Source organism: Ammodytes marinus (assembly GCF_949987685.1).
Source record: "Ammodytes marinus genome assembly, chromosome: 9".
NCBI classification, from domain to species: Eukaryota; Metazoa; Chordata; class Actinopteri; order Uranoscopiformes; family Ammodytidae; genus Ammodytes; species Ammodytes marinus.
This window is the reverse complement of record NC_137213.1, coordinates 13960566-14031520: the sequence shown is the minus strand read 5'-3', so window position 1 is coordinate 14031520 and position 70955 is coordinate 13960566. Positions and strand designations below refer to the sequence as shown.

The 70955-nt window shown below is 40.6% G+C and overlaps 7 protein-coding genes across 9 annotated transcripts; 3 read left to right on the top strand and 4 right to left on the bottom strand.

The window, feature by feature from the left end:
• Positions 1–2036: 2036 nt before the first annotated feature.
• Positions 2037–8823, bottom strand: snap47 (synaptosome associated protein 47). Its single transcript, XM_080034618.1, has 5 exons — positions 8587–8823; positions 7757–8282; positions 7121–7623; positions 6674–6798; positions 2037–3778 (listed from the first exon to the last, which is right to left on the bottom strand). Exons 2-5 carry the CDS (start codon positions 8251–8253, stop codon positions 3632–3634), a joined length of 1272 nt encoding a protein of 423 aa, XP_079890744.1. The 5' UTR covers positions 8254–8282; positions 8587–8823; the 3' UTR covers positions 2037–3631.
• A 126-nt stretch (positions 8824–8949) lies between these two features.
• Positions 8950–11361, top strand: jmjd4 (jumonji domain containing 4). Its single transcript, XM_080034682.1, has 6 exons — positions 8950–9577; positions 9668–9833; positions 9939–10064; positions 10231–10498; positions 10594–10740; positions 10851–11361. Exons 1-6 carry the CDS (start codon positions 9325–9327, stop codon positions 11184–11186), a joined length of 1296 nt encoding a protein of 431 aa, XP_079890808.1. The 5' UTR covers positions 8950–9324; the 3' UTR covers positions 11187–11361.
• iba57 (iron-sulfur cluster assembly factor IBA57) lies at positions 11356–14307 on the bottom strand. Its single transcript, XM_080034683.1, has 3 exons — positions 13853–14307; positions 12224–12573; positions 11356–12087 (listed from the first exon to the last, which is right to left on the bottom strand). The coding sequence occupies exons 1-3, from the start codon at positions 14197–14199 to the stop codon at positions 11696–11698; spliced, it is 1089 nt and encodes a 362-aa protein (XP_079890809.1). The 5' UTR covers positions 14200–14307; the 3' UTR covers positions 11356–11695.
• A 1361-nt stretch (positions 14308–15668) lies between these two features.
• Positions 15669–26776, bottom strand: gjc2 (gap junction protein gamma 2). Of its 3 annotated transcripts, none has more exons than XM_080034734.1 (2): positions 26699–26776; positions 15669–17934 (listed from the first exon to the last, which is right to left on the bottom strand). In XM_080034734.1, the coding sequence occupies exon 2, from the start codon at positions 17903–17905 to the stop codon at positions 16652–16654; it is 1254 nt and encodes a 417-aa protein (XP_079890860.1). In that variant the 5' UTR covers positions 17906–17934; positions 26699–26776; the 3' UTR covers positions 15669–16651. The 3 variants fall into 3 exon arrangements, with proteins under 3 accessions (XP_079890860.1, XP_079890861.1, XP_079890862.1); XM_080034735.1 differs by having other exon boundaries at positions 26535–26699; XM_080034736.1 differs by lacking the exon at positions 26699–26776 and adding an exon at positions 20080–20167.
• Positions 26777–30738: 3962 nt separating this feature from the next.
• LOC307255207 (5-beta-cholestane-3-alpha,7-alpha-diol 12-alpha-hydroxylase-like) lies at positions 30739–33266 on the bottom strand (the record flags this gene model as incomplete). Its single annotated transcript, XM_080033851.1, has 1 exon — positions 30739–33266. One exon carries the CDS (start codon positions 33264–33266, stop codon positions 31731–31733), a length of 1536 nt encoding a protein of 511 aa, XP_079889977.1. The 3' UTR covers positions 30739–31730.
• Positions 33267–38253: 4987 nt separating this feature from the next.
• Positions 38254–44328, top strand: higd1a (HIG1 hypoxia inducible domain family, member 1A). The gene is made up of 4 exons (XM_080033768.1): positions 38254–38372; positions 38903–38977; positions 40768–40902; positions 43219–44328. Exons 2-4 carry the CDS (start codon positions 38908–38910, stop codon positions 43290–43292), a joined length of 279 nt encoding a protein of 92 aa, XP_079889894.1. The 5' UTR covers positions 38254–38372; positions 38903–38907; the 3' UTR covers positions 43293–44328.
• Positions 44329–58478: 14150 nt separating this feature from the next.
• Positions 58479–66740, top strand: ccdc13 (coiled-coil domain containing 13; the record flags this gene model as incomplete). The annotated part of the gene is made up of 14 exons (XM_080034036.1): positions 58479–58660; positions 58848–58996; positions 59091–59233; positions 59400–59480; positions 59577–59690; positions 59793–59897; positions 60061–60231; positions 60319–60495; positions 60809–61018; positions 61205–61305; positions 61591–61653; positions 61739–61870; positions 62749–62853; positions 66584–66740. 14 exons carry the CDS (start codon positions 58479–58481, stop codon positions 66738–66740), a joined length of 1890 nt encoding a protein of 629 aa, XP_079890162.1.
• Between the last annotated feature and the right edge of the window lie 4215 nt (positions 66741–70955).

Sequence of the window (70955 nt, the reverse complement as noted above, 5' to 3'; positions counted from 1 at the left end):
ATTAACCAACAGGCCTGATTTCCTGAAACCAGAAACTCCCTCAGCTAAAGGAAACCCAGCAACACCTGCACGAGTCCAAAATCAGGCCATTAGACTGAGACATAGTGTCATAGTGCATTGGAAGTGAAATGTCTCTAATATTTTTGTTAATATATTGCAGGTCCTGCTCAACATCAGCAGTCAAGGTATAAGTGGAGCTGATGGCAGACACTGTGCCTTGCTAAACTACATTGTCTAAATAAAAGCATGTGAATTGAAAAGAGAATTACTGCATTATTTGAACATGGCCAAATAAAACAAGAAGAGGAGTGTTTAAATTCTACAAATATGTTACAAATAGACATTGAAAAACATATTCCTGTGGACGCTGACTTCAGTCTATTTGTATTGCAGTCACATTGCTCAGTATTTTGGAGCCCACTGGAAACCACATGTGCCCTCAGAGCCCACAAACTCGGGCTGCTTTTTCCCAGCAAGAGTTGATTGATTGGCCATCGATGGAGACACGCTCCTCGACTGAGAGCGTACGCCGCAGAACTATCGGGTAAACAGACTTGGAAGTCAAGGCCAGCAAAATCCCTTGTGTCTCCATACCATCCGTTAGGAAGGCAAAGCCGGATCTCATGTATCTGTGGTCAGACAAGACCGCCACCACTTCCTCGTATTGCAAGGCTGCTTCGAAACCACGCCAGTGTGTGCTCTATTTCCCTAACCTTTTTTAAGGGCTGGAATTCACATAACCATGTGGTGTGCTTCTGGAGTTTGGGACTTCCAGAATCATACTGTTTATCACTCAAATCAACAAAAATAAACAGTCCACAGTGAAAACTATAGGCACCCCTTTAGTGTTATCGTGTGCTTTCAGTCTCACATCTTTCATGGTGGGCTTTGTTTAATAGAAGTGATAAGTTCATGCTAACTGGGACCAGACCGTTGACTGAGGCCGTCGGTCTTCTTTCAAACCCCTTTGTGTAAGGCGTCTTCCTGATTCATAATTGAGTGCTTGACCGCTTGCCAAATCAAATCTGGTCCACTGTTGACATGGAGTAGTCCCCCCTTTTGGTTAGAGCGCCCCAACAGAGCTGGTCAGCTGATGCCAACAATCTTGGTGCCAACAGGATGTTATAACAGCGGGGTGTATAAAGTGCGCCACATCCAGCATACAGCATGCGCAGCGGGTCAAACAGTAATTAACATCCGTTTCTAGTTTGCACATGTTTTGATATTCTCTGTTGCAATTTGTCACATGGGAGACGACTACAAGGGGCGTCGCCTGTTGACTTTTTGTTAAGGAATAAAGCCTGGTTCGAATTCAGAAGGCTTGTTTCACAGCCTCCGAGTCCTTCTAAACTAACTAAACCTAATTTGCTTTCCAGTTAATAAATGATGTTGTTCCTTTGGCTTTAATGGTAATTTTATGCCAGGACACTATACTCAGTCAGTTGGTTGTTCAAAACCTTCAACTTTCTTTTATAGATATTTCCGAAGCACTCGTCTTGAACTTTAATTACGAGGTGATAAAATCCCCCATCAAATTGCTTAATTGTGAGATCCTGAAGCTCCATGTATGATTAGCTGTTAATGCCTGATGACAGTCAGGTAACCTTCCAAACACATGTTAGCAACAGTTAAAAACTAATGGGGAAAACCAGCACATATTTTACAATGTCTTGTAGAACAAAAGATGTGGAGTATTGTTTCTTTTATTTCACAATTATGGAAACCCTGTTGGGCTGCTGTCAAAACTTTACCCAGACCTGTTAATGCTGTTAACTACTTTCACTTCAAATCATAAACTGGAGCAACAATTCAAACGGAGTTCAATGTTCACTCTCCTTTAAGCTTTGTTTTGTCACCGCGACTGACGCCATTACGTTCGTAATTTGAGCCATGGTTGTTAATATTACATTTTCTTTTTTAATTAAAGCAGATTTAAACCAACAACTGTACCAAACTTGTTGTTGTATTTCTGATAATTCGAGTTTTATTGCAAAGTATATGCTTTCAATGTTGATGACATCCTAGCTGACACACAATGGCAGTTGTGATCATTTATTCATTTGTTTGCTATCATGAAGATGCAAGTGCACTTTTCCCTTTTAATATTCAGAGCAAATCATTAAGTTGTGCCTAGTGTTGAGATACATTTTTGTGGTGTCATCGGCACAAATAAGCCTCTATACTGTACAGCTCTGAAGGCATTACCATCAAAACATGGTACACATATTTCAAGTTAAACTTACAGGTTGAGTGATAAGGGGACACAGTAAAAACACAGAAAAAACAATACATGTCAGTTATTTCAGATACTAGAGATGTAAACTAGTATCAATCTAGCAAGACAGATCATGTGGACCTTAACAAGGAGAACAAACGACACTATTGAAGAAACAAAGAAAGGGATTTTTTCTGTTCTGCCAGAACAAAGTTGGACATTTACAGTTGTCAGCCATACATTGATATTGATGGGAAAGTTTTTGCGTTCGAAAGCAGTTATACTGTGACAAGCAACATTTAGCCACAGGCAAAATGTGTCTGCAGAGGATAAGTGACACCTGGGACCTGTGAGAGACAAGTTGTCAGGACAGAGGTGGTTATAAAAAGGATGTATATCAACAGAAAGACAGACATTACTGTAATGACACTGGACATCATTATCCGTCAGTATATTAATTGCAAATTATTGCAACTTCAACAAGATCAAATCAGGGTTATCATCCTTCACTCCTACAAATTCTGTTATTTCACTACATCTGCCTTACAACTTACACAGGAAACAACATGCAGAGTGTGTTTAAAATTAGTTAATTAAATTAGCAATGATAGTAAGTAGACAAGTTATCTTTCAAATGTCAATTTCCTCTAATACACATGGAGTCAGCAGCTTATATATCACCTGCCAGTCTTCACTTGGAGGGCATAACGTGCAATGAGGATTCATGCTTTTTCCCAAAAACTCACTCAACGACAAGGATGTGATCCCTCACTGGCTTCCCACCACAAACAATAGCAAATGAGGTTACATAGGCCTCAGCCTATTAAGCCATGAGCCCCACTACCAGGCACTGAACCTAGTGCTGGGTGAGTGCTTACTCCTCAACGGCAATCAGGTGGCCAGTTTCGTCAGTCTTGAGAATGCACTATTCTTATCTTTCCTTTCCTGTTCCAGGAGGCACAGAGGGCAGAGCAGATTCTACCCTTTAAAAGATGGCTTATTTAACTTGGTCACTCAAGTTTAAATAGTTTCAAATAACAATTAAATTAAAAATAAGCTGTAACTTATGTTATGTGGAAAAGAAATTACAGAAACGTATGATCCCACGTTTAGAAATATTAGCTACAGTATGTTCTTATTGAAAGTCACCATCACTGATACCACAGGTTTATGGTTAAGCGATCATTGCTGCACTTCCCAGAAAACACAGACACTTGGAATCCATGTGACTATGTGATCATAGCATCAAATGCAAATAAAATCCTATGAACCGTTGGTTTATAGAGGACATGTCCCTACCGCTGTGTTCCGGTGTTCTCACACTGCACCAACCCCCGTGAGGACAATGAGGAAGCTGGTGCATTTCTCAGGGAGGGACACTGTCTGCAGCACGTGTCTTGCTGGACTGTCCGGGAGCTACAGCAGTCTCTTCATGCGGCAGGTGTGCTTGTCTATGTGCATGGTGGCTCGGTCCGTGGAGCTCGTCAGCACGTCCAGAACTTCATCTTGCCGTTCCAGCTCCGACTCTGCCTCCAGGGCCAGGTTCTTCAGCTGCATCAGCATCTACAGACACACACGCACCCACAAAATCCAGTATGTACACACCACTGGAGACGCACAACCTCATTTGTTTGATTAATTATCACACCAACTCAATGACAACTAAGGAGCAAGACACAAGTATAACAAGATTCGAATGTTTTGAAACATACAGAAAATTGGTGCAAGGTGGAGTATGTGGACCATATGTTGAAAAGGTGGAACGATAGAGGGTCAGGGAGTTAAGAGAGTGAGTCTGTTAGTGAAACAGAGGAATAAGAGTAGATGAGGTGGACATTTTCATTTATTTTGTTTTTTTTCTTCTGTCTTTGGATACATAGACAATAGCTTGCGGCTTAATGTCTAAAGATAAGAAAGAACATTTCAAACAGACGTGATGCAATAACTACTACTCAGTACATGAGTAGCTGTGATTATATAGCTGTGATTATATTTCTCATTATGCAGTATAGGAAACTTGAGAAGCTATTCCGAGAGAAGTCTTGGCATATCTCCTGGGATCCTTGATATCACCCATTACTGTTTGTTCTCTGCTCTCTTGAGTGTTAAGGAATACTGCGACTTCATCTCCAACGTCCAAAAACGGTGTATCTTATGGTTGATGAAACAACTTAAATATACAATGATGTGCCAAGCAAAACCTAATAAAAACCCCTCCGAACCCTACCACCATGGTTTATAAACTAATATTATGTTATGCTACACACACACACACACACACACACACACACACACACACACACACACACACACACACACACACACACACACACACACACACACACACACACACACACACACACACACACACACACACACACACACACACACACACACACACACACACACACACACACACACACACACACACACACTTTTCACTAGCTGGTCCACACGGACATTGCAACAGTTCCAGACAGCAGTTTGGAATAACAGATAGTATGTCAATAGATACCGTGGAACAACTGTATTCCCTCACTCGGGTCTGTGACTTTACAATTTCAACTGGTAAAACATGACTGCATCACACCTTGCAGTTAATATTCACAGACGTTTTGGTGTGTCATAGAGAAAACACAGAAAATGTATATTTTTAGCTGCTGCTTATACAATGGTTAAGGGACTTTAGTCATGTAGAAACCCCTGAAATTAAACATTTAGGCTAGAGCTAATACAGCTAAAATGCCTACTGCAGTTTCAGGACTGAGAATTAATAATAACAATACAGTACATTGAATCTAAAAGTGGTTTATTGTTCTTCTGAGAGCAAGTTTGTACAGTTAACAAGTATGATTTCCAATCTCAAACTATAATAATCGTATTAAAATGCTTGGACAAAGGGGAATATTTGCTAAAGCTCTTAGGGCAGGATATTAAACTGTCACCCTCTGTACAATTTGCCCCACTGTAGATTGTAATCTTGACATGAATTAAGTAAGAGTAGGGTGTGTACAGACGCGTAGCATTAAGTCCAAATTGGCTGCCTTTGAAGTCTGAACTATTATCAGCTGTAGACAATATGCCATTTATCAACACAATAGACAGGCCAAACTGTATGTCTGGCCCAATGCTTCTAATGCAACTACTGCTCTGATACATTTGTTTGAAAATTATTATATGGACAGAAACAACAGTGAAACACTGCACACTGTTATTATGCACCATACTTAACTAAATATTAGCTATAAAGCTTTTAACGATGCCTTTTTCGAGATATGATTCATCCAGCATGTAGACTAAATATATTGTGAAATACTACTTGTAAGTATCTAAACCACGATGGAACAATTCAACAAAAGAGGGTCATAAGAAGCTGCGAGAAAATGTGTGAACACAAGAAAAAGTATTTGTTAGCCCCTATGTACTTATGGATCATATTTTTTGGCTTCAATTTATGGCTGCTATCCCGTCTTTGTCATGGAATTTACAATTTACAACTGTTTTTGCAAATATAGTCTTTATTATTCTCGGTTGCTCTCCTCGACATAGTAAATACTTTACCTTACTTGCTGTAACGCCGGCACAAATGTCTCACGTTGCTTTCGTAACACTCACATCAAAGCTCTGATCGCTGAATAGCTTTCCCAGAGCCCGACTGATTAATTGGCCGGGCAAATCTATTGGCCAATTATTAGATTATATATGCATATTTGTCGGCCGATGAGCAATAAGAAATGGCGGTACAAGAACGCAGAAAGAGATAAGTTAGAACATGTTTAGAATATTGTAATACTTTGTCAACCAGCGAGCAGAGGCGAGTTTATTATCTAACAGTAAATTCTCTAAAATAAGGTATAGGTTTTGCTTATATTAGAAAAATATATAAAAAATAAAATAAAAAAAAGGAATTATCTGTATTGACCTAAGAAACCAAGTACCCGTTCATGTATTAGTATAAATAATGTATGTGGTGTGTATCTAAGCATGATTGCAAAAAAAAAATGCAGAAAAATAATTATGTGACAGCAAACTGGTTTTACATGAAACAGCTTATTCTTCACTACCTGGAATAGATTGTCACCAATTTTTTTATTCTGATTCATAGGTCTGTATGTGCGTCACTGTGTAGGTCTTGCCACCACAGACCATGTCTGTAACATTTCTGATGTTGGGACGATTGAATGGAAAGATGTTGTAAAGTCTGACCAAATGAACAGGTTCCCTTTCCCTCTCTTTAAACCAGGATTGGGTTTGTGGTCTCACTGAATAACATTTTAAACATACAGGATGAAAAATAAAAATAATTCTGGTGAAATGTGGCTTGGAATGGAACTATCAAACACATATTACTAAAAACATATTACATGTTATTTACTAGGATATTCAAAAATATATGTACAAATATGAGAAATCTTTACGCAACAACAGTGCATGTCATTTTACTTACAAAGGTCTCACCTTTTTAAGTTCCTGGGTCTCAGTCTGACTGACACACGGCCGGTGGACATTAACCTGCAACTGGGAGAGCTCTCCTGCTGGAACCTCTAGCGGGAGCTCTGTGTCTTGGCACCTCTGCAGCAAACCTGACTCCATTGGTAGAAATGGTGAAGAAGTGCAGGGTACATAATATGTTGTTTATCAGGAAACCAGACTGTAAACTAAAAGTACAGCAACTGAGGCAATCAGGGTGAAGTGACTCATCAAAACACATTTCTGTCACAGAGAAACACCTATTATTGTGCCTGAAAGTCATGTGGATGAAATGTTTTTAAATGTGGCTAAACACCTATAAATATACTCAAATGGAAAAACATAGACCTTTACTGCCACTTAGTGTTCAATTTTATACTACACACGGAAACACTGGAATAATGGAGCTTTTTTCTCATATCATCAATACCTTACCTTCGTTCCAGTTGGCCCCCTCTGTCTCACTTGGAGATGAAAGTGGAGTCGCCTTAAAAGCTGTGTATTCACTCGTGAAGTCCACCTTCTTTTTGTACTGCATCTCCAACACTGACATCGCCTCTGGCATCTTTGCAGACAGGAACGTGAAGCAAATATCTGGCTTTCCAATGAACCGCTGTCTAACAGTGATCTCGTAAGGGCTGTGCACCCTTATTTCGTCGATTTCGTTTCGTTCGAAGCGGTGAAGGAGTTGGCAGTTTGTGTCTCGCACCTCCAGTGCAGACACCAGCACTGACAAGCACCCGGGTTTTAGGTCCGAGTCCCTGCCTTTCGTAACTACAGCTGGGATGCTTGTGATCACCTTGTTTCTGCCGGTCCCTTTGCCGACTGCAGCAGCAGCCGCAGCTGTGGCAGCGTCCTCAGCCTTGGCTTCCTGCTGAGTCTTCCAGGGAACTTTACCAAAAGGCCACCAGGCGGGAGACTCCAGCTCTGACAAAAGTCTGCAAGTACAAAAGGAAAAGATGTAGGACTTGTTTCATTATATTAGGGCCTCTGTTTATGCAACTAGTTTGTTATAGAAATAAAGTATTAAAAAAGTACATGACGGTATCAGATAAATATTTAAATAATTACTTGTCAGCCACGCCTAGATCGGAGTCAATCTTCTCAAGCCCCTGCATCACATTGTCAAACTGCTCTCCTTGGTGGCTGAGGACTATGCCCGTGTCCTCCAGTCTTCTCTGGGCCCCCGCCACCAGGCCAATCAGCTCCCTGCCTTTGGTGGGTTGAGATCCGCTCCCCCGGGGCTCCGAGCTAGGTGACAGAAGGAGTTCCCTCCAGAAATGCTCCAACACGTTATAAACCACCACCCTGTTGGGCTTAAGGGAGCCAAACCAGTGTTTGACATTGCCCTCCTCGAGCACCGTGAGAGTGCTGAAGATGAAACTGGACGACTCCATCTTGATCTCCATGATCCTGGAGAGGCGGAAGCTGGCGAGGCTCTCCTTGCTCTGGTTGGAGACGAAGCGCACCACAGTCCTGGTGAGGGACAGGGTTCCGCTTTCCCAATGCTTATCACTGTTGACATAGTAAGAGCCGGGCCAGCTGTGAATGGGAACGTCCCGGCTCATTTTGGAAGATTGTAGATTCACAGATGTACCTTGAAGAAGGGAGAGCAAGCTTCAGAATGACATATTTAGCTTATACATGCGGTATGCAATGCACGTGCCATCTAGTTTAGTTTTTATTTCACACTGCAAACAATATAAAAACAAATAGCGATAACAAATATAAGTAGACTAGGCTACATGTGCGGATGGGCAGAAAGCTATAGGCTTGTTCCAAAGAAACATTTGAATAACAACACAATAAAACATGTTAAAACAAAAGTAGATCTGTTTAAATCAGCAATAACATCACAAGGGCATTGTACTACTGAGGGATCTCCCAGACAGTGAACATACTTTCTTCGGAGGGTTATGCATATGAGCTCAGTCGAGGCGTTCACATTGGCAGCTTCAGCTGTGGAGGGGCGACCTTTCTATCCAACTGACTGCATTGCCAGTGCGTCATTATAATGTCATAACTCCTCTGCGCGTGTATCACTTCCTCTTCTTCAAATTAAACCGGTCTCTCACCACCTTCACCGACAGCATTATCCCGTTGGGCTTAGCATTACGTTACTCCATACTCTTAGCTCCTCAGTGTCGCCCGTTGCTGTTTATTACGGAAGTGACATCACTTACTAGAACAGCTGTATTTACCGTCCGACTTGAAACTTCTGCTGTCAAAAAATATCCTTTTTTTTTTAGAAAAAAAAATGGTTAGCTAGGATGGTGGGTTCTAAATTAGCTAATATTGTATGCTGTATGAGCATTAGCTGTATTACAATTACATGTATTGGAACGCAATTATAGGCGGGTGACAGTAAATAAACAGCAACTGTATATCGTGCGTCGTACAGGAACAATAATCAGCAGCCTTCGACCTGTAGTCTAATTAGAATAACAAAAAAAAAAACGTTTTAGCATAATGTTGCTTATTCAGCCTTGACTAGCCTGCGTTTAACAGCAGATATGACGAGATGGTAAGCTATGTAATGTCAAATCAATCGGCCCGCTAGCCTTTTTCCTTACCGTCTTGCTGTTCAAACGGTGGAAGCTAAGCTCGCTACCGGGTTAGCCGAGCTGTTGTTTACCATAATGGACAGGGAGGCATACCGCAACTGCTGCAGCCTGGTCAAAATACCGAGACAGTCGTACGAGCAGTTTTGGTCTTCACATTTTGTAGATTACATCGACAAGGAGTTGAGTTATTCCAAATTTTTCAAGAAGTACTTGCTTCCCAATCACCCGTGCATGTTTTCGAAGAGGTTCACAGAGGACTGGACGTGTAGAAAGCAGTGGGTGTCTGAGGAGGGGAAGCCTAATTTCCAGAAACTGCTGCAAGAATTTGGTAAATAAGCCTATTACTAATGCGTAAACTAGCTAACATACTAACTGGTGTCATGTACTGTAAGATAATCTATTTTCTCTTTCATCACAGATGAGACACCTGTTCCTGTTGCAAACTGCAACGCAAAGGAGTACAATGCCAATCCTAAACAAGTTATGCCTTTCAAAGAATTTATACACTACTGGAAAGAATACATCCAGAATGGCCACTCATCACCTAAAGGGTGTCTCTATCTTAAAGACTGGCACATATCAAGGTATTGATTAATACTTAACTGAATTATGCTTTTTTTCTTCTTCATACAGCATGATGTAGAAAATATTTGCACACCAATGATCAGTTTTATATTGTTGTTCTACAGGGACTTTCCAGAACACAATGTTTACACCACACCAGTATTCTTTTCTTCTGACTGGCTTAATGAATACTGGGATACACTTGAAGTGGATGACTACCGGTTTGTCTACATGGGACCCAAAGGCTCATGGTGTGAAAATGTGACATTATGTTTGAGAAAAAATAAAACAGATCAAAGCTATATTTTTCTTTTAAGTCAGTTAGAAATATAAGCTAGCAAATATACAATCTAATGGTGGTACAAGGTCATTTGTTGATTTTTTTTCATACAATCAGATTCACTTTGTTGTCACCAGGACCCCATTCCACGCTGATGTGTTCCGCTCCTACAGCTGGTCTGCAAACATCTGTGGCAGGAAGAAATGGCTCCTGTATCCCCCAGGTCAGGAGGAGTTTTTACGGGACACTCACGGCAACCTCCCATACGATGTGACGTCGGCAGAACTACGAGATAGAGGCCTTTTTCCTCACGCCGAGGAAGCCTGTCAACCTCTTGAAATTATTCAGGAGGCAGGTGAAATCATTTTTGTGCCCAGTGGCTGGCACCATCAAGTTTATAATCTGGTGAGAAGTGCAACTGCAACACATTACAGCCTTATACATTATGGTCTGTATATATCTTGGAATTCTGTCTTTTATGTTTTTTTTTCTTCTTACAGGAGGACACCATCTCTATTAATCATAACTGGTTGAATGGCTGCAACATAGACATCATGTGGCAGTTCCTTCAGAGTGAGCTATCGTCTGTACAAAAAGAGATAAATGAATGGAGAAACACGATGGACTCGTGGCATCAGCACTGCCAGGTAACTGGTGGGATAAAACTGTTTAACCTGCTTGCTGAGTAGAAACATGCTGCTTACATGAATTGTTTGCAATATCATATGGATATTCAATGTTGTTTGCTACTTTTCAGGTCATCATGAAGGCCTGCTCTGGTATCAACTATGGGGAATTTGCCTCGTTCCTGAAAATCATGGCCGACAACAGAATGGCTTTCCTGAATGCTTGCTCCTCTGGGGATTCCTCCGAATACCCGCGGCACCTCTCAGAGACTCTCACCACACTAGGACCTTACCATGCTGCCTTTGACCTACAACGAGTGTCTCACATAATTGAATGCCTGCTCTGCAACGAAGACTTCAAGCGGCTTGATCATACAACCTTGACTTTGCAGCCAGAAATCATGTTGCAGCAAATTCGGGACACCATACAATCCACAAGGGGGCAGCATCTTCTTTATCAGGAATAACATGTTCAGCAGCGTCTCATAAATGGAATCATTACCTGGAAATGGCTTGAATGATAAGTGCCAATTTGTACGATGCAAATAAACAAATATGGTTAAGGTGCTTTTACTCCTTCGGTTTGAAAGATATTGCAATCTTATGTTGCCTGTGAATGTTTGGATTTTTATTTTGCACTGAAAAGAAATCGATAAATAATAATAATAGAAAAAAAATACACTAGTTGAGTGAGTTTTTGCATGTTTATTAAAACAACTACCTATACGATATCATGGTTGGAATATCTTGTTGTATAGTGCTGCAATAGATCTGTTAAATATCATAATTCTGTGGTAAATAATACATAATATGCAGGGGAAAAATCACCCTAAAAAATACTCACACATATCTATTAGTGCAACTCAGCTGTAGAGCAATGACAGCGTAACATACTGTACTTCGGGGTTCTGTTTATGGGAAGTCTGTCAGATGAGATGTATGTCACATTTGAGGGAACTACAAAGCATACTCCTCTTCAGTTGATTTTAACGTCTTGAGGCCACCAGTCTGGCATGTCAGCCTCAAGTGTCACTACGGTGTCGCCAGAAGATTTGAGCGTCAACACCTCTTTGGCGTGAGCCATGCGGATTAGGCTCAGACCCAACTCTCCTACCCCTGCTCGGTGCTTCCCAGCTGGCTTGCCCGACTGCGTTTGCAGCGCAGCTCCTTCCTCGAGGCCTTGGACTGGAGCTGACAAGCGTACCGGCATCAGGCGTTTCCGAACCACCCCAGTGTGATGAGTCCTGGCTGTGAGCTCCTGGCCAATGTAACACCCCTTGCTGAAGCTGATTCCCTGCATGTAGACCAGATTTGACTCTAGTGGTAGTGCCACTCCAGGGGGAAGGTCCCTCACTCCCTCAGGAAGTCCTAGACAATGACATCAGTAGAGGAACAAAATCAAACTTGTCAAAAAATTTTAAGAGTACACATACGTACAAATCCTTCTAGCCCCTTTTCTCTTTTAAAATAAAACAGCATATTCAAACAAACCAACTGGTCTTACCTATTGTATAGCGATATTTGTGGTAGTCCTCCGTGACACCTTTCTGACATGATGCAATGATATCCAAGGGGTCAACTTGACTGTCCAAAACCAATCTCCAGCCCATTTTCGTAGTTCGAGGATCAGTCTCCCACACCAAAGCTTTGGCTGGGGAGGAGAGCTCCGGTTTGCTGGCCTCTTGACCTGCATTCTTTGACTTGGGAAGCACTGCCCATACAGAGAGCTCCGAACAGGCGTTTACATTGACCTTTCTGCGGATCTTGTACATCTTCAAATGTCTCAAGATTGAGTCGCTTATCGTGCTGTCACACTCCAGGAAAACACCTTGACCTGCTTCAGAGTCTTTCAGACTGAAAGAAAACATCAACAAAAATAATTATATTCTTAGGAAATTACTAATATTTTACCATTAGAAACAAATCCATCAAATTACTACTAATTGGATAACTCCTTAAATGAACTGAATAAGAATAAGGCAGAGTTCACAACACACTACTGATTGATTAGCTTCTATAAAACCTAAGATACCTGCTGAAACTGAGACAAGCTGTGTGAGGTTTGTAGGCCTACATTTAACAGGCTGAGTTGAAATATTAAATGCATTAATTAAATAAAGATTTACCAAATTATATAAGCTTATTTTCTCTATCATTCTGGAAATTTTTAAAGCTTAAAGCCTCAAAATAGCATTTTGACAGCATGCAACTTTTAAAAAAAATATTTTGGGTTGAGACATAACAAAGAAGGGTTGATTCAAAACATGTCTTGTCGCCGCTAGGCACAGAGACATCATTCAAGGTTCATACAGCATAAGTTATTTTTATGCCAATCAGACTGAAAGTAGAAAAAACTATTTTATAATAACCCAAACTGTGGAAGACATCTCAACATCAATTCTTTTGCATTAGGGACAATATTTCATAAAACATGACTTCTTTGGTATGTTGTTTTTTCTATTTCATTCCAGGTTATTCAAAATATACATTTAGAAAGCCAGAATTAATGTCACTTAAATTTTGCATTGTGACCATATCACATCATGCCATGCCGATGTTAATGTTAGCGGCAATTTGCAAACCAATACATCTATTGGTATCATCTATGCTACCTTTTGAGTTTTTAAATTGCAGCATCAAAATAAAATACAATCCTAGTCCTCATGTCTTAGCATGTGTAAGACATTTGAAAGATTAATTGAAGACATTTAAATACCAAGAAATGCCTTATTTATAGATGCACTTATTCATATGTATTTTCGGACTTTAAGGATTGGTATGAAGTAGGCTACTTGAAAATAGGCTATGCTGTGTTGTTTTTTGGGGAGGATTTATTAGGTGGGTTTGAACATGGGTTAACAACGTATTTTCTGATATAATTATATCTGAAAAAATGTAATGTCCATTACCAATATCTAATGCAAAACGGTTTCTTATTTGGGCACATTAGCTAGTCTCCCCCCATTTCACTGACCTCCAAAAAGGTGGAATGTCCTTTAATTTGGCTCAGCTGAACTTGACTCGGAAGAGGTCATTTCCTGCCTGTATCTGCACTACAAGATAAGTATTCGTACCCTGATGTTTACTGAAAACATGCACACCTTTTAAAACGGACTTATTAAGTAAACTGTACCTGTACAACATGATGTCATACAGTGTTCTCCCTTGTACGTTCAGCATGTGTGAGTAAATGGCGGTGTTTCCGAGCTCCTGCAGCAGCCCCATGTCATTGGTAATGATCCCCTGAAGAAACGGGCTGGTGTCTTGTCCCTGGATTTTTAGTAAGGTCCTGTGAGGAAGGTGATAGCACACACACTGGACAGTGACGTCTCTGCCGATAGTGCTCTCCTGGCTGTATTTCCTAACACGGATCCCCGCTGGAACTGGAGCACCGGAGAGAAACGTTACGCACAAATTCCGATATTTTCCGAGACAGCCCGCGGATGTGAACGCACCCCTGGCGAAACACAAAACCCCCATTATGTATACTGATTAAAGGAGTGCTATGCGTGTCTCAATTAAGTGGTTGACCCACGTTTTAACGACAGCGTACGGCTACATAACACCAAGGCATTGCAACTTACTCCAGCAGCTAGGGCTCCATTTTGAAATCCCATAATGCATCGCTCCATAATATAGCAACACGTGTGCGACGCTCTTATATGTCCATGGTGCGACGCTATTTGCTCCCGCTGCACGTGTGCTTGTGGACATCTGGACAGTCCTCGCAGTCCTCTACAAATGTCTGTTACATCGCCTTTAGCTTCAAAGTAACACCTGCATTTCTATTCAGTGAGTATAATAAGCTTTTATTAGAATCAAGAATTAAGTGATAAAAAGGCATGACATTTACCCCCAACATGTAGGCCTATTCTAGGATTCTTTCTACATGTTGGCCCCCACTAAAAAACATAGCCTAAACGGGTAGGCCTAATGCTATTTATTTTTCATCATAAAATGTTTTCTTTAGAACAACAAAAAGCTCTGTGCCGTTATAGCCATATTGATATTATAGGAAGTTATATCGTTATGCCAACACACAAATAAGGGGCCCATAATTGAGAGAAGACATTAGCTACAATGTGTCACTGATTAAACTTAGAATGTTTTAGACCTGGGTCCAGATGACTATCCTACATTGTTGGGCTGTTATTAAACACAATGTATCGGGATATAGGTAGGCATATACTTAGATTCATTTTGAAACGATGGGAATATACAGAAAACATTTTTTTCAACTCATCGAGGTAACTTCAATTCTAATCTAGATGGCCTTTCCTGGATTCTTGTAGGCCATAGGTCTATATTATCAGCATTTCTTTTTTGACCGAAAATTATATTCACAAATAAACTCATGTGGAAATAAAAAAAGTAGTTCTACAGACCGAACATTTTAATGCTTTATTTTTAGAGAATAAGCTAATTGCAATTTGATGCATTGTCTTTCTTTAAAACTGGACTCAAACCCATTCCTTCTGTTTTTGATTTGATGATAAGCACCAGGTGTAGATTGCCATTTGCTAAGACTAAGACAACTTACTTGCTTACCTTGTAAATGGTAAGCCCCTTCTGCACTAACACGATACTTTCTCTTATTACTACTCATTACAGGTTAATGCCAGACACATTTCAAAACTGTTCATAGAGTTCACATGCTTAAGACAGATTTATTGTGGTCTGTTTGCAAAAATGCATAATTTATGTATTTTTTTCAGGTTTCTACTGGATATTTTTCTTGTTACAAAATACGAAACTTTCCTGCTATAACAACATACAACATTTTTTACTTTGAAATAAACTTCAACTAACATTTTTTTTCAACACACCATTGCAATTAGCGTAACAAAGGAGATACGGATGGTTATTATGAAGCAATAAATCAGAGGTTTCAAATAGGTTTATTTCTTCATCAATAAAATACTAAAACAGTCTTTAAAAGTTTGAGGCACTTTGAATTATGACAACAGTGAAGGCATGATTAAATATTACTCTGAAACTCTTTTTAGAAACATACTGCTTCAATCACAGAAAACATGCGTAAACATAAGATAAATGTAGAGCTAATTGAATAGCTAAGGGTGGGGCTTCTACTGTAGCCTATGTGTATGGTCTGTTCCCATTTGTAAAGCATGCATCATCTGCTTCAAATTGCAGAAATAAAGTATTTAGTTTAGAAAATAATCTGTTTTATCTATTCACTTATCTCTACCCCCTTCAAATGTGACACGGCATCACTTTGGAAAATATAGAATAGATGAAGGCTTTGCACGCAATGACTGAAGATCATCACACTGAGCTGATGTTATCCACAAGAGCCTACAGTGACACAGACCTGTTTCATTACCTTTATCAAAATATGTTTAGTTTTATCTGCTTCCAGCAACACTCATCCAAACTGCATCCAAAAATACTTACTGAAAAACTAAACATGCATCTTTCCAACAACAATCTCCATTCTTCACAAATGACTCATTGTGCAATATACAGTGTTTTTCACTGCATTTTCTAAATTTAGATTAAGGGTACAATCACACCCTTACAAATTTAATCTCTTCAAATGAATCCAGTTCAGTGGCAGTCAAGGGTAGATCAGGTTAAAAGCTTGCAGCAGTCTGTTTATGCTTCGACATTTTAGCTGGCATTAGAGATGTTTACCTAAGGAAAGGATATTATCCATGTCCAAAAGCTAGGGCAAGCAAAAAAAGACACACTACAGTAACAAAGAAGATTCAAAATACTGGCTTTGTTAATTTCTTCTTGTTTTTCCATTTTCATTCTTTATTCATTCTTCAGCTGGTGTGATTGAAATTCTCAGTTGTTATTGTCTGAAGTTGCAGCTCTCACACACACACACGTCCTCAAGCTGTGTCAAAGTGCAGTCCTGAAGTCTTAAAGAAGTTTTTACTGTTCATTTACAAAATTATATTTATCTCTAAATCCAGACCGAGGTCTTTCCGTTTTTTACAATTGATGCAGCCTTCTCTGTGGCTTTTGGCCTGGCTCCTTGTTTCTCCTGGACTGTATTGACTCGATTCTGCTCTGCCATAGTTCCCCCAGATACAGGACTACTGCTTCTGGAGGTTGGCTGGTTGGTTTTGGTTTGATATGTTTGAAAGGCCATATCGAGCTGTTCCTGAGCTGTTCGTAGGTGCCGATGTAGGCTTGCCAAATCAGATGGGATGTTTTCATCTGGGCTGTTGCACTGTTGCTCCTGAGCTACATTGGCCACGTTCTGCTCATGGGCGATGAGGCTGTTAGGGATTCTGCTAGGCTTGTCTGTCTTCATCACAAGGTTGTACCCGGGAGGGGAGGCTTGGATGTTGCGAGAAAACGGGTAGCTGTAAGACATCCGTCGGCCCCGGTTCCTCTTCATGCGAAGAGTGTCCCGAAAACTGCCGATTCCCAAGTGAAGCATTTCACACACGTTTAGCACAAGACAAAGGCAGCTTACCACATACATGATGAGAAGGAATATTGTTTTCTCGGTGGGCCTGGAGATGAAACAGTCCACTCTGTGCGGACAGGGGACCCTGTTGCATACGTAGGAAGGACTGACTCGAAAACCATAGAGGAGGTACTGTCCTGCGAGGAAAGCGATTTCAAAAATAGCCCGTGACATGAGCTGAAGAACATAGATTCTCATCAGGCCTTCTTGCATTATTCTTCGGCGCCCGTCATGTTTGGGTGGGTCTTTGCTGGTGCTGCTCACTGGTTCAGGCTTGACCTCCTGCACCTCCAGTGTATCTGCATAAATCATAGGCTCAGCATCATCATCTTCGTCCTCCTCTAAGACATCCTCCAGATGGTGGCTCTCTCTCCATCGTGTGTGAGGAGGAGGCTTTTTGCGAAGCCTCTGGTGCTTCCTGCGTTCAAGCTCAGAAGACCGGGCTATCTTGTGGATGGCGTATCCCATGTACATGATGGAAGGAGTGGAGATCATGATGATCTGGAAGACCCAGAAACGGACGTGCGAGAGAGGGGCAAAGGCATCGTAGCATACATTGTCACAACCCGGCTGCTTGGTGTTGCATGTGAACTTGGTCTGCTCATCCGAGTAGATGGACTCTCCTCCAACTGCTGTGAGGACGATGCGGAAGATGATGAGCACAGTCAGCCACACTTTACCCACAAAGGTGGAGTGGTTGTGGATCTCTTCCAGGAGACGAGTGAGAAAGCTCCAGCTCATGTTGCTGCAACAAGCTTTTCAACTAGAATCTGTGAAGAGAGAACAAGGAGTGGATTAATATCTAAGTAGGAATTTATTGAAAGTAATGACTTGCAAATGAATTCAAGTGTGTACGAGGAATCACAGTGAATATGTTGTAACTGTATATTTTTCTCCCAGCTGTATTCCTTATACCAAATGTCTGTCCTGTTGCTTAGTTGTCTCAACAAAACAAAAAAGGGCTAGGGCTGCAACCAACAATTGTTTCCTTATCTATTAATCTATAGATTATTTTCTTGTCTATAAAATGTCCAAGAGCCCAAGCTCAAACTGACAATTAAATGATAGCTTAATTATCAAATTGTTGCAGATTTATTTTCAGTCCAAGTAATTGATTTAATGCCATTTCAGCTATAATCCAGCATGGACAACTTGGAACTGTTGCATGTTTATTTCAAAGGGAAACAAGTCATTTAGAAACAGAAGCACTGTTCTTTATTTATTGCGTACAATTTGAAATTACTTAAGTTACTCATATACAGATAAACTTGCAAGAACGTTGTCTTTTTCCCCCAGCCGTCTCAGTTTTAATTAACTGTAAATCATACATTGCAAATACGATGACTAGTTTTGATACATGTCAGTGGGCTGTGTTGTGTCAATCAGACATCCCATCTAAACATGCACAATGCACTATTTCTAATATTCTTTTCTTACAGTTTGAAGGTTGAAATGGCAAAAATAACAAAGGGAAGATTAAAATGAAAAGACGAAAACACTCCATCAGCCATGCACTAAAACCAACCGCTACAACAATCACTTCGATTATAGTTATGACTCAAGAACAGGGTCAACGCTGCAAGAGCGCTCTGAATGTATAAAAAGCCCATTCTGTTATAAGATGGTGCTCCACTCAGAGTGTCACTTCAGAAACATACGGTTCTCCGCGTATCAACGCATCATGCCATGTCACACGGCAAAACATATGACATGAAACCTCACTGTCGTACCCTCCTCACAGGCGGAGTCACTAACTGACTGAAGCTTAACACATCTGACCCCTTCATTCATGGGGCAGAGCTGCTGAGTTCATGTTGATCTCATGACTGCGGCACTGTGTTCCCTGGTGTGGGATGTGCCATCTCCCCTGCCATCTGAGTAAACAGGAGAGGCTTGTTGCTCTGCCATGAGGCCGTCCCTCTACGCTGGGGAGGGCTACAGCCACACGGAGACAGATGGCACCTATGGTGGGCGTCTCAGGTCTGCCCCAGGATTGCATGACAGAAGGGACACTACACAGAGGATTTGCATCAAGATTTGAATGAATCTGTTGCGTATCATAGCATCAACATACAGTCTATTACCTTTAATGATATTTTATCATTATATCTTAAATGAGACATCTGCCTACTGTTTGCAAACAATTTGAAGACTATGTTGATAATGCACAGTTCTCACACAGTATTTTCAGGGCCGTTGCCATTTTAACTCGGTGTCCCCTGAATAGAGATTTGTAATCTAAGTAGATCTTGACTTCTGAATAAAGATTAAAATATAGATACATTATGACACTTTTACATTAAGCGCACCAATGTGAAAGCAACTTAACTTTAAAAACATGTACATTTTTACTTTAAACTACAGCGTCAGATCATGTGTGGCTTCATGAAACCTTTTTATTAATAACATTTTAAAAATATAAATCAAGGGCTATACATTTCAGGATTTAATTGTTTCGGACATATGTTATCTTATTTTATGATATAAATTCCACAGAATAGAGACACTTAAAATGAAATAAAGGTCAATTACAAATAATTAAAATAGAGTTATAATATTTAGTTAACTTCAATACAGGTAGAGTTAAGAACTTATTTTAACAATTTAAGCCAAGACATTTCATCATAAATGCAAGTGCAGGCCAAATATATTTAACATTATTAATCTTGCATTATATTATTGAAAGAAAGTGTACCGTTGGTTCAATTGATCAGCTTTTGTAGCAGAATATTCACGTTTGAAAGACTGCTGCAATGGCACACAATGTTTTTAACAGGGTTAATTGAGACAAAGGAGCTCACAAACAATTCACAATATCACTGTGACAAAATGTGCACAAGCAATAATATTACTATAATAATATGAAACTATCACACAGTCTTTCTGCAGGAAAGTCAATATCCAAAACAACCCACCTGGAAAAGTTGCACATGCATTTCCCATCCTGAAAGTCTCCTCTGCCCTCTCTAGATAACCCCACGCAGTCTGATCCACGGAATACCACTTCCATCCTAACGTCCAGGCCTTCTACCTCTCATTGACAACTTCCAGATTGGCAAAAATCGAAAAACAGTGACGGAATTTATTAACCTAAACTTTCTTTATCCCCTGTTTTCCCACTCTATGAAGGAGCGAGGTCTCGCCGCTGTGAATGCCTCACATTCTGGCTTGTGTCTGGTTTCTATTACACCAGCCTTCTGCCCAAGAAGGAAGTATAAAAACAGAGAGGCAGAAGAAGAAAAAAAAAATCCTCCTCTGGCAAATGACCCTCATCCAAGGGTTCAGACTTGGGGATATCTTACTGCAGATTGAAATGAACACCCAGCTGAGGGAGCGTGTTAAGACCTCAACCTCCCCCAATGCTCATGTGCAACATTTGTAACACTGATGATGAAGGTCTCTCTCTCTCTCTCTCTCTCTCTCTCACTCTCTCTCTCTCTCTCTCTCTCTCTCTCTCTCTCTGTTGCTCTTATTTCGTCTCCCTCTCTTTTTCTGTCTCTTTCTCCCCCTCTCTCTTTACAGTATCTCTCTAGATCTCTATATATTTATCTTAGTGTTTTGCAGGTTAATGTCTCCATGTCCGACAACCATTCATACAGCATCAGCTGTAGCTCACTCTGTAAAGATAAAGGTGATTTAGGGAGTCGTGGCACACTTCACACACATTTGTAAAGATGCAAAAAGGTCATCAAAACGTCCACACCTCTCTTTCTCTCTCTGCCCCTTTCTGTTTTACTTTCCCTCTCTCTCTCTCTCTCTCTCTCTCACACACACACACACACACACACACAAACACACACACTCATTAGTAACAGGTAATGCAGATTAGCAGCCTCTATATTATCTGTCAATTACATGACAGTTTACAATGGGTGACAGTTTTGAAAAACAACTTTGGGCCGCAAAGGCAGGGAGTTTTGAGGACAGAAGTGTCACTGAGACATAAGCCACCTTGCCCGGGTGCGGATCCGCTAGAATGTAACCAACAGGTACGCTCAGTCATATCAAGTGTCATAATATTTAGATCCTCCATCCAGGCACATAGCCAGATAACAGAGCTGTGGACCAGGTCGCACTGTGCACTCCCGCTACAAGGCTTTTCCGAATTGGTGTTTACACTTCAAGCTTTCACCTCAGCATGTGGAGAGCAGTAGCACACCTTGTTACTCAAGGCATATGATGTATTTGTTCACATGAGAGCAAGAGCGGCGTTTTGTGGACAGAAGTCTCTTCTCTCTCTGACACACACACACACATTAAACACCCCCCACATTTTTGAAGTCTAAAAATGACACGACAAAGTACAGATGAGGAGATGATTGTTGCCAGATTTAAATCAGAAAGGAATTCCTTTTTTCTACGTGCCAGACTGTCAAGTTTGAGGAAGGGATTTAAACTTGACTGCTTTTAATAGAGGACAGATAAACGGGTTAGTGTCTGGTTTGCATTAATGAAGCGTGTCTGGTGTTTGTCAAAATGACCATATTATTATAATTTTACTTTCACAAAGCCTTTCAATAACCCTTAGTTATGACCTATATACAGCTATAAAGCGATGAATAACGTTCAACAACATTGGGAAGGCCCCCATCAATCAAATCCAGTTTTTTACTCAGTTCCGTAGATGAGGGTGAAAAATTCCTCATTTCCTATGTCTTGATATATAGTGAGAGTATTGTCTTAAGTGACTGCGAGAGCAAAGGCAACTTCAGCGAGACATGTCAAGACTGAGATTGCACAAGCGCACGAGGAGTCATTTAGATCTTGTTCTGTCTGAGTAGTTTGTGGTCTGAAGAAAGCTGTGAGAGCCAGCCATCTGGGCCTGCAGGAGCCATCCTCCAGAGGCCGCGCCCCCAAGGCTCCCCTCTCCGTCTGACTGAGGAGATGTGGCGTAGCGAGCAGCCCAGTGCAGAAGAAGAGGAGACGGGGGATGCTGCTGGAATGAGCATTTGGGGTTTGGACATGTGCTGTCCCTAAGGGATGGATAAGCACGTGTTGTGAAGTTGCAGTGCATTCCCCTTCCTCCAAAAATCTTTTCGTCACCAAAAAGACGCAGATGGTGCAGTGGAGACGGTTGATAAGTGAACATTGAACTAAAAATCTATTAGACTTTATGTTTCTAGACAGTTGGGGGAACTTGTTGCCAATGGTTGGGATTTACAATTAACAGTCAACAAGGTTTTCAGTGTGCACTACTGTAACTATAAAATATCTTTGATATTAATATACAATTCGCTTTATTACAATCTCTGCTTGTCTTTTATTATTGAAATAGTTCAAATAAACAGACAGTAGATAACATTAACGCATTACTCAGCCAATGGACAGTTCATTTCACTGCTCTTTGACAATAGAGCAGCATTTATGTGATAGTGGCAAATACTCCAATATCAGCCTTTGAAACTGCACTGATTTATGTGAATTTCTGACATTTATTGAGTCAAACCAATGACCGTCTATTTTTTGAGCATGTCACTTTGTCCTTGGACAATTCAGGCTGTTTTAGCTTTGGGAAACTGTGGTTCACGTTGATAAATATTGATTGGACTGCCCAGAGCCAGGAGAATAATACAGTATTCCCCTGTAAGACATAGTTTGACATTGCTGTTGTCACAAGGTCTGGCATCATGTGACAGCCAAACAAGAGTGTTTAATATTCATTAGGTTACAGTTATATTTAGTCTTCAATGTAAAATAGATATTTTTGTATTATTATTCTTCAGTTGTGGTGGCATCTGTGAGATATGAAAAAAGATAGCTGACAAATCAACATGGTGACAAACTTCACTTGTTTTTAAGACAAAACTATATTTTTTACGAGTAATATATTAATCAGCAACATTGCTGCAGTGCACCTGTTGTATGCACCATTTCATAAACGTATTGCAAATTACATTATTATGAAATGCACACTTTAAATTAACCAAAATATTTCAGCAGAATCATTTTTAGTTTTCATTGCCAGACAGTTTCACCTCTGAGAGGTCACCGGGAGCTGTGAGGGTTTGAAGTGATGCAACACGGAGGAGTGAACATCTCATCAACTCTCCTTGGCCGCCACCAATGTCATCACAAGAGTTTTATTCGCGTCTATTTAGTGAACAAAGTTGATGCGAGCAGACTGGGGGCTGTGGAGGTCTGTGTTTATGTAACAGATCAAGCTCAACCATGTGACCTGGATGTACCCCCCCCCCCCTCCCTGAGAGCAAAGAGTGACACAAGACACCACAGCAAAAGCATGCAACTTGGTGCTTGGACTCCTCCTCCTCCTCTCCCATCTCTCGTACTATCATTAAACTGCTCTTACCAGGCTGTGGAGGGGCTATCCCATAGGCAGCCTGAGAGTGGTGGCAGTCCCATCTCATTTGTTCATGTTTCTCCTAGTTTCTCAGCCGATCCTATCCTTCCCCCCGGGAGAGTGCGTCCCGTGCCAGTTTTACTAAGGGTGGACTCCATTGAAGCGACTGAGATGAAAAGCCTTGAGGAGGATGCCAACAACTTCCCTCTGAGAGAGCGATGCGTCTCCCGCATATGAGGAAAACAACTTGTGTGCATTACACAGTTTCAACAATGCACTTACAAAAAATAATTGTTTTCTTATTATTTATGTACTTCAGTTTGGTTGCTAAATTTGTCTTGACACCACTGAACAAAGGAATTAAATATCTAAACTTCTGTGGTTAATGTTTCGGATTATGTAGAAGGGATAAATGAAGAAAAACTGTTAAAACAAGTTAAACCCTTCAATCCATAATATACTCTGGAATAACCTATTTAAAGCACTCGATGAAGATAAAACAGCAATATATTTTCATAGCCTTAAAAATAAATTATGTTGTTTTGGGTTCGGCTTGTTTCATTTTCCTGAAGGAGGTTCCATTTTAATGCGGTTCAATACTCGGATAATTCCAGTAACACTAAGTACTCTTAATATACAGTATACAACTATGTTATCAGGCCTCCAAGAGCTGAAACGTGATGTCCTATTTATATGTTTATGACTAGGAAGTATGTCACTTTTACATTAGGTCAGTGTTTATCTTGCTGGCAAGCTATTGTAGAACCTACAATGTAGAACCTACAATGTAGATCAACTGAAACAAAATTTTTCGATGAAGCCAATGTCCTCATTCTGAATGAAAATAATAACAGTGTATGTTGACATGACGTATTTGTGTTAAAGTAGGCCTGGTGTAGATCATGTGCAGAGCACACTCATTTACATTTGATAAAGCTCCGAATAGCTCTTGGATATATGAAGCTCCTTAGAATTAACAATAGACGTCTTGAACACTCAATATAATTGTTATTGTTGATAAAGTATATTTAAAAACCGGGGCATTATACAGTATGTGAAACTATAGGTGATCTCTATTGCATGGATGCGTCCTCTAAAATTAAAGAACATACCTGATAATTAGTTTTATAAAGGCTGATCCCTGTAGACTTAAGATTGACAACTTACACCTGAATTTGATCCATGCCAGTGTTGTTTAGGTTTTGAAACAGCATATTGGCCAACATAAGGGCAAGACTCATTACATTCTAATTAAACTCTTGAAGTCGATGAAAAAAAAATAGCAGTTCAAAAGATGCACAATATCTGTTTCTCATAATTTTTCGTACTCTGGCTGATAAGGGTTTACATCAGTGCAGCAAAATACAACACACCACTACCCATCCAAATAAATAAAATAACATTGCTTTGTTCGCAGTGCCAGAAGGCCTTAATCTTTGACATTATCTTGTCTTAACTGGCCATGTCACGGCTGATCTCGGGCAAGCCCGAAGGAGCAGCAGACCTAGTCAGGGTCATTTGCACTACTAGAGATATGTTTACTGCAGCTCCTTCCTTCCAGATGCCGTTGTGCCATTGCCCTTCTCTAACTCAGTGAACTCCACACACTGGTAGCAGTGCTGCAGGATCCGCCCTGATAACAGCAATCTTGGGCGTACACTTACCAAACAAAAGCTCAGCTTAAAACTGTATATTTGCACATAATGATATAGATTACCATGTAAACACAGGGCATTACAATTCTGGCTATTAAGGCAGTGAAATTGCTGAGAAAAGGCAATTTGCTGGGCAGTATGCACTGGCTTGGAGTAGCAGATTGGGCAAAATAACATTTATTGGCCATTAGGTGACTAGCCTATATAATAATGTATGCAGTGAAATTTTTCTGTATTCACTTGATTATAAACAAAATAGTTAAATGTGTAGTGTGTTTGCTTTTAAAGTATATATCATTTTGGTTCTTATCTATGATTGTCTGCTGTTGTCAGTGGAAGTTTTTATCCACCAGATGGCAATCGTGTATTTGGTGAACACTGACTCCTCATGAACTTTCACAAACAGTTGTGAAATGTAATACTTTTGCACCCTGTCTCTAGAAGTTATTGATCTGTTGATTATGTTGGACTGTCGCTTCATGTGAACGGTCCTGATGTTGGGAGCAATGACCCAGTTGACAGAATGTAACCTTAGATGGAAATCATGAAACAAACCTGTGAATGTGCACAACATCACATCTATCTCCTTTACAGAATTTAAGGTTAATTTAAATTACTTAAGACACATTAAATACATAAATACTGAGGAGTGCAGTTTTGTATCAATACTATAAAAAATAGTGTACAATTCATGTGAATGTAAGTTACCAAGATGTGCTTCATAATGACACCCATACTTTCACTAGAAATGTTATGACTACAAAATCCCATCAAGGACAATCCACATGTGGGCTACAGGGCAACAGGAAGGGCTGTGACGTATGCAGTGGCCTTATTGTTTCAGGCTTTTGGGAAAGCTTTCCTGTTTCCCTGTGAATCACTCAAATAGTTTGTTTTTCTGATTTGAAAGCTCCTACCTATTCGGGTTGCGGTTTAGTGTGCACACTATCTAACAGATAAACATCTTTGAGTGTTGACATTTCTTGATGCCTCATTTTGGTTGCTTGTACTGCCTGGATTTTGGTATTTTGCTTCCCATCCAGTACTTTCAAGAACACACTTATTTTAAGACAACAAAGAGTGACTTGAAAATTATTGTTTTTATACAGCAAGGCAAGGCAAGGCAAGTTTATTTTTATAGCACAATTCAGAAACAAGGCCATTCAAAGTGCTTTTCACGGGCAAGATTTAAATACATACTTAATGTATGTCATATAATTTCACAGGACTAAATGCCAGTTTAGTTTGAACAGAACAACAGATGATAATGCGTGGTTGCAAGGATAAAAGACATTACACTAACACTGTGTAAGACGTTGACAATAGTCAGTTAGAATGACCCCACTTTAACCCCTTGTGTTAAGACTGTAAAGAAAATGCATAGATTTTTGTGAAGGAAAAAAAATAACAGGCAAACCTTATATTCCACTTCTTGACCTCAAATTCCCTGTAGTCGAACCACATATCCAGTTGAATTCAAATGCTGGTATAAATCAAATCCAACAACTGCAAACTATCCATCAGAACAATCCACAGCAGCAACAGTGGAAAAGAAAACGGACAATGGATTTCTGTACCTACCTGTCCATGCGGACAAAGCAAACTAATTCTATGCCTGATGGTGGATCAGCCTGGGCGGACACCCAGACGCATCGTTTCACTGCTCAGACCCACAAGCAGGATGAGAGAGACAATGGGTCATTTTTCCTCAAAACCCCTCACCACCAAGTACAGGCAGGACGCTCAGGAGAGCAGCATCCTGCCAAAGGCCCCATTGTTCCGAGGCCCGTCCGCCTGCTTTTCCATTACCACTAACTGTTTGCTTATTTAATTCAGGATGACTCCTACTACCATCCCATTCATTCACCCTGAAATAGCTCTGGAACTCCCAAGCTTTTCCTGAATTAGCTGTGGAAGTGTGCAAAATAAGTGCATGTGCGTGTATGTTTGAAGGGATATTATTACCAAAGCTGTTATTATTTACAACAAGCATTTTATTACGTTTCTGACATTTTATCATCTACCAAAACCTTTCTACTGGTGTATGTTATGAAGAAAATGTGTGTAAAAACAAGATCGCTTGTGTAAGGCTTTTATCTTCAGCTAGGTGTAGAGGGCTGTTATTATTATTTTTGTACTGATGGAAATGTGGCATGACATCTCCGTACCAAACTTCCCAAAGAGAAAGTAGCAAGAAAGTGTGTCATAATAATTATCTTAAAATGTATTCTTACAAATAATGCAGCCGACAGTGTTCAAAGTAGAACCGGCAACTAAGACCATGGAAAACATTCACAAGTGAGAAGAAACAGCAACCTTTTCAAAGGTACAGGTGTCAGTGTCCTAAAAATAAAACTGACCTTGAAATCATTTCAACATTCAACATTAGATAAGGGCAACACGGTTGGTTAAGTATTTATAAAGGCCTTGACACAAATGATTATTAGTGTGCTATTTTGAAAGGTAGCATTTTATGAGTGCTACTTTATGAGTTGATTTACATCAACTCATAAATGATAATGATGTGTAAGAGATACAACATTGCTAAGTCAGCCCATACCAACATGGTGAGCTAGACTTTTACAGTTTTGAAGTACTTCCAACGTATATTGAAGATGAGCAAGGCCAGCAACCACCTGCAGTCTTATCAGGGTGGGCTCTGATCGTGTCTGCTGAGGTTAGTATCAGTAAACCCACATTAGTGTAGAGTAGCACATATGTTGGATACAATGGCATGTCTGTCTTAAGGTTATGTAGTAGGTATGTAGTAGCTACCACAATTTTGTGTACCTTATTGTAAAGTGTTACCCTTAAGGTTAACAATGTTTGAAAGTGTTGCTTGTATTGTCTCATCCATGCCTGGCATAACCCCTAACTGATGTCTCCACAAGCCTCTTCCATAGCCTGCTGAAGGATAATGCACAAAAAACAAGAAAAAAGCGTGTGGAGTGAAAAGAGTGTTACCTGAGAATTGTAAGAAAAATATATTTCCAATATCATATGATGTTATAGCCAACCATATGTTATTTACATTTACGCTTATATAATCAACTAAACAATCGATACATTCACAACATGTGATCTAAAATGTTCTCATTTCAGGCCCTGGAGCAGGGACAGTTGGAAGGGAGAGAAATAGCACAAAACTTCTTGTAAGTTTTATAGATGTTTTCCCAGAAAACGAGGCTATACAGAGAGATGTATCTATCTTAAACAAAGGACTACTGTATTTTCCTGACTCAGCTGACCAAACCATAGATACAAGTTACTTTCAAGGCCAGGAGCATAATTCTACGTTTCGGCATAGTTCAGGTCAAGAGCGAAGAAGAAGAGGATTGGACGAGAAGATACAAGACAACAAGATAGACCAATCAATAGACTTTGTCAAGATATGTTAAAAAGCCTTGCTGTCGAAAAGGCTCACTGCTTTTTTGTCTGTCACTGACTCCTGCATATGCTGTCCTGTGATCTCACTTCATTAAACAACACCTGAGAACTCTGAAACTTTTTCCAGTCATCTTTTATTTTTTACCTTCCATACATCCGAACAAACGAACACAAGATATAGTTTTGATAGAATCGACTGCACACTAAAGCAGCCTGGTCGAAACTCACATTGTCCCAGATGATATTTTACCTTTGCTGCTTTGGCCCCTGGTCATTAGGAATCAATCTTATGTGGAAAGCGCTGTATTGGCCTTGGAATGCATGTTGTTAAAGGACACCATTTCAACAAAAAGCTGCACACAGCAGCTTAAATCATCTGGAGCAAGCCAGATGATTTAAGGGTCTGAGTCTAAAATGGGAGCAGATGTGGAGAGGGAAAAAGGAGGCAGGGTCCGATGGCATCTGGTGGAAAGATGGGGTATTACAGTGAGGTGCCTGGAACAGCTATGCGGAGATGAACTGGATGACCTACAAACCATGGCCATTCCACCAGATTCCGTTTTTCTTGCAGTTATGTTGAACACATTTTAATGGTTTCAGTGATTCAGCACTGTGGATCAGAATTTGGTTGAACTGGTTGCCCCTTATCCACCCTCCTTCTCCTCTTCCTTCTTCACCTTCTTTTTCTTTCTCCTCCTCTAGTTCTCACTCTCTGTCCAATATTGGCCTTCTTTGATGTCCCAACCAAATGTTTACGCGCTGCCTATTTATAGTGCTCAAGGTCAGATTTTTTTTTTTTTCTAAAGATATTTTTTTGGCATTTTTATGCTTTATTGACAGTGCAGAGAGACAGAGGTGAAATGGGGCAGAGAGGGGAGTGACATGCAGAGTACGACCGCGGGTGGGAATCGAACCCGGGTCTGCTGCTGGGCCCGGCCCGGGAGGGGGACGCCTTACCAACTGAGCTAAAGGCGCCCCCAAGGTCAGATTTTTTAATTAATTAATTATTATGAGTTTAGTGTGTAATATTATGTGTGTGTGTGTGTGTGTGTCATAAATTATATTATTACATTGGATACGAGTAGTAATAGTTTAAGAGATAGTCAATCATTAATTGCTGTTTCATAGGATCACATATATTGTAAGGTAACTATGAAGTAAATAGGTTTCAAAGTTTGAGGAAGGTTGGCGGAACAAATGGCTGTTAATGAATCATTCACACAAATATTAGGATGCCTCCTTGAAACATTAATGAGGGTGGTCTGTGTAAAGTCCACTGAAGGTCAACCAAGTCGAACAAACAAACGATGACAATGTGTTTTCCCAGAGAAGCATTTATTCATCATTTTGGTTCCAGGAAAATCCAAAAATCTATTTACTTAGAACTATTCCACATTCTTGCATGCATGACCTCTCAAACTTACTATCATATTTGCGCTTATCAGATTTTTTACCTAATGTGATTGTTGATAGTTCAGATGATGCATGCTCCTGTGAACTCAAGTTTGGTTCTACTCTCTGCCCAGCCTCCCTCATGGTCCACATGGTCAACCTAAGTGTCAACCCGAATCTGATCCCCCTTGCTTTGCTTTCCAAAACAGGATATATCTCATTTGGCCCTTTTATAGCTAACGCTCAGGTTGCTAATTGAATCATTTTTCAACATGGGTTACAGGTGTAGGTTACTATGGTCTCAAGTGACAGTGTTTGTATGTAAACAATTGAGAAAAACGGTAGAAATGCTCCAATATGCATCATCACGCTTTATTCGTTGATTTGGCATTTTTTTGCGCAGAGTAATGAAATGCACAAAATGAAATGAAAACATATACACTTTATATGTAATACAAAACTATATTCTCTACACATTCATGTACAGGACAGCTTTCATGGAGGACATCAAAGAAGTAAATAAGGCTTTGAGGAAGTTCAATCAGGAAGATTATCTTGATGTGTACCCCTTACATTCTCTCTCTTTTTCTCACTTCTATTCACTCTTTCATTTCAACCAATATAATTGTAATGGCTCCTGTGTGCCCATCATCTAGTTGCTGTCAAACTTTAAAACAGTTATTTCAATTGCTGCTGTCAGGTTTCATTTCAGTATTAGATCAATGTATCCCTCGCCCACCCAATTCACCCCAGTTTTTCATTCAAGCTAGCATCCATGGGTCCTTCCAGTGAGCTCATCAGATGTCCAGCTCCTCATCCCATCCAGATAATCAGTCATTTCTTTTCACCTTTTTAGCTTTTGTCTTGTTAATGGTTTACAACACCCAGTATGTAAAACTACAGCTCTCAGCTGAAACTCAGCGGTATCTGCTGAGTATACTTTATGTTGCAAAAAAGATTGCCAGTCATGGGTTAATGAGTAGTTACATTTTCTCGTATCTCATCTTATGTACTTTGATTCTATTCCATATTGAGTAAATCGATACGCCCTTGCGCCATAAAATGCGACCTTTTGGTATTTTTTTGTAAAATAAAAAGTTTATTACAGGTTGAAACAATTGAAAAACAGGTATGCATTACGGTTTAATACTCTTATGTAGCTATAATTCTAGGTTATTATTATAAAGGTTAGATATGCAGTTTCTGGAAAAAGGACAGAACATAAAACAAACCAGCCCAGTGACGTCCAATTCATGCACATGTCCAGAAAATACAGATCGCTGTCTCGATCAAGACATTAGGTAATACACAAACATGAGACGGAATCTACGGAAGATAACATCTGCCCTTTCTCATTAAATAGTTAACCAAATCAGGTATTTTGTTAAATAAAATATTAAATGAGGACATGCAAGATGAGCAAGTAACATATTTACAAAGCAATACAAGCTTTACTTTTTATACTTTTTAAAATACATCGAAACGTTTTTTTTTTCTCACAAATGCACACATACTATACTGTATCATAATGTGGTTTATCAAAAAGAATTGTGTTTGCCTTTGAAATGTATAAAAACAATAGTCATAGTTCTGAACCAATTTAAATGTTCTTTACTTTTCATCATGTATCTTTCAAAGCTTTGGTTTCATCCTTCTTTCACATCCATGGTCTTTCCATCCCCCCTATAGACATCAATGAGATTTAAAAATGAAATGTTACTCATCCCCTAGTGTAAAATAATTAAGTGTTGAATCTCATGTTTCCTACAAATATAATTGTCTAATGAACGCTTGCAGAAATGATCAAAATGGAACTGGTTTATCATACAAATGATTAATATCTGAGTCTGTATTGAAACTGAACATCTCTGTCTGGTTGCATCGTTCCAAAGCCCCATCGCCTGAAGTCCATTTCAGGTATCTTCTCATCAGGATTCTTCAGCTCAAACTCAAAATACACCAACATGAGGAAAACAAACTGTTTGAGCTCATTGGTGGCAAAGAAACGCCCAGGGCACATGGAGACCCCAGCACCCCATGGCATGTTGTAATACTTCACCTTCTTTCCTGCTTTGTAAAAATCAGTTTTCTTGGTCCCATCCGGATTCAGAAAGCGGTCATATTTGAACGAAAGCGGGTCAGGGTGGATCTCAGGGTCAACATGAACAGCACTGTAAGGAAAGACTGCGATTCTGTCATCCTTGCGAATGGAGTATTCCCTCCCGTCAGCCATCTTAAGGGTCATATCCTGGAGCACTGATCTTGTAAGGAGGGGTGCAGCAGTGAGTCGCAGGGTCTCATCTAGAGCACTGTCCAGGATTGGGGTTTTGGTCAGCATCTCACGGGTCAGGTCGATCAATGGGCCACCACGTTGGACTTCCTGCCCAGATTCCTTCACAACCTTATCTACCTCTTCCTTCACTGCTGTCAAAGCATCTGTATGCTTCATGAGGTAGAGGAGCAGCCAGAATGAAGAAGGTCCGGTGTTTCCCTGAGAGGCCCATAGAAGCACAAACATGTACCTGCTTATCATTGACTCCTTCTCACCGGACTCCTCCTTGGCCTGCTGTATGTCCCACAACCAGCGACTGATGTTGTCCTTGGTCTTCATGGTATGCACAGACAGAGCTTCCCAGAAGAATCCCATTAACCTGTCTGCTTCAAATTTCTCACTTGGAGGCAGGACCCCATAAGCAAGGTTGGGGAAGAGTTGGTCATATTTACGAAACTCATAAAATAAGGCTTCAGATTCGGCTCTGTCTTTCTCTTTGGCTTTGTCCTCACTTTCTTTTGACTCGTAGGGCACATTGCCGTACAGGGATAGGTAGCCGGCCCTAAAAACAATATTGTAGCTGTATGTAAACAGTCCGTCTTCTATCCAGGTCTTTTGGTCTGAGGATGATCCAATGTTGTGCAACATAAGATTCTGCAAATTACTCATCATGGCCTGTGTCATTACATCCAGGCCATCCCCTTTAAGATGCTTGCTGCTGGCCATATGGAGAACTGTATGGTTGCTGGAGTCAGCTTTGTACCCGAAAACTCTGTGCACCAGATGTACAGCAAACTTGTTGAAATTCAGTTTTTCTCGACTCTCCTTCACAATCGCCCCAAACGATAGAGGGTCCTGAAGGAATGTAACATAAAACCCTGCCAGCTGTATCGTAAATACATCACCATGCTTTTGCTTCATCCTCTCTAGGAATTTAAACGTGTTCCTGCGAAACTCCAAGACATGTCCCAGCCATGGAAGGAGCCCCTTATCTAAAGGGGGTTCTTCTGGTCTCCGCTTTCGAAACACCCCGAGTATATACAGCCCTCCAATAAGGGCAGCAAGCAAGCCAAGCAGGATCGGTAGCAGCAGTGCCATGACTAATTCCTCTGAGTGTCACACAGTGGTATGGCGTAAAAGTCCACATCCAGCATGATAAATAGTATTTTGCTCCTCCCCATGCTTGTGGGATAAGGATCAGCATTTCAGACACAACCCTTTTCCATTTTACAAGTGAAAGGATTTGTTCACTATGAGTCATACTGTATGACAAAGCCATTTATTTTCAGTGACGTACAAATCTACCACTAATTGTAGAGTAGGGGTAGTGCAAAACAGACATAGCCTCAGTCAGCATCAGCAACTGTGCATTTTACTTGGTTGGACAATCGTGGGGAAACACAGATAAAAGGGTTATTGTGCAGTCATTTGCACAAACAGATTTAAAAATAATCACGTTGGCAAAACATGTCTGGGTGATGTTTTTCTTTGTGCAGCAAGGGTAAACATTTTGTGATGTGACTAACAAAAGGTCCTTTTTTACACTTTCTATAGTTTAAAATAAATGTTTTGATTTGTGTTCACTTTTGAAAACTTATATTAGAATATTGACAGTGGGAAGAGTAGAAATAGAATTAATGTTTTCATTTACTATAAAGTCTGCCAGTGAAAATTCATCTGTTCGCTCTGCTTTGCTCTTAGACTATGTAAGTGGACATGTAGCACCACCTTCTGGAATGTAAGGTATATCTTATAGGAAGAAGAACAGTCTAACCAACTTTTGTAATGGTTGAATTTGAGAGAGAAAGAACTAAATTCATTTTAAAAGAATGATAGTTGTGTCATGCAATGGAAAGTGATCCACAGTTTAGCCCACAATAACTTATGTTGTGCTGTTTGAGGGGTTCTGAAAAAGTGAACTTAGTATTGAGAAATGTGTTTCTAATTGTAATAATAATAATAATAATAATAATGTAAATTGAGTAAATATATTAGAAACACAAGTCATCATAAATAACAATGTAGTGGAAAAAACAAACTTACACTACAAAGGCATTGAAAGGCTCATGAGGTTAAGCCAATGTTTGAAAAATGTCATATGGCATGCATTAGTGCCAGATGTGTGACTACACTGAAAAAAAATTCTGCTGTAAATTGAATGGATTATTGTAAGTTTCCATGTCTTCTTCAAGTTGAAGTTGCTTTTACTCGGTTAACTTTGTTGTAGCCAATGAGTTCACTCAGCATGATGATACTAGTCCAGCAGATTTAAACCCCAGATCACTTTTTACAGTGTATGTGGTGAAAATCCTTATCCAAAATGTCAGTGTTGAAATGTTGTCGGCAGTGGTGTGAGGGAGATTGTTACCTAATGCGAACAGTCAAGACAGCAGGTTTATTTCAAGGTCAAGGTCAAGGTCAAGGTTCAACTTTATTGTCCCCGTGGGGAAATTCGTCTTGGGCACAGCACAGCACAGTGCATCATTGCATTTTAACATACACAGATTAAACAGAACAAAAACACAGCCACAGACACAAACACAACCAGACAAACTGCCAATTTCACTGATTTATTGAAGAAAATAGCTTAGTGGCAGGTACAGATATAAAGACAGGCACGCAAGCAGGCAGGCAGGGAGACTGACAGACAGTCTCTAGGACTGTAGGAAAACAGCATTGCTTCTGCTGACTTCCTTTGTGTTGGGAATATCCCCTCTGTGGTTATAGGACACTACCAGCATGAACCAAGAGGAACAGAAGGATGCCCTGGAAATCTTCGTTTTGCTAAGCACTGATCTATCAGAAAAGACACTTGGCCCTTTCTGAATGCAGTCTCCACTATCGGACATAGACTGAATCTGATAATATCCTCCCACACAATCTAGCTCCACAAACACGTATATTTTAGCCAGACTAGGGTTGTAGCCGACCACAGCCCAAATGCCAACAACTGTAAGGTATATATGGATTAATTCCCTATTGTAGAATATAACCTCCGCCTAATAACTTTGCCCATCTTTGAGTGTGACACATGCCATCCACTCCACATAAATAAATACACAGCTTCCCTAATCGCACCCCTGACGTGACCCCTTGGTCTGCAAAACATGCACCAATAAGCGTCAGGCATGCATTACCCCTGCTGACATCCCTCTTCAAGTTAAATTCCACAGCCATCCATGGTTTCTCTAATACCTACTAGAATATGTCTCAATCCTGCAACTAGTGATTTGAACATTAGACAGACATTTTGATAGATTGGCCATGGCCTCCTCCTTCTTCTCTGGTGTGAAATGTACTGGATAGGTTGACTCACACCTCATGACTATCTTCCTAAGGGCTGGATTGGAATGTGTGTGACCAAGGGTATGTGTAGTAGTCCCAGCAATGCAAATAGTCAATTACATGCTTTCAATTCCCTCAGAAATAAGTTCTCCTAGATTCAAATGACTATTATACCAACTCACAGTTGTATTGGAGCCATCCATCTACTGGAAATGCCCACCCTTTACTATCTAGTATACTGTCCTCCTTGAACCAGATAAGCAGATAGAGGAATTAGCTAACACTGCTTTCTTAGATCTATCCTATCAACAGAGTTGGCTACAACCCGTCTGGCAGCCTTACAGGATCAAGCAGCTTTAGAATATATCTTGCCTTAGGTTGGTACTGGTAAAATAATTGGTATTGAATGTTGTGCTTGTGCCGGATTACAAATTTAATCTTTCTGATATTATTGCCCACCAATGATATGAGAAACCCTTCTGAATGGTTGAAAGCAATGGTTAATTTATAGGATATGATCACAGTTTGATATGTTTATGTTGGATTATTCTGCTTTATTTTCATTGCAATTAATATTCATTGTATTGGAGCAATGTGTTGTACTTATAATGCTAAATTGACTACAGAAACAGTAATAGTATATAATAGTAAAGCGAGTTGAACTGACTATCCGAGGAACTCTTCTACAATGAATTGTGTGAAAAGTATGTTTTGCGATTCCATTTCTTTTCATAAATTTCGATTGTTGTCCTGTAGGGTCACAATGGGGAATTGTGTAAGTAGAAATAAAGCTTTGATTTAATTATTAAATTACTGAACGCTAACGTTTCAATTCAGTAAAGACCACCATATACGTATATCAGATTTCTTTCTTAACATTACAATGCATATTAAGGTCTGTGAACTATCCCCAGGGAAGAGTGAAATAAACCTTTCATTCAGTTGTTTTATCATAATTTGGGCCATGAGACAGGTGGCTTATTGTATTTGCATACAGTGAGCTCTTTGAAATAATCATTGAGGAAGAAAGCCTTTTAGAAGATCCCGTGTTAATTGAACACTTACCATCTGACTTCACTACTGTCTGATTCACAAATTCACCACTGGGTGGAGATGTTTTCTATATTTACAACATGACATGAAGGCCTATTTGACTATAAGGGAGTTTCCTTTATGGCAGTTACTTGCATTTCAGTGCCTTTGCCTTGTCTGGGCGCAACATAGTCAAAAGCTGAGTTAGAATTCAGGTATGATTTTAAATTATTTAATTGAGATTAAATTAGATTCTTCATAGTTTTTATTTTGTCTCTTGAAGGAGTTCAGAATAATGGATGAAGTTGATATAGGCTTACTTGTTGCAGTGTGTGGGTTGTAATCCATGGTTTAATGCACTTGTTGTAAGTTACTTTGGCTGAAAGCATAACATTTTTTATGTAATTTATTAAATCATGTTCTGAGAGGTTGTCTGGTAGACACGCAAATCCTTCATCTATCTTTCTACTTTAATCTACAGTGCACACAAGGGCCTGGTGCATGATCAGTGAGAACTGATGGTGCATAATTGCATAAAGGAAATGCCATAAGCTCATTAGGGCTTCAAAGATGGTTTTGATTTCCATTCACATGAAGGTTGAACACACTGCAGAAGCTCTCATAAAAACAAGACAAGAAGCAAGACACTCGAAATTGTAAAAAAAATAATGTGACAACATACAGCCATAGGCCTATACTGATACCATATATGTTTGTGATAGTGGTGGATATGCCACTGGTAATAAAATAGATCTACACATAGTTAATTATTGAAATTGGTCTACACTATTATGCTATTATAAACTTTATAAAACTAACGGTCATCATTAGGCCTAGATGCACAATGTAGGCTATTAGGCCTACTCAAAGTAATGGGATGAGAGCCATACACCTAAAATTGTGCCCCATCACCTGACAATTATGAGAAATACTGTAATAGTTTTGTAACTTTACTTGTTATATTGTTCTGAGGCGATGCAGCACGTTAAAAGAAAACATGCAGCAGCCACTATAATAGAGCAATGATAGGCGTTAGGAACACAGACTAATGAGGCCAGGGCTCCCTGGAGGACTAGGCTATGAACGTTTAGTTAAGTTTCCCTACCGGAACATCAATGCGAAATATAAAGGTAAAACTGTAATAACATGACAAGGAAAATCGTCTATAAGTGTTAAAATAACGTGCTTTTTCGCAATCAGACTTTGCTTTGGACCATTGACCTATTACAATACCATGGACGTATAGGCTATAATACCGGGCCGGAAGTAGTAGCCTATCTCGCTTTCGTTGTACAGCTGATGATGCGTTCAATCAACATCGGATTTACTACAAATATCCAACTGTTGCACTTTAAACTGAACATAGCCGGCCTTTTGGATGATAACGATGTTTGATATGCTGACTTAGGTAACGTTTTGTTATGTTACGTTATGTTATGTTATGTAATGCTTTGCCCAACGTAACCACAACCAAATATACACGAGCACGCATTAGGCTATTGCGTTTACGTTTAGAACATGCTGTTCAAAAGTGTGTTTTTTTTTAGGACCGTATTAATTATACTGTCTAAATGTAAGTTGAGTTTTAAATCTGAAAAACATATTTGGTCTATCTTTAAAAATTCTGATAGGGAAGCCTCATAGATCTATAAAAGGGAAGCTTACATCGAAGACTTCAAATACATTAACCATTTTCTCCTAGGACATGAACACAACACACGACTCATGACCCGCTGACGTCAGACATGTGTGCAATTTTTGTTACATCACTCAGCCGGCTCCTTACTTGACTTCCTTCATACCGTATCTGGGCTCTGAGGTGCCGAGGACTCATGAAACATCTCCCTAACATTTCTTCGATTTAAACAGCGACACACTCCTACAAAGGTAAGGATCAGTCCAACCTGATGTGTCGTAATGGAGCTTTAGTCTGCTGTGAAAACTGTAATCCCAGCTCTGTAGCTAATGTTTAAGCTTGATCATATGTTTCTTTCTGGTGTTGGCTTTAGATCAAAATATAGCCACTGTAAAATATTATAATTTAGCATTGTGAAAGTATCGATATGTTTTTCATAATGCAGGATAGATATACTTTCTAAGACCTTATAAGAGGATGTGTCTTCTAGCTGCCCTTCATGTGTAACCTCTGAGCTGTTCATGTGGTGTGAACGCTCTGAACAGAGAGTACAAACTAGCATGGAGAACGAATTCGAAAAGTATTCAGTAGTATTTAGTCATTTTAAAACTGAACCCAAGCTTCAGAGTTGGATAAGCTATCCATTGAGACGTTCAATGACGATGTATAATTGAAAAATGTATCCCACTGCTATGGCATGCTATATAGCTATGCTATATGTTCTATGAATACCAACACTTACACTTTAACTCAATTAAGCCTTTTTTCATTTCTTTTTTAGGCAAAATGTCGGACTATGAAGAGAATGATTCCAAATTCATGCGAAAAGCAAAAGAGAATCCATTTGTCCCAGTGGGTGAGTAGGCTACATCCTGTCAGTGTGCCCTAATAGTTACATCATGGAAAAAGGGGGAGAAAAAAATGAAATAAATTGACTTAAGTTATAACAATATTGGTGTACCCCGCTGTGTATTGTTGTGAGTAAATGAGATCATATGGCTGTAATAATCAAGCAAAGAGTATTTAATCATACAACAGAGGCTTCATGTTCTTGGATCCAGTAAGAACATGGTGGTCCAGCCGATCCAGAAAGCCCCACAGTGACTTTCTGAGAAGAATGGCAAGGAACAGTACATGGCAGTATTGTTGTCCCCAGGATAAGACACCTGTCTTATCCTGGGGACAACAATGGCTTCACCATAACAACAATGCAATGCTTTCAATTGGTCAGTCATGTGAGGGGGGGGCAGTGGGGGGGACAGTTTGAAGATACAGCAGGGGGAGTTGAGCATAAGACAATAGAAGAGGTTTGACCAGTCTGAGTGGTTTGTTGGATACGCATTTGAGGAATCTACATTTCTGTTTAGAATTAAACAACATGCAATATATCTCATTACACTTATAAGTCTATACAAGATAAATACAATGTTTCTTATTGCACTAATAAGCATTCTAACATTTGAGTCCAGAGATACTGTATTTGGCTGTAAAAGTAATTACACTGAAGTTGTTTGAATTTGTCTATGTAAACTAGTCTGGCATGACCACTTCCGCCAGCGTCTATTCGCTTGCGTCGAAAAGCTACGCAGCCCCCGGTTGCTGGCTTTCCCCTATTGTGATCCCCCTCAAATTCGGAAACAATTCGCTCAGTCAACCCGTGTGCTTATGTGCAGCGCTCTCTCTCACACACACACACACACACACACACACACACACACACACACACACACACACACAGGGTGTGAGAAGTCACATTACTGTAGACAGATATAAAGTGTGGCGATACTTCGGGATAATAATATTGGCGGCGGCGGTCCGGGATGCATCCTAGCTTAGCCTAGCTGTCCAACTTCATTGTACAACTACCCCCGGGCAGAAATACCCTCATAAACTCTGGAAAATGAAGCGTGGGGGTTTGAATTGAGCACCGGACCTTGTAACCAGCTAGATTAAGATCCGCCGTTCCCTTTCTTTGGTGAATTAGGGACTATGCAGCGGTGTTTTAGCGACGGGGAAAGATTCCAACGGCTTCCACTATCACCTAGCAACTCTTACGGCTACTTGCTGCAGTTGGTGTAGCGCTCACAACGTCAAAACCCTGTTCTGCCTGTATAGCGATAGGAGGTGGTGACATAAATTCTCGAATGCTAAAAATTCTACTCGACCGCCGTAGCCGTCCTCTCAACCGCCGATGATAATGTTACCGGAGATAACACTACGTGGGTGGCTAGTTAACTCCGGTTAAGTTATCCCGTGAGCTCCTCGGGGGCTAAAGTGTATGGTGTCTTGACATGCTGGTTAGAAAGCAACACACTATGTATATTCCTTTTGTCTTTAATAGTTTTTGTGTGGCGTTTGCGGGTTTAGCCATTTCTCTGACAGTCTCTGGACGTAAAGACGTTCCATCAAAATAAGTCCCCCCCCGGCACTATTTTGCAGGACACCGCTGCTGCTTCCCGGGGTTAGCCCCGCCCTAGATGATTGTGATTGGTTTAAACAAATACAAACAGGCTAGCCCAGTTTCCCCGGTTTCCCCACCCGAATAGACGGCTCTAAACAGAGTGCTTCCAGACCCTACTACTTGCTGTAGTTTGGTCTGGCTTTGCGAGACTAATGTAAACTGATGTCTTATTTTGGTCCTTGCAGGAATGGCTGGATTCTTTGCCATCGTGGGGTACAGACTGTATAAAATGAAAAGTCGGGGAGATACAAAAATGTCGGTTCACCTCATCCACATGCGTGTAGCTGCCCAGGGCTTTGTGGTTGGAGCCATGACTATTGGTGAGTAGCTTTGATTATAGCTTAAGCCCCTTTCACACATGTACTCCGGAAAATGTCCAGAGAATCTAATCCGGAGAGTATGCGGATCTATCTATTCACACATGCTCCTCTCAGCAGGAAATTGGCTATATGGGGCGGGTTCACATACACAAGGAAAAGGCTAGGTAATTCAGGAGAGGGGCAGTGTCTGGACATGTGCGATAATTTCTGTGTCGGCCTGAACAGCCAGGAGTTCGCTGATCTCTTCATCCCTCCAATTTGCAGACATTTTCCTTCGTCAGCTTTGTTTAAAATTACTCCCCTTCTTTGTCCTAGCTCATTTGTATTTTTCCGGTCAAGCGCCAGTTGCGTGATATTGAGATGCCCATCCCCAGCTCCCGACCCAGACTTAGTAGGCTACTAGTGGGCCACCAGGGTAAAGTCTGTGTAAAGTCCGGGTTGAATAACCTGGACATTTGTGTTCACACATACAGCTCACCTGGCAGGGTACACGCGGATCCTTGGAAAGTCTTAAAAGTCATAAAATTTAGGTTTAGATATTCTAGGTCTTAAAATGTCTTAAAAAGTCTGGAATTGTTGGAGGGGAAGCATTCCACTTGAGCAGGGGCATAATGAATGATTCCTTTTTTTTGTTTTCTTACTATTTTTCTAGTTTGGCGATTTCTGTGGTCCGCAGTATTGGTATTCTTTTTCCTTTTAGAGGCCTTAAAAAGGCCTTAAAAGTCGTTCAATTTGTTCACAAAAATTGTGCAGAAATCTGCCTGGGTATAGCCTACTCTGCATCATTTCCGAGTCACTATCAATAGCCCCTTTTACACAGCCAGTGAAAGCCGGGAATATGCCGGCCTTTCGGCCCTCCGCCCTGCTGTATAAATGCGACAGTTGCGGAACGAGGGAAGAAAGGTGCGAGAGATTGTTCCGGGAATTTTACTACCTCGGGGGGTAGTAAGATTCCCGACACAATCAGTTACGCCTCTCTGTTTAAATGCTCCAGCTTGTTGTTGCGGAACAGGGGGGCGTTTGACGTTCCATAGTCTACGTTCTAAACATGCGACCATGTCAGCAGTTGAAGGACGTGTGTTTAACATTAATCACGGCGGCCTGATGTCCCGTAAAAATCACCAAATAAAAGGAACGGCGTATAATCTATCTGATCATGAGGTCCGTTGTTCAATCCAAACCCCCGCGCTTCATTTTGCAGAGTGTATGAGTCTGCCCAGGAGAAGTTGTACAATGGGAAAGCTAGGCTAGGCTAAGTAAGGGATAAAGTATAGCGAACGGGTCACTTGCTAGAAATAAAGGCCGACAAGCTGAAGCAGGAGTAGTACGCCAGTAAATAAGAACGACCAAGGATACGACCTAGTAACGGGGGAATAGTCTGCTCGCCCCGCTAGACTGTCTGCTTCAGCTGACTGAAGGCTCCGGCTCAGCTGTTAGCCACAGAGCTACTGTTTTGCTAACACAACTCAAGACGTGAAGAGGTGAAGCGGATTGATTTTGTCAGTTTGGTTAACAGTCCCAGTGATGTTGGACTCAGCGCGTAGCGAGATCAACTGGCACATCGTGGGGACTGTAAAATACGGCCCTCTTACTGCAAGCTCCAGCACTTCTGCTCTCAATTCACCAGCCAGTGTTGTTGTTGTAAAGCAGCTGACCGGCGCGGCGCTAAATGTTTACGTCACACCTGACGCTGTTTACAAGCACCTCTTTCATTCCGGAGCGCTGTGTAAAAGGAGCTACTGATGCGCCAGCAGGCCGGCGTTGCTTGGTTCTGTGTAAATAACACAGAAGCAAGCAAAGCTGGCATATTGGAGTGATGTTGTTCCGTCAATATGCTGCAATCTCTGTGTAAAAGGGGCTAATGTGTGAAAGGGGCTATAGTTGCATTAGTTCAGTTAGAGGAGGGGCACGTCAGGTCCAATATCGATATCAGGTGCTGATACAACCATTGTTCACTCAACGTCGGTGATCAAATCCGTATTTTTGATAAGCAAATAAGATGTATCTAGGTTCCTTTTAACCACATTCTGTTGGTATACAATGACGCTGTTGTTCCTTTACAGTTGCTGCTGCTGCATTACCAAATAGCCTGACTTGATTTGTAAAAAAAAAAATCAAGCAAAAATGGCTCTGTTATTGATCCAAATCCAGGGACATTTTTTAAATCCAGGGACATAATCCTGTCAAACTAGTTTGGATTATTTTTTAGTAAATTTATTAACATTGAGTTATGTCTGAGTTGCAACGATCTTTTTTCTATTTTAATGCAGTTTTAAAGGCCATCATGTAACTTGTTCCTTTGTTTCTTTTTTTCAGGGGTCCTATATTCAATGTACAAAGACTACATTGTAAAACCCAGAGAAGCACTGAAAGAAGCGCAACCCAAGTGAATAAGGACGTGTTCACTGATATTTTATTGCCCTTAATATGACCTCATATTAAGGTGTGTAGAACATTTATTTTTTTGAGATGTGTCATAATTTTTGTATGTACACATCCCTTTAGCAGCTCACCTCTACTGTAAATATAAATAACTTATTGATTCAACTTTCTATCTTAAAATTGTTCACCAGAGGGTCAAGCTGTTCCCTCTGTTTTGAGAAGGATGTGTTTTGATCTGAACTCTTAACTCTACAACTCGTTGGAATTGTAAAAACACAGCTGCACATATGAGATGGGATATTACTGTTATGAGTTTTGTTGCTCTTTATTTGGATGGGGTGCAGGTGAAATGTCAAAGACGATCAGATCTAGCAACTCAGTTGAAAACAGATTGACAACCAATGGTAACTGACCTTTTTGTTTATTGGTCATTGTTGTATTGTGTCATAAAAGCTGTGTGCTTTTATGTATTATTCTTGGGATGTTTGCCAAATGGAGCGCTTGCACCTTAGCCCACTTATATTTTTTATAAACGGGCATCTCAGTGCATTAGGGGCTATGGAAAGCTTTGACATAATGTTGTCCACAACCAGAACCTGTGATTTCACAATAACTTAACGACACAAATGGTTTTTGATTTATTAGGTATCAGATTAACCCGGGAAAATAACTTCCTAAAGTAATACATTTGGAGAAGGGACACGAACCATGCAACAAAACCATAAGCGGTACTAGAAATAAAATTGACATTTCATTCAACAGCATTCAAATAAATTAATTGTAAGACCAAGCCTTTTTACAGTTTTCAATAGACATGTTTAAATTCACGGGGGGTCCAATGCTTCATTACAGCAAGTCTTCATGAGACATATGAGCTAAACTAACACAGATACACCGATGGACTGGGCAACACCCTAACTATATACTGTAGCTTATCTTGTGATATGACTAAATAGATTCCCTTTTAACTTATTCACAAAGTTGAATTGAAGTTGTTTTTGAAAGTTTATTTTTTTTCTGCAAATAAAAACTACCTGTCTTGTATTTCTGAGATTGTTTTGTGTGGATGTGTTTCGAAACCTCTAAGATCGAGTGAAAATGTGTTTGACTGTTATAGCTTTTTCCTAACAAAAGCCAACATATACTCAAGTTACCTGGTTTATTATGTACACTTAGCTAAAACATATATTTTGATATAATAGTCATCATCATTAAACATCTTATTATTAAAAAAAAAACGCTGTCCAACTGCTCTGTTAAGATCTTCATAAAATTTGAAAAACAGTTGCAATAAAAGGTTAACATAACATTGCTGATGGTAGGGTAAGGGTTCATTAAAAACATCATAGTTTGGTGTAATTAACATAGGCTTTGATTATCAAGTGTACAAAATCATCACATGTAGTGAATATAGACATGTATTTCATTCATTGACCTTTTGGATTTTATATACTAATATTTGACACAGGAACACAGAGTGTTTTGTCAAAACCCCCCAGACATTCTTCTGGGCTTCAGATAAGGTACCCACTGGTTTGGTTTGTGTAACAAGATTGAGCTCTGTCTAATCATAGGAGCCCCAATGATTTGATCGCTCTTGTTTAATCAAGAGCCCACACAACTCTTCTTCCTGCCAGGTTGAAACCGACCCTTTGGCACTATTGTGACTTCACACCTTTGGCTCTGTCATGGGACCTCTGGCCCCACATGACCCCCTTTTCTCTTTCTCTTCTCTTCTGCCACAAGTAGTCTCATATGGCTTTTGATATATAAAAGTTAAATAAAAATAAATAAATATAAGCTAGGGGCCTCTACGAATAGTCAAATCTCCTAACCTTTAAGCCTCATTTCCTATGCCTTAACCCCAAACGTCATCGGGGTTAAGGAGAGATGAAAATGTGCTTCTTATCGAACATAGGAAAAGACAGCACTGTTTCAAATGAATTCGACTCCACTTTTCCTAACCGACGTCATTGCGCAACGGCGAGTAGTGCTGACGTGAGTCTCTATCGTGAAACTACACTATTTTCCGAAAATGGACTACAATAAGCGCTCGTTTGATCCATGCGTTCTTTTCATATTGATTTTAATCAGGTTGTTGCCAACAGAGTGAGAATCACTTAGATTGGACTTGGCCAAGGGGAATATTTAAGGCCACTTGAATCCCAATTCACATGTGAAAAAAAAGAGGCTACACTTATGTTGATGTTGAAATGAACTGCCCCCAGTAGTCTTCATTAAATGTGAAGTTGGCATTTTATTTTCTTGTGGTGTAAATAATGGACTACGAAAATAACTATTGTGATGTTGGTCTTTTATGAGTTCTTTATTATCTTTATCGGGGGGGGATATTTTGTTTTAGCCGAGTTAAATCTTCCTCTCTTCTCTTCTCGAATCGAGGCTCCTTTCCCATGCCTTTCCCAAGCATTTTGAGAATTCAAATCACCTATCCGCCGAGTACTTCCGGTTCATGTCAGCTCAACACAAGCGTTAGTGTGACATCGAACAGAACAATGTGATTCTTAAAAGGGAGTGACTTTCGTAAGATTACAGTGCACCAAAACATAATTGAAGAAGATTTTTATTTATTTTTTCAATTATTTGGAATAGCCAATCTGTTCGCAGTTACAGCTGTGATTGTTATAAACATTCTGACTAATAAGATTAGAAGATGGGTCAGTCATTTGCTTCTTCCTGTGATTTCACAGCAAAAGCAATTTAAGATGTGATCCAATCAACCACCCAGTCAATGTTTAGTTAATTAGCTGGGGTCCTCCTCGGTGACAGACAGGGATATCTGGCTGTGTGTGTGTGTGTGTGTGTGTGTGTGTGTGTGTGTGTGTGTGTGTCAGGCATGTCACTGAGGTTGTTATCCCCATACATGGGATCTGTGTCTCCACACAGTCTTTGTTGGGGCTAAGCAACATAAGCAACTGTTGTATCTCCAAAGCTTGTAAAAAAGGGTGTTTTTGTGTGTATGTATTCAGCTGTTAAAGTTAAAGATGGGGTAGTGTTGGTGTGTGTGTGTATGTGTGTGTGTGTGTGTGTGTGTGTGTGTGTGTGTGTGTGTGTGTGTGTGTGTGTGTGTGTGTGTGTGTGTGTGTGTGTGTGTGTGTTTGGGAGGGGCATCTTGAAAGCTAGTGGATGGAAAAAAAAGAGGGAGGGATGAAATTATTTTGTGGCCGGAGAACACAGAAGACAAATTGAGGAAGTGTTGTGCTAATGTGTAGGGGTCAGCAGCAAACACACAGGTTTTCTGACTGACTGCCACTTGGGTGGCCTGCTCGCTCTCTCTCTCTCTCTCTCTCTCTCTCACTCACCCACGATCAGCCCTCAAGCCATGAAGCCACCCAGCTACTCAGCCAACCCCCCACCCTCCAACCAGAGGCTCCACCTAACCCCTCTGTGCATCTGCGTATGTCCATGTAACGCACATTTGTCTCCACCATCCATCCAGTCCATCTATCAGGGAATATGGTCCCTTACTTCCATTTCTCCCCTCTTAAGGGTCCAGCAGAAGCAAAAGTAAGATGACATGTGTTCACATAGGATATCACATGTGTAAATTGGCCAAACATTTTAGCCCTCAACACACATTTTTCCTATTTTTTTCTACGTTATTTAGCTTTAAAGGTGGTTAAAACTATCTAATTCTCCAAAGACTTGACAGTCTAATATACACGTATCCTGTATGAGCTTGTTCCAATACCCTTTGAAGCTTTATGGTTTATTTTGAGTGAAATATTCAAGTAGCTATCACATTTTAATGGTTGCAATATTCCACAAAAACGGGACTGTTAAGATGATAATTTAATTTATTTTCTATTTCACAAAATTCCAACATGACATATTTTTTTGTTAATTTGAAACCATGGGACTCCCCATTAAAACCTTACATAAACTTCTGTTGGTGTGAAACAATTTTTGTACTAATGGTCCACTACCTAAGGGGTCAACGTCGCTTGTTTTTATTGGAATGAAAAAAGTGAAAGAGCCAACAACCATAGGAAAGGAAATTTCCTATGCAAAAAAGAGAATCCGTAGAGAGTCTAGGTGTTCCTCCCCAGTCGCACACTTCTCTACCCACCACCAAACTGGGTGGTGGTGCTGCTCAGTCTTCTCTTCAAGCACCATTCAAGGTGCGGGCTTCTCTCCAAACTTCCACACTTGAAGGGGGACTCTCCACTGCAAAGGCCCTGCTGCTCACTCTTCTCCTCACCCAACCGTCCAAGAGGTTTGCTGTTCCTTGCTTACCACCCCTGCCGGGGGTAGCTCTCCAGGCCAACCACCTCTCCGCTTATTCAAGCAACCAAAGGAACCAGGATCCAACCTACACTAAGGGTGTATTCACACATGGAAAGTCCGTTAGTTCACTTGCTTTGGTCCAGACCAAATAGAATTTGGATTTTTTTGTTTGGTGTGGTCCACTTTCATATTGCCCCTTTTGCAAGTGAACCAGCATTACGAAGCAAAACCACACGTGATCTAAGGTCATTCATTCATTGGACAGACATTCTGGGGTGGAGAGAAGCAGGAAGAACGAAGTAAAAACTGCGAATTTATCATTGATATAATATGGAGTTAAAAATAATAAAAATGCCTACATCTAGCCTATAAATAAAGAAGAAAAAAATCTAATTATTGTTGTTTCATATGTTTATAATATGTAGCCCTATGACAATGCCACGTTATGTGGCTTCTAGCCTACGATGTGAAACATCATTTTTACTGTATTTTTGCTGCTGGACGCGCGACTCGCGTGAAGAATAGGCTCAAACAGAAACACAGCTGATTAAGCTGTGTATCAGCTGGGTGTCAGTTCGGCGCAGTTCAGCACCAAACTGACACGGGGACAGTATTGACGGTCCCGTTGGGAAGAACAATAAAAACACACACTTCATGCAAAGCGCAGCGTGAACCTGTTGGCACTGTAGGCTACGGGAGACGCTCCTCTCCATCTGATCGCTGATCCGCACGCATCATTATCAAATGTAATATTTTCGCTCGGGGCTCCCGGTCAAACCACAACTAATCTTCCTAACAATGGCGACAACAACACTTTCCCATAATGTGAAGCTGATGGCGATTTATTAAAAAAGAAAAGAAAGAAAAGGCGCAGTGCTTCCTGCAATTGGGTCGGATCGAGTCCGGCCAAATTCACACCACAAACGAACTGCAGCAGAGTGCGTTTTGAAGCGCATCGAGACTACCTCTTCAGCTGGGTCTCGGAGCGTTTGTTTGGTCCGCCCCCGAGTGCGATTGCTGTATTCACACCTGTCTGAAAGATGCGCACCGAAGGTGGAAGTGCACCTGAGTTCGTTTCAACCGAACTAAACACAGCATGTGTGAATACACCCTAAGTAACCCAGGAGGAACCAAAAGAACCAAGGAACGAACCAAGCTCCCACCAAGGCCAGACCCTTAAGAAGAACAAGAACTATCAAGCAAGCTAAGAGCTACAACCATAGCCCAGAGACAACAACGCCAGTTAGCACGCTGCTACTGAAGAACCAAAGGGCAACAGGACCGGACCAACGGAAAACCCAAACTCTGCAACTTTCAACTGGTTTTCCCAGCAACCCTCCTGCAACCAGATATTCCAACAGTATCTGGTACATAGATAGTAAATAATATGGATGTAGCATCCGGGCTGACCTCAGTTATTCCCACGGCATCCAATAATCCTGGTTTGTGCGCGTCACCATTTTGTGAGATTTTTACTCCGCCTCACGTCGGGGGGAGGGAGATAGCTGACGTATACCTCCGAGGCAAAGTGAGGGACAACGGTCGGAAAGCTGTCACTCAAGAGATCGCGCTAATACATTTTAACCTCCAAAAGAATAAAAACTAGCGTGGTCCCCCTCAGTGTTGTCATGGAGATATGACCTAAACATACAGACTAAAATGGTTTTGTGGACCAGGCTGTAAATAGGTTTAATAAGACTTTGAAAACGGCCTGTCTAACAAGTGAGTCAAAGAAAAATTGCTCGGTCTTGGTACCACCCCTCAGTGGCACTTCCGGGTTACTACAGTTGTGGTCACTTCCTTATTGGATGCTGGTAAAAATCGCTGAGGTTGGGGCTTGATCTGGTATCGTATTTGACCATTGTGCAGTTAGCTTATCTTAACAATCATGGCTGAAAAGACTGTTAACTTGGAAATGTATATTTACTGATTTGAACGGTTCATTGTTGTTTTGTAATTGGGTTTACATATAGTCCATGAGCCAGAGCCCCAAATTTGGGCCATCGGTATCATCTGGGGGGGCAAATGCTATCATTGTTTTTTGGCAAGTTATAAACCCCTGGAACTAGAAAAATCATGATAGCAGTGACGGGTTGGTAGCGAAATCACTTTTTTCAGCTCATGAAGTTACTAACCCCCTAAGATAAATTGCGTTTTTTGGATCCGGTGTATATCTGGTTTAGGCTCATGGTAGGGATATTGTACATATTCTGTATTATGATGCTTGGTATCACTGGAAATGGGACCTTCGAGGCTTTGATTTAAGCCCAATACTGAATCTGTCTGACAAACACAGAGGTCACAAGACCTCTTTAAATCAGAAATATAACACATTTTCTCACAAGTTCCGCCGAAACAGTATGCTTTCTTTCATTCCTGTTGAATGAAAGAACACCAGGGACACAAAACTCAACAACTTCAGTACTCAAGGCACTCTGATTATTCAGAAAATGTATAATATACCCATACTATTTATTTGTGAGAGGTGATTATGAGCCTTAATTTAGACTTGTGCAACCAGCACAAGTCTTCAAAATAGAATGGAGTGGATAGAATGGACAAATAGGGAGCCCTATTAGTCCAGCAGATATCTGAATGCATTTTGCTTTTTTTATACAAACATGAGCTCTGGCACACTGTTAGAGCATGCCCTAAGGAAGATGTTTGGCTATAGGGCCATCACCAATACAATAAAAGGCCACCCTGAAATGTGCAGTTTTGTCTCACAGCAAAATGCCACAGATGCCACAAGCATTGAGGGAGCGTGCAATTGGCATGCTGACAGCAGGAATGTCAACCAGATCTGTTGCTCGTGCATTGAATGTTCATTTCTCCACCATAAGCCGTCTCCAGCAACTTCGCACAGCCATTGAAGAGGAGTGGACCAACATTCCACAGGCCACAATTGAAAATCTGATAAACTCTATGCGAAGAAGATGTGTTGCACTGCGTGAGGCAAATGGTGGTCACACCAGATACTGACTGGTTCTGAGTCCCCAGACCCCCAATAAAGCAAAAAAATGCACATTTCAGAGTGGCCTTTTATTGTGGACAGTCTAAGGCACACCTGTGCACTAATCATGATGTCAGATCAGCATCTTGATGTGGCACACCTGTGAGGTGGGATGGATTATCTCAGCAAAGCAGAAGTGCTCACTATCACACATTTAGACAGATTTGTGAACAATGTTTGAGAGAAATGGTACAATTGTGTATCTGGAATGAATTTTAGATATTTAAGTCCATCTCATGAAAAATGGGAGCAAAAACAAAAGTGTTGCGTTTATATTTTTGTTGAGTGTAGCTGGCATTCAGGGAATTAAATCACAATAAAACCATCATCACATTTATAATTGTTTCTGAAAACACAGTCCACCAGAGTGGCAAAGGGAACTATACTGAAGTGCTGCCTTGACACATTAGCAATGTCCACTGCACCACTTTTGACATCCACAGCAGAGGAGTTCGCGACAGGCCTGGGTCCCTTCTGGAAGTGTTGTCCAACCATCATCTGTCCTTAACAGTGACAAGCTTGATAGGCAGCTGTCTTGTGTACTGAATCAGTGCTGCTAGTGTTGGGGGGAGTCCCTCAATTGATGTTCCTTTCTAGGTGAAGAGCTGCTTCGTGCCTGATTGACAGATCCCTGGCTGCTGCTGCGGTCATATAGCAATACAACAAATCGCTCCAGAGGCTCCATCCAGTTGTCTATGGAGTCAGGTGTGGCAGCAAAGGCACAGAAAGTTATAGTGACATCTTCAAAGCTCCTCCATGTATCCTATGCAGTTTTTTACCCCTGCCACCAAAAGATGACACTGTGTCACATCTTGTAAAGGCATGGAACACCGGCAAGGCTATACATCGTTCTGGACCTAGTGCCGTTGCCATCTTGTGAGCTGCTAAATGCCGAAAACTCTATCCAGCTCCAAAGGCAACCCACAGCTCATTGATGTTGAGAGAGTGGGCTGCAATTCCTGCCAGCACTAACACATCTTTGTCAACTGTGCGTATTGATACATTCCTTCACAGCATCTCCAAGGTGCAGTAGGATGCGGGTATCAGCCTCCTCATGTGTGCATGGTGCAAGACCTTCTACATCTCGAGGCTGAGTGCAGAGGACTTCAGCATGATGCATGGTGCTAATCACTTGTTTTTCAGTGTTGACGTCTGTCAGGGTAGCAAGGAAGGAGAACAGTTCAGCCTTGTTGTCATCAATGCGAAAAAACTCTGGCCAGTTTCCAGGAATGGCACTCGACGGCTCAACTCTTCTACAAACTCCCCTTCCTCTCTTGCTGCGTGTTTTAGGCCTGTAGACTGTCAGGGAACTATTGATCCCACACAACATCCACTCTGTTGATATGCTCCAGCTTAGACAGGATGCATGGTGAGAACACCTTCTGTGCATATTCAGAAAAGGTCTCAGCAGCACCAGGTCGTAGCATGTTCACGAGAGCAGCCCCATCAAGTATGTTGACCTGTACTATGGGGTTGGATTTGTTCTGTTGTGATCGAATCAGGTTCTCCAAACAGCCCACCAAGTCTGACTGGTTCCAGTTCTTAGCTTGCCCATTTGTGACAATGCCGGCGGACACGCCTGGTTTTCTTGCAAAACAAACTCAACCAGACTTCCATCACACATCTGGGATACAATATAAAGCTGAGAGAACTGGGAGCAGTCACTCTTCAGGGATGAGAGCTGTTGGGACCTGGACTTCTCTCGGACTGGAGGCCGGCTGAATAAAGGGAGGCTGTTCCTTTTGATGGGATCTTTGACTGCTAAAGTAAATAACCAAGGCACGATCTTGGTCAGGGCATCTATATAGAGCTGGAAGTTGGCCTCTCTTATTGATCAAACATATATATCATTAACTCTATTTCCAGCTGCAGGACAATGGACCAGAAGTGGAATGGGGGACATGACAAAGCTCTTTCACTGCACCAATCTTCCAAGGACATAGGATTATTTCCCTCCTCCTGGTCATTTATGTAATCAGTGCAAGCCCTCTGCAGGAGAAGATATAGGCTGCTGGCTGTGACCTGATGAGCAAGGCGGGTGGGTGTCACGTGACAGGCTTTCAGAAAGGAATCAGCTGTCCCTGTTGTAGCAACTCCAGCTTGCACAAGTGCTCTTGTCCACCGGCTACCCTCCAAGATGTGTCATCTTTATGTGGAACCCACCAAACATCAAAATAAAGTTATCTTCACCATGAGCTGCTGGTCAAGTCCACTGGATTTGTTTTGCCACTGCGTACAGAGGTTGATCCAGAGTGATGATTGGTACCTGACCAGGATTCAGAATCTCAACTGCCTTCTTCACCACATTCAAAAATGGCGAATCATGGCGACAAGATGTGGCTTGGTCATAGAAAAGGGGAAGTAGAGAAGTGAATGTGACACTGCTCTTTGGTATTGCATTTGGTAGTTGAAGGCATGCGTGGTATGCAGCCCATGAGATGGTTTCATCCCCTTGGAGGGTGTCAGTGGCCAGCACAGTTTTCATCTGCTCGAGCCACCTGTGAAATAAACAAGTGCAGTGGGTGATGCTGTATTTATTCATTAGGGCTGAAGTAGTTTCATTAGTGTGATAGTAGTCCTTGTGTTTAACGGGCACAAGCATACTAGTAAAATGTAACATACCTGTATTCGTTCTGCATGACTTGAGGCATCAGCTGACAGTCTACTTTGTTGGGACCCTCAACCTTTGGTATAGGAGGATCCTTTCTGAGCAGAGCAACAGGGGGCACATTGGTGTAAGTGTCTGGCAGTTGAGATGCCTTTCTCTTGGGACCTCTCTGAGTGTTGTCTGGATTGGCAGCAATATTCCGCTGAATCCCAGTGAAAGTGTTGCTTGGATGTTGGAAGAGGGAAATCCCAGTTCCATGGAACGAGTCCTGTGCACTAGAAGAACTGCGATTGTGGTCAATATTGTCCACTGCAGCAGTTGTAAACAAGCCACCCTTAAGTTGAGGACGACAGACAACTTTTTCCACCTCATAATGATTACAGATCATGTTTCCAAGTTCTGTGGAGATGTCAACATGGTTGTTGTGCTTTAGTATGATTGTTGTATAACATAGACATACCATGTAGAACACCATTTTAAACCCCTGTTTGCAAAACCATTCAGCTAATATAGACAGTGTGAGATCAACTGTGAAGATCCCTCTCCATTGATGGCGAGCATCCCAGTGTGATCCTTCCAGGACGAGGAACCGACCCATGAAATACTCCACATGTGGTAGGGCCGTACCAGTCGCCAGGATACACACATCCATTTGACTACTTCACACATCCTTTCCAATAACTGTCACAGGACCAGTTACAGACATTTTAACGGAGAACCACTGACAGTGGATTGATTAACCGGAAGTGATCACAAAACAGACCGACTAAAAGGACTATTGACAACACTCATTTATTTTGATTTGCCCATATTTTTATGTTCAAATGATGAATATGCATATGTCTTTTGGGTGTTACCTACAACTTTATGAGTACAAGTTACTGCTTGCAACTTACCTTGCCTGGTACTTTCATTGTGGTAATTGTTTATATCACTTAGCTCCTTCGGAACCTAGAGTAATGTTGACTTACTCAGAGTGGGTTACACGGATAAAATAGCAATTACACCTATCAAACAGGCTAAACCGATGTATTGGTCAGGCTTTGAAATATATATTTACTTGTAAGCATATAAGGTCAGCACACAACTCATGAACTGATTCGGAATTTCATGAAAATACGCATAACTCCGCTACTATTTGAAGGTTTTACCATAATTTTGTTCCCTGAATGCCAGATATATGAAGTTGGGTACTTTCTAGCATGTTTGAAATAGCACCACTGCCTTTTTCATCCTTGAAAATGTAGGATTAGACACCATAATCAAGATCCTAGGTGCTCTACAACCCAAGCTACTGATACTATAACAGCAAATGGCGGCCATTTATTTAAATGATTGCCATAGCAACCATAGGATAAATTGGCGATGGCCCTATAGCCAAACATCTTCCTTAGGGCATGCTCTAACAGTGTGCCAGAGCTCATGTTTGTATCAAAAAAGCAAAATGCATTCAGATATCTGCTGGACTAATAGGGCTCCCTATTTGTCCATTCTATCCACTCCATTCTATTTTGAAGACTTGTGCTGGTTGCACAAGTCTAATTTAAGGCTCATAATCACCTCTCACAAATAAATAGTATGGGTATATTATACATTTTCTGAATCATCAGAGTGCCTTGAGTACTGAAGTTGTTGAGTTTTGTGTCCCTGGTGTTCTTTCATTCAACAGGAATGAAAGAAAGCATACTGTTTCGGCGGAACTTGTGAGAAAATGCGTTATATTTCTGGTTTAAAGAAGTCATGTGACCTCTGTGTTTGTCAGACAGATTCAGTATTGGGCTTAAATGAAAGCCTCAAAGGTCCCCTTTCCAGTGATACCAAGCATCATATTACAGAATATGTACAATATCCCTACCATGAGCCTAAACCAGATATACACCGGATCCAAAAAACGCAATTTATCTTAGGGGGTTAGTAACTTCATGAGCTGAAAAAAGTGATTTCGCTACCAACCCGTCACGGCTATCGTGATTCTTCTAGTACTAGGGGTTTATACCTTGCCAAAAAACAATGATAGCATTTGCCCCCCAGATGATACCGATCAACCCCCCTGGCTCATGGACTAATACTTGATATCAGACCTTGAAGGGGGGGGGGGACAACAGCCTCAAGCTCTCCCCCCACAGAACAAAGGTTTTTCACATCTCCACACTCACACATACACACACACACACACACACTCAAAAGAGAAGCTAATTTGCATCCACATACATGCACCCACAGATACACACACACGATGTGTCCTTAGTTTGTAAGTTTGATTTTAGATGTGTTGATTTCATTACTTTCTGTTATTAAATTACATGTGTTTTCTTTTTGTAACTTGAAGTTTCTGTCATTCCTTTGTGTGAATATTTTGTGGTAGGCCTACGTCAACCTCTGACACGTCAAGAATGCATTAACTTTCGGTATTGTGGTCATATTATCAGATTTATAAACTCAATAATATGTATTGTTATTTTCAGATGTATTTCTAATAGCAAAACTAATCTGAATGAGCCTGTAACCACTACACATAGAATACAGAAGTATTGTTTGTAAGGTCAAACTTTCTTACTTTGTAACTTGTGGACTATTCACTCCTATCAAATTAAACTGCTGCTCTGGGTTTCCTCAAAGTGTAGGCCTAGTTGTTCTACATTTGTATCCAATTTGAACAGGAACTGCATTTGATCAATTTATATTTATTAATTTGGCAGGGTGCTTAGAAGGGATGTGCCCTTGTTCATTTTGTAACTTCTCTGGTGAAACATTAAGTAGGCTACACAATGAGTCTACCTGGAAATCCAGGGAAATGTTTCCCATGTAGGCTTATCAGGTGTCACTGTAGCACACCCAAATCAAGTATGTCACGTAGGCTACTCGTATATTTCGTAATAACTCCTGAGGAGGGTCGGGTGTGTGCTAAGCTGCTCATTAGTGCGCGCCCATCAGCACTCTGACTCTACCGAAGTGCGCATGGGAATGTGGGGCAAAAACATCTTGTCCTGCGCACGGTGAAGAAATGCGACGGGCATATTTATTGTAATCTAGCCTATACATGGACATGAGCCTATACAGTAGCCTATAGCCTAGCCTATACATTATAGGCTATATATTTATGCTCTGTCAAATTGATGTGAGGGAGCAGGAGATGGGAAAGAGGACATAGGCTATGAGATTGTTTACAGAGCAATCGCGGGAGCACAGCAGGGCAAAGTGTACGGGGGCGGAGAGGGGGTGCAGGCCGTGGTGAGAGTGTGTGTGTGTGTGTGTGTGTGTGTGTGTGGGGGGGGGGGGGGGGGGCGTGCGCGTGCCTCCCTGTAATCATGCATGACCATATGGAATTGGGCCTATAGGCCTACCAAATCGGTGGTTTCTGCCTCCAAACCTTGGTTGAGGGACGGCCAGAGGTAGGCTACTTGTGGAGCACACTAAGGATTCTCTATCAGATGAGAAATTATAGCCTACATTTCACTTTATTTTCCTTCTGGTCCTTTTCTTTTAATTTATCAGACCTCTACAACTTGTAGGCTAAGCCTATATGCATGAGTGTTTGACTGTAGCCTATGTATGGGAGTATCTTTAAACTTGACAAAATAAAACTAAGCCTACTATTTTCTATGTAGGCCTAGCCTACCCATTTGGCATAACTGAGACTACCTTTGCCAGCAGTAGGCCTATGACAAAAGCTGCTTTGTGGAGTTTCCCGCCACCTTGCGGTCATGAAGGATATTGCAAACGCCTAACTTGGTGGCTCTGAGTCAGAATATTCTTTTCTATTTTATTTATTTTACCTTGAGGTGACCTGCTTTAAAGATTCCCCTTCATTTAGATTTTACGGACATAGGCCTACAATGCACACTAGGGGGCAAAACCCCTTTTAAAAAAACCTGGTCAACTAGCTGCTGGAAAGCTACAGCGGGCCGATAGAGCAAATCAGAACCACTGTTTTAGGTCCATGTTAGACCGGTGAACTGCTGCTGCTCTGCTCTAGCTGTTTGTTGCGACCTCCTGTTACCATGACTACAGCCTTGCTCCCGCGAGACCTTCCGAAGTCTCTCGAGTGCAGTTGCTATGGACACAGTAGCGTCGCCAAAGGTAGGAAGCTGCTGAGGATTCTTGACATGACCCAGACCCAGACCCTCTTATAATAGGTCCATGACCCGGACAGATCTTTTTATAAGAGGACCTACAAAAAGTATACAGTTCAAAACTTCTCCGTTTTTTTTTTATTTTCTTTTACTTGGATAAATGACAGGTGAGCGTTTTCTCTTTATAGAACATTTAGGCCTGTATGAAAAACTGAGGGAAACTAGGATATGAGAGCTGCGAGTTCTCACTACGTTACCTAGCAGATATAACTTTTTATCTAACAAGACTGGAGTAGGCTAACGAGTTTCAGTCTCTTTAGACTCACACCTTGCTATGCTACCAGCGGAGTCAGCCATAACAACCTACCTACCTCGCAGGGAAAGAGTATTGTTTTGCTTCTACTTTCACAAGGATCATTAAGGTGTATGCGTTTATTCGAACAACCATTAATATAACTTGGTACCCAGGGGGCAAAATGACAGGCATGGGCTGTTGTAAAAGGTTGTTCGCCAGAAATGATATCTAGGACCTTCAAGGATCACAACCTGGGTGGACAACCTGGTCAACTACCTGCTGGAAAGCTACAGGGGGCCGAAATAGGTAGGTTATTTTTCTACATAATACACTTCCTCTGTGAGAAATCGTGTAATAATTCTGGTTTGATAGTGGTTAAATAAACATGATTTGATAGTTTTTTTCACTACTCGGACCCAAAAATCTAATTTTCTTAAGCACTTACATCGACTAAACGTTCCATAATCATTCTTAGCACTCTGAAGGATTACAAAAGGATTTTGTCATATGTTGTTCATTGTCTGATTTATGAGACATGTTCCCCTTAAAAATTGACGAAAAAGGAATTTTTAAGACCTGTATAGTATTTTATTATTTATTAAAAGAAAAAAGGCTGTATCCCAAATCTGTTCTGTTTGGAAACTAATTTTCCGGCCCCCTGTAGCTTATTTCCAGCAGGTAGTTGACCAGGTTGTGATCCTTGAAGGTCCTAGACATAATTTCTGGTGAACAACCTTTTACAACAGCCCATGTCTGTTTTCAGAAAAAAGGGGGTTTTGCCCCCTGGGTATGGTCTGTTAGAAAAACTGTTTTAGCTAGGATTGCCACGCTGCATGGTCATTGGTCACGATTATTTTTCATTCAGCCAAAACACACATAACCAACAACTGTAATCTAGGCCTATGCTTAACTGTTCTGCAGCATTACAATTCAATGTTCTCCCTATTCTAAACATAGATCATGGAACACGGCGATGAACTGAATGACCTGCGGCTTCAGTTCCAAGCGCTACAAAAACAGCAGGAGCAAAGGAAACTGAATAGAAAAAAGGAGAAAGAACCGGATAAGCTTAATGACAGTGTCACCCAGGATGATTTGGATCTCTCTAAGCAAGGTATTCAGGCAGAGAATCTTGAAGAAAGGTGGGTCTTACAAAGGCTGAGATAAATGTTTACAAAAGTGTGCAGTCTTAAATAGTTTTCACACTGTAGTATTGATTCAACAAAAACATATAAATAAGCACACATCATAATTCTTAATTGGAATTATGGATCACCTACATGAATCATTCTCATCCATGTAGTGTTTGTTTTAATCACCTCCCTATAGACTGCTACAGAATGAAAATCAACATGTGCTGGACCAACTGAGAGAGCTTAAAGATGAAAACGGTCGACTCTTCAAACTTTTGAGTGAAAAAGATTTTGAAATTAAACACCTGTGCAAAAAAAGAGAGGAGGAGCGACTGGCTTTAGCAGGTAAAACACTATGACTTCCATGTATTGTGCACAGCAGGGACTTTTCATGATGTGTGTACCAGCTTACTCATGACATATCCACTCATCTGTTTAGGCACATCTGGCTTGGGAGGGGATATAGCAGCCACCAAGATCGTTGAGCTGTCCAAGAAGAATAGAGAGCTAACTGCTGAAATTGAGCGGGAAAAGATTAAATCCAAGCAGAGCAGCAACAGAGTCAAAGAGCTGGAGAAAGAAGTAATTTAGCTTTGCCTTTGTGTATGATCTAATCTGACTAATTTAGTTAGATATTTTTTTTTAACAAATATGATACGTTGTGTATAATGCTATTTGTGATATGATTTGATTAATTACAGAGGGAATACATTAATTAATAAATGTACTGTTATACTACTTTCTATAGCTGCAGGCTTTGGTGCACCTTTCATCTAGCCAAAAGATTGATACAAAGTCCCAGAATAAGAGGTCATCTGAAGACTGTGAGGTAATTAATGATGTGAAAATTCAGAAAGATGTCGTCTTAACCCTAATTGCTACTCAATCTTAATCGGGATCATATATCATTTGTTAACAACAACAGGAAATTCCAGTGGTGAAATCTCTGCAAGAAAAATTAGCTGCTTCCCAGCTGAAAGTCATCGAGTATCGCAATCAGGTTCAATCCGTCAAACAGGAGTTGAAAATAGCTCAGAGGGTAATACCCCCCCCCCCCCCTTGCTTTAAGTCTAACTGCTCAATAAGAATGTCACATTAATTCTTGTTGACAGCTGTATACCAATATATGAATGTGCTGTAGGTTTTGATCAGTGAGGTCGGGGAGGAGGTCAACCTTCAGCATTTACTAAGCAGCCCAGGGAGCTTTCGAGGTCGCTCTCAGCAGATACTGGCTCTTCAGACAAGGGTAAGCTTAGCTAAAAATGACTTTATAGCCTAAGTCATAAATGCTATTCACATCAAAGTAACGCAATGCTTTACAGAGTTAATACAGCGCTCTGTGAAGTTGTTTATTAAAGATGCCAGAGATACTGTACATAACACAAACCTGAATTTATTATTGTGCACAGTTGCGGGACCTTGAACAGCAGCTGAAAGGATCATCTCAGCGAAGACAGTCCAGTGTCCTGAGTGTAGAGGAAGAGTTTCTGGGCATGGGGGCTCTTCAGAAAACCCCTCCTCAAGACAGGAACGTCAGCTACATTCGCACCATTGAGAAGGAGAAGAGAGAGGCTTTTGAGGTGTGTAAAGATTTATTTTTTTATAAATTGAAGTAGTAATTTGTGTCAATGTACCAACGCCCTGCCCCTGCTTCTGCACCTTTACAGAAGATCTCAGTGGATCATGAGGCCCTCCAGAAAGACCACGAGGATGTGAAGAAGAAGATGGAGGCTTCTAAAGCCAGGAACAAATCTCTGTCTGCGGAAATGAAAACTCTGAAGAACCAGATCTCCACCCTCCTGGAGAAAGGCAAACATGACAATGAGCTTGTAGATGCTCTGCTGGTAAGACATTTATTTAATGTAGTGTCTTGTATCTTGTTTTATAAATATAATATGGTGTGTTTTACCATGTTTAGGGCCCATCTGACAATGTGAATCTTATATGCAAATGCTCGATGAAAGGCAATCAATGTATAAATATCTTTTATTGTCTACACAATTCTGTTTATTGTTACACAGACCAAATAACACTAAATAATCTGAGTTTTCACATCAAATGTGTGGGTTGAAACAAGTCAACAACTGAAGAAAGTGTGTTAAGCCGGTGTTTGACTACATTGTTGTCAACATTACCTACCCCTTCTACCTCGGGCAGAAGCAGCAGACCCAGATGCAGGAGGTGCTGAGACGGCTCAGCCAACAGCAGAATGTACAGAACAAGGAGGATCAGCAGAGCCCAGGACAGCAACTGAGCGGTGAGCCTTCAGTGAACAATGCTCTCATCCAGAAGCTTAAGGAGCTGGTCAGTGACAAAGAGGCCAAGATCAAAGAACTACAGGAGCAAATCAGGCAGCTTCCTGTCAAGGTAAAGATACAGATATATCATAGCAATGATATCGAAACGCATCTCACCAGAAATAATGTTGTATTTCACATCATTGCAAACCAACAGCTTGAATTGAAAAGTTATTTGTCCATTCAAACCTTTCTACAAATCCTTGGTCATTCACTTTAATGCATTGAATGCACCGTATGTACACAACTGATGCAGGGAGAGGGCGTGGAAAGTCAATCCAGCCTCAAGTCAACCTGCAGTTCTGGGTTTCACCCTGAAGAGGGAGACATTAACAAGAGAATGACAACATCTTCAGGGTATGTGTGCTAATGGTAATCATGCTAAACCATCATTGGTGTATGAATATTGTTATTTTACTTTAATCAAATAAGTCACTGGCAGTCATGCCAACTTCTGATCTTACTTTTCTGCTGCTTACTGTTCATTGTTTTAAGACATCAAATCTTACAAAATAAGGGTTAATAATCTGGCTAAAAGGGAGCTTTCTGTAATCTGATTATTGATTTTGTTGGGTGCCTCACATCGTTGTTAGTGAATTCCAATTACGTATTTGTTAATATGTCGGTTAACTGGTTTTCCAGATTGGTTTCTAAATTTGGTCATAAACTGGTGCTGCCTGCTGTGGGAAATAGTATTGAATTCAAGTAAGTGGAAATAAAGCTATTCATCATTTTCCTTGTGCACAATTACACATCAATGTGTTTTAATGTTATATCAATTTATTCTCAGGGGTCCAAGTTCTTCAAAATGTCCGCAATGTTCAGCCGATGTGAGCGCACTGATGACACAATGTGTTGAATACAATATCCTCTGTTTGGAGAAGGACAGACTCCTTGAGCTGGTTAACGTTCTACAAACAAAGTAAACATACTAGAGATATAGCCTTTTTTCTCACTTCTTGCTCCCTTTTTTTCTACCGTCAGCTGTACATGGTGTTATTTGAAATCAATATCTTGGACAAGACATCAACCTAAAAATGGCACTTCATGTGTAGCTTTTAAACATTGTATATTGATTCCAACAGCAGCACTGACATTACATTTTCTTCATGAGCAAGAACTTTTTCATGGTTGTCTGTGGTCGAGTCTGAGATTACTTAGCACACAGCAATACAGCTAAAATAAGGAAGAGCATCATCCTAATTGTAAATTTAAAATTAGTCACATGATTTTTTTTTTATTTTTAAATTTGGATATTGTGTTTCACAACCATAAAGGTGACAGTTTCTAATAAGGTTTGGAATAAATGCTGAACCACTTTTACATTCTATTAGTTTGTAGTCCGTAAATTCACACTTGTATTTGCTTTCCGAGGAATGCACAGTTGTTTCAATATGGGTCTTTGATTTTTTTATAATGTATTTTCAAAATCATGACCGAAGAGTGCCCTGAAACCAAACATTTGACAGAATCTTAAGTCAGTATGAAGATATTGAGTAATTTTGCTACACTTCTAAGCATGTACAAGAGGTCAAGGCAAAACAACTTACTTTTCTACTCTTTACACTTAAACTAAATCTGAAAATGGATTATGTTATTAATAAATAATTATACAGGTCATATAAAATAAAACAGGTTTATAATTTCATCATTAGAAAAAGTAAGTACATCTTAATCTATCTATGTAGCTATAACTTAAGTTTCATTAATCAATCCATACAGTCACCATCAAGAGGAATGTTTCTAAAAATACATCTAAACAAATTTGTAACTATCAGAAACTATGCTTTAATCTTGTAGAGAGAAAGAGATGCAGCAGATGTTTTTGGAGGCAGAACAGAAGTACCTGGAGGAACACCGCAGGATAGAGGTCCTTGAGCAGCAGCTGGAGAAATTAGATTCAAAGTAAGGACAGGTATTTCATGGCTTGGTCACAGCACAATGATTGTCAAGCAGATTTTCATTTTATTTTCTTCATTTTTCTAAATGGTCTCATCAATTTCTCCCTTGTCTCTCTCACTTGTGGCTTGCACGTCTCTGTCCATCTGGAGCAGTGTCACTCAGCGCCGTGGTGGGCGGAGTCTGTGAGCAACAGCTGAACTCTCCACAGACAAAAGACTGTGAATGTGTTCAGAAGAAAGGCAAGTTTTTTTTCGGGGTTTTTTAGAACTACAAAATTTACACCAGATTACAGAAATAATTATGCAGGGCAATGGACACGCATGCTGCCTACGGACTGTGCTGAATCCAAACCCTTGTGTTTGGCCTGCATGCCGTTGTGTGTTATCTCCTTGCTGGACATTGTGCTGGCGGACATGGAGGCGCTGAGGGCATCGCTAAAGAGCACTCTCCACCATGACCCGCAGCTCTGCAGTGACGTGATGAGACAAGTCAAGCATGTTTTCCTCCGGGCTCCGTGACAGCCCAGACAAGACACTAACCAGGGGAGCTGGCTGGTCGCTGCTCAACCTCACGTCCAGCTGAGCCCTACCTTCTCCTGTCACAAGTGACAAACAGCAGCCTGCTGGAAAAAGACTCTCCTCTTCTGTCACAAAAAACATCATACAGGTCCCTGTCGTGTCTTTTTTGGTTTCTTTGTGCATTTGTGTCCTCAGTTCAACCACTTGAGTACCTTGAGTAGCAGAGCTTTCAGATTGCGTTCAAAATGCTAATGGGTTGTCTCCCCATGGTTTCATATGTTATCATCTTGCTGTTTTATAAATGTCACATTTGATTTGTTTTTTTCCCCACCGCTGGCAACCTTAGGTGCAATGCAGGTAAAAAGAGCGACAATGTCTGTTTAATCAATGAAAAGGGAGCCACATTTTCTCCAAATGTTTTAGTACATTGTTTACCTTTATGGCTATGACCCTCCTGGAGTTTCAAGTTTTTTTTGGCTCTAAAGGGTTGTACATAAATGTGTGAAAGGCCCATCCAAATAGTAAGCACCCCAGTTAAGTTCCCAAAAACTTCAATATACCATTTAAATATTACTGCTAATCATTTCTGACCCGAAACCAGCTGTGTGGGAATAGTGGTTGAATATGAATGCGGACTCGAGCTGCACAAACTCCCACTGTAGTCCTCCATACACTCCCCAGAGCATGCCGCACGTATGTACATTATGCGATCCTAGCTTCTTAATCCAAAGGTTGTCTGGATATGCGTTGGCCTGTCGGGAGTGACCTCTACATTCGTACTAACATCCGAGTGATTTTCTTCCGATGTAGCCAAAAGGATTTCAGCAGAAAATCCCCCCTTCTCCTCTCCCTCCACATCACGCTTAATTTAAAACCATGGCTGAGTTAGTGTGCTGCTTCAAATACCGCACTATGTCTTCCAGGACCCTGTGGGAGATTGGCAGGTCCCCATTGGACTGAGCGAGAAAGTGCCACAAGACAAAAATATCAGAGTTTGGACGTGATGAAGAAATCCTTTATGCTCAGAGTAACAAAAAACAGCTTGTGTTGAATACCTCCTGGATAGAAAGGTGAGGCAGCCTTTAATGTAAGGTAGCAGAGTGGGATGTGTCATTGGAGGAATAGATTAGATACCATTAGCCTCACGACTACATCTCCTGCAGGACGGATGGAGCAAATACTTGTCATGCTCTCCTACTGCCTCTGATTCCAGGGGAAATGTTTCACTTAATTATTTTTTTAATTTTTTTAATCTGTCATTACCCAACGTGATATACAAATTAATTCAGTGTTTGGGAGCTTGTAGAAGATTTTTTTTCAACGAACCTGTGATCTAACGCTTTAATTTCTGAACCTGTGGCAGTTGATACGAATAAGGCCAATGTTGCCAGCTTTTGGGTTTAAATCAAGTTTATTGCTGTTAAATGTCCACATGTCTGTGTCATTTCAGTGCAAAACCAATGTTGTCAGAGTTTAATTTGACCACTCTTGCTGACTTCAGTGATTAAAGAGTGTCATCGCTTTCAAATAAATTACACTTCACCAAACAATTTTAATATTGTTTTATGTAGCTGTATTACGCAGAAAGGTGTAGATTTATTCCAAAATGCCCAATAACCCACCAAACCAAACACAAACTTATGTAAACACAGCATACGTAAACAGCCTCACCTATTTGTCATTCCAGGTTTGAATGACTCCTTTCTCCATCCTTCTCCTCAGAGGTATTCCCTCGTTCTGGACCAATGCTTCCTGCCGACCATTGACTGCATCCAGAAACTAAAGTAAATAGTGGAGCTGTGAACGCAGAGGTTAAAGTTAGCCATCAGTATATGAGGGATCTGTGAACTTTACTCAGGCCAGAATACGGTCCGTGCCTCTATGAGTCCATTCATCTCCTAGTGCTTCTCATTTACATGTAATGGAAAGAAAATAAACAGCGGAGTCCTAATGTGCTCATTTACTGTAAGTAGAAATAAAGTAATGATATATTATCTTAACTAAGACAGTGGTGAGGTAGTGATTAGCACTTTTTTTAACAAGAGAAATGTCGATCAGAACAGGCTTTGTATAGGATGAGTTAAACTGAGGCTGACAATGATATTCAAAATCAAGTACAGAGGTGTTTACTAAAGTCAACCACCACACATAGGCAGCACATTTTCTGATCTTGATGAGACAATGTGATCATCTCCGCCTCTTGTTCTTTATATTTCAAACCTTTGAAGTTACGTTTGCTCATTTTCAAACGTTGGCATTGTTCAAGGCAGTGAGGTGTCAAGTCAATACCATTATGTCCTTTTTAGAAATCTGGTTTTAATACAGATGACATCACTAGATGGCAGTGTGATGGCAGTCACGCAACACTATATCAACCACCTTTGATTGTTTTTTTTTCTGGCTGCCAGTGAACTGTTATTGTCAATGATGCGGTCTCAAACCTATAATGCCAATTAAACGTTTCCAGTACGCTTAAACTGTTGTGCAGTATCTGTTCAATAGAATACATTTTAATGGCCATTGTGGTGACCTAGTTATGTTAATAGACTGTAAAGAAAAGTGGTCTTCCAGCTTTTGTAAGTAAGGAGTGAATAAATATGATGGATACAACAACGATAGTAGGCTAAACTCTTCTTGTAGAGGCTGAACTGTATATAATAAAGACAAGCAGAAATACAGTAAAAAGGTAAAAATACACTGTGACATTTCTGTAATAATTTTTTTTTTTTGCTTTTGAGATACTTTGCAGGATAAGAGTGCAAAGGCCTTGTGAGAATGAAATGGTGACAGCACTTCTCGAAAAACAAACATATCTGGACAAAACTGAAGCCCTTCATGCTCTGCAGCAAAATGCTTTACTATCGCTGTAGTAACGTCGCTCTCACCCTTGACTGGTGGCTCGTTAGAAAGATATTATCAATCTAAATTCAATTGCTCTTTGTGTTTCTGTCAAACACGGAAATAATAAATTTCTTCAGAAATCACCCGCATCAGATGAAGGTCCTGTCAACAACTGTTTGAATCCAATATCAAGTTGGGCCTACACGTCAAGTGACCGTGTTGCATTTGAATGTAACTACCACTGTCATACAACAAAAACACGCTCACATTGTGTACATTAAGACTTGAAGTATTTATTTAGAGCCAAAATTAGAAGAGCAGCTGGATGTTTGACTCACTGACCGTGTCATGTGTGTCCATTCTCACTGGTGCAGATATCCTCAGTATGTCAGCCGCCTGGAGGACAAGACCAAAACAGGCATTAGTTTAACAGGTGCCTTAACACGTGTCGACATAATTGGCATTGACATTTTGCACGTGAATGCCATCGCTAACACTGGGATCTGCAGCCTTCTGGAGATGTGTGAATGAGCAGCCCAGATTACACTCTGCTGATTTCTGTAGTTTTACCTTAATCTCTTATAGTTCACAACAGTAGCGGCCTTAGCTATGTTTCAACCCATTCAATTGAATGGGGCCCCGCCCTCTGGGGGCCCCACACTAGCTCTGTCTAAGGGGCTTCATGATGAGCCTTCAGGGCCCCCACACACATACAGGAATAAGATTTATATGTGTAAATTATACTGTTCATAAAAAGTAGCTAGTATCCCTAAATCCTGTGGGAAATACTGACTTCCTTAATATGTTTTTACCAATAATTGTACTGTATATGTAAGAAAAGTCAGTGTACCTGACTGGATAGGTAGGAGTGGGGGGGCCTTTTCTGAGTCTGCACCCAGTGGCCCATCATCTCATAAACCGTCTACGAACCAACTGGATTCTACAATCGGTTTTCTTTTTTGCGGGCAACATGCACAAGCATGCAGAAGAAATATGTATTAAAAAAAAATTGAGAAAATATACAGTCATATGAAAAAGTTTGGGAATCCCTCTCAGCCGGCATTATAAATGACTCTGCTTTCACACAAAAAAAAGATAAAAGTGGTATGTCTTTAATTTACCAGGAACAGCTAAGTACTGGGATGTTTTCCAAACAAAGATTTTTTGAAAAGCAGTATTTAGTTTTATGAAATTAAATAAAATGTGAAAAACTGGCTGTGCAAAAATATGGGAACCCTTGTGGTCTTGCTGATTTTAATGCATGTAACAGCATGTAAAACTGAGGACTTTAAACACAAAATTGGTTGGATTATGTTGTTAAGCCTTGAACCTCATATAAAGGTCTGTTTAATCATGATAAAATGTATATTAGGTGCCTAAATGCAAGTTCCACTTCTCTTTGACTCTGCAGAAGTGAGACAGAATGTGATCATCAAAACAGCTCCCAAAAGATCTTAAAAACAAAGATTGTTCATTCTCATGGTTTAGGGGAAGGCTACAAGAAGCTTTCCCAAAGGTTTCAATTGTCAATTTCTACTGTAAGGAACGTTGTCAGGGAATGGAAGGACACAGGCACAGTTGCAGTTAAACCCAGGTCTAGCAGACCAAGAAAAGTACAAGAGCGGCATATGCGGCGGATTGTGAGAATGGTTGCACACAACCCAAAGATCACCTCCAAAGACCTGCAAGAACATCTGGCTGCAGATTGTGTATCTGTACATGGTTCTACAATTCAGTGCAATTTGCACCAAAACATCTGTATGGCCGGGTGATGAGAAGGAAGCCCTTTCTGCGCCCACGCCACAGATACAGTTGCATGGAGTATGCAAAAGCTCATTTAGACATGCCAGCTTCATATTGGAAGAAAATGCTTTGGACTGATGAGACAAAAATTAAGTTATTTGGTCTTTATAAAAAGCAGATGTTTTGGTGCAAATTGCGCTGAATTGTTGAACAATGTACAGATACACAATCTGCAGCCAGATGTTCTTGCAGGTCTTTGGAGGTGATCTTTGGGTTGTGTGCAACCATTCTCACAATCCTCCACCTATGCCGCTCCTGTTTTTTTCTTGGTCTGCCATGCCTGGGTTTAACTGCCACTATGCCTGTGTCCTTCCATTTCCTGACAACGTTCCCTACAGTCGAAATTGACAATTGAAACCTTTGGGAAAGCTTCTTGTAGCCTTCCCCTAAACCATGACAATGAACAATCTTTGTTTTTCAGATCTTTTGGGAGCTGTTTTGATGATCCCATTCTGTCTCACTTCAGCAGAGAGTCAAAGAGAAGTGCAACTTGCATTTAGGCACCTAAAATACATTTTCTCATGATCAAACAGACATTTCTATGAGGTTCAAGGCTTAACAACATAATCCAACCAACTTTGTGTTTAAAGTCATCAGTTTTACATGCTGTTACAGACATTCAAATCAACAAAACCACAAGGGTTCCTATATTTTTGCACAGCCAGTTTTTCACATTTTATTTTATTTCATAAATCCAAATACTGCTTTTCAAAAAATCTTTGTTTGGAAAACATCCCAGTACTTAGCTGTTCCTAGTAAATTAAAGACATACCACTTTTATATTTTTTTTGTGAAAGCAGAGTCAATTATAATGCCGGCTGAGAGGGGTTCCCAAACTTTTTCATATGACTGTATATAGGGGAGAACGGGGGAATCTGAGGCATCGGGTAATGTGAGCCACCCCATGTATCTAGGCAATGGAAAACATTTGTGGTCATGTGAGATATATGTTTTCAAGCCCCTCTCATTTCCCCATGGCCCTGAAAGAGAGGACCTCATTGTGCTGTGGTAAGCATGTTTTTTTCACCAAAATAGGTATTATGCATGTAAAAGCAAATTTTCTTGCTGTCAACTTAATCAACTGATGTGCCAAAGCAAATGTATTCACGTAGAAAAACTTCTATCATACGTGTTGATGAACTACCAACATATGATACCATGTGATGCTGATAACTGAAGATTAGCCTGAAATGCTAAGAGAGGTAGTTTTTTCTCAAATTGTGGTGGTGGGGGAAAGTGAGCCAAATGCTGTGGGGGAAAGTGAGCCACTGTCTCACTTTCCCCCACCATGAGGCACAAGTTAAGTTTAGTCTAATATTACATAACATATGTTTTATTTTAATGTCATACACATTGTAGAAAAGCCATCATGCCAAGGAAATACACCAGGAAGACGCCCTGTAACCTTCAGGGCTGGAATGTGTGATGGAAGTTCTGTTAAGGTTGGAGGTCAACTCAGGTGGAAGAATATTTCAGGAGACTTGGATGAATTATGAAGCTATATTTATTACAGACTTGGCCAAGGAGAACCGGACTGCAACTCTCGTGACTTGCACTTCAATTCTGACAAACTCATGCTTAGAGCTGTGTTTTAACCTCGCGCTATCTCTATCACCTCCCCGGCTCGGGCACCAAGCGTACCAATGTTTTGGTTCAGAGCTGAACACAGTGAACCATAACATTCTGGAGTCTTAGGAGATGAGACTGTATCTATACAACTGACCTAAGTGTCTCCTAACAGGCTCCAAGGCTGACCTAGAGTCTGAGAGACAGACACACAAGATAGGCATATATGACCTCTCAATCTTTCCCATTAATATTACAACTAAAGACCCAAAATTCCCTCACAGAATGTAGAGTAGGCCTAGTTGTAGAGTATGACAGGCTGATGTTATAATCCAGTTGGGTCTTCTCCTGTGTTCTGAGTCCCAGGCTGTTCTAGCTGGTTCTGATTTTCCTATGCTTTGACCCCCAGACACTAGCTGGCTCCAAGGGTCCTGTGTTCTGACCCCCAGTTTTCTAATCTAACTGGTTCTATCTTTCATTTGAATCTTATTAAAACCTTTTGAAATATAATATGTTGTATTTGATTTTGTTCCGAGTTACTTTCAAGTGTTAAAATTTGCTTTGCTTAATTGACCAAACCCCATCATTATTTTACTAGTCCGACATTAGTTCTGGAATGTGTGGCTAGCTTTCAGGATTCTTTGTAACGGTTGGGTCTGGAGGACACAGGCGCGGAGACAGTATAAGTAAAAGATTATTTATTTAAGGAAAATCAGCAGGGTGTTAGGACCGTGATCCGGGGAGGGAAACTGGCTGGCATGGGGGTCCAGGGAGAGAGCAACGGGGCAAGTCCAGGGGGCTGAGTGGAAGCAGGCTAGTAGGCCAGGCAAAGTAACCCATTTTTGGGCCAAAAAACAGACAAATTGTAAAATAATTTTTTTCAGCTCAGATCATTTCTATGAGGTGTCCAGAACAACATACTAAAAGTCCTAAGAAATCCTAGTTGAGGAAATATGTTTAATTCTCATCAATCCGAGATGTGTGCCAATAAGGCGAAACACCAATAAATCCCAATAGGGCTATTTTTTTCCCTTAGTCCTATCAAAATGAAACTTTACACAATGAAAGTATCCATGAAAATAAAAAAAAATTGTATTACAAGTTTCTTTGAAAATGAATTTTAATATGCAAATGAGCTATACACTAATCGTACATGCCCAAAATAAACCCAAATCGGCTTAATTGTTTCCTTTACTCCTACCACAATAAAACTTTACATAGTAAAAGTATACTTGAAAAGTCACTTTTTTTGTATTACAAGTTTCTTTTTAAATGAATTTGAATATGCACATGAGCTCCACACTTATTGAATATCCAATCATCCTACTGCCAATGGGTGATGGCAATGCTGCTTTTAGACTGGCCTCAAACCTGAAA

Excerpts from the sequence above, each read along its gene's own strand:
- snap47 (XM_080034618.1), bottom strand. The coding sequence starts at position 8,253 with ATGAGCCGGGACGTTCCCATTCACAGCTGGCCCGGCTCTTACTATGTC. Across the intron at positions 7,624-7,756 it reads GATCTAGGCGTGGCTGACAA|ACTTTTGTCAGAGCTGGAGT; the intron begins GTAATTATTTAA and ends TTGTACTTGCAG. Across the intron at positions 6,799-7,120 it reads GGGGGCCAACTGGAACGAAG|GTTTGCTGCAGAGGTGCCAA; the intron begins GTAAGGTATTGA and ends CAATGGAGTCAG.
- jmjd4 (XM_080034682.1), top strand. The coding sequence starts at position 9,325 with ATGGACAGGGAGGCATACCGCAACTGCTGCAGCCTGGTCAAAATACCG. Across the intron at positions 9,578-9,667 it reads GAAACTGCTGCAAGAATTTG|ATGAGACACCTGTTCCTGTT; the intron begins GTAAATAAGCCT and ends CTTTCATCACAG. Across the intron at positions 10,065-10,230 it reads ATGGGACCCAAAGGCTCATG|GACCCCATTCCACGCTGATG; the intron begins GTGTGAAAATGT and ends TGTTGTCACCAG.
- iba57 (XM_080034683.1), bottom strand. The coding sequence starts at position 14,199 with ATGGGGGTTTTGTGTTTCGCCAGGGGTGCGTTCACATCCGCGGGCTGT. Across the intron at positions 12,574-13,852 it reads TATGACATCATGTTGTACAG|TCTGAAAGACTCTGAAGCAG; the intron begins GTACAGTTTACT and ends GTTTTCTTTCAG. Across the intron at positions 12,088-12,223 it reads CAAATATCGCTATACAATAG|GACTTCCTGAGGGAGTGAGG; the intron begins GTAAGACCAGTT and ends GTCATTGTCTAG.
- gjc2 (XM_080034734.1), bottom strand. The coding sequence starts at position 17,905 with ATGAGCTGGAGCTTTCTCACTCGTCTCCTGGAAGAGATCCACAACCAC.
- higd1a (XM_080033768.1), top strand. The coding sequence starts at position 38,908 with ATGTCGGACTATGAAGAGAATGATTCCAAATTCATGCGAAAAGCAAAA. Across the intron at positions 38,978-40,767 it reads GAATCCATTTGTCCCAGTGG|GAATGGCTGGATTCTTTGCC; the intron begins GTGAGTAGGCTA and ends TGGTCCTTGCAG. Across the intron at positions 40,903-43,218 it reads GGTTGGAGCCATGACTATTG|GGGTCCTATATTCAATGTAC; the intron begins GTGAGTAGCTTT and ends TCTTTTTTTCAG.